The sequence below is a fragment of the Trachinotus anak genome, unplaced genomic scaffold (genome assembly GCF_046630095.1).
Source record: "Trachinotus anak isolate AG129_WGS33_773 ecotype Australia unplaced genomic scaffold, CSIRO_AGI_Tana_v1 ptg000008l, whole genome shotgun sequence".
Taxonomy (NCBI): domain Eukaryota; kingdom Metazoa; phylum Chordata; class Actinopteri; order Carangiformes; family Carangidae; genus Trachinotus; species Trachinotus anak.
The window spans coordinates 3250928-3314041 of NW_027273859.1; the positions used below are offsets into that span (position 1 = coordinate 3250928).

The 63114-nt window shown below is 41.2% G+C and overlaps 2 protein-coding genes across 4 annotated transcripts; both read left to right on the forward strand.

Moving 5' to 3' along the window:
* The first annotated feature begins 4614 nt into the window (after nt 1–4614).
* Nucleotides 4615–54857, forward strand: tncb (tenascin Cb). 3 transcript variants are annotated; one of them, XM_071481912.1, is made up of 23 exons: nt 4615–4991; nt 16011–16582; nt 17277–18497; nt 20751–21014; nt 21103–21218; nt 21744–21897; nt 31154–31423; nt 32965–33150; nt 34859–34948; nt 35739–36002; nt 39850–40125; nt 43257–43529; nt 46956–47078; nt 47937–48080; nt 48495–48614; nt 48735–48878; nt 49073–49203; nt 49314–49446; nt 49958–50109; nt 50575–50671; nt 51189–51350; nt 52173–52336; nt 53335–54857. In XM_071481912.1, the coding sequence occupies exons 2-23, from the start codon at nt 16099–16101 to the stop codon at nt 53443–53445; spliced, it is 5079 nt and encodes a 1692-aa protein (XP_071338013.1). In that variant the 5' UTR covers nt 4615–4991; nt 16011–16098; the 3' UTR covers nt 53446–54857. The 3 variants fall into 3 exon arrangements, with proteins under 3 accessions (XP_071338013.1, XP_071338014.1, XP_071338015.1); XM_071481913.1 differs by lacking the exon at nt 43257–43529 and having other exon boundaries at nt 4616–4991; XM_071481914.1 differs by lacking the exons at nt 39850–40125; nt 43257–43529 and having other exon boundaries at nt 4617–4991.
* An 865-nt stretch (nt 54858–55722) lies between these two features.
* b3galt8 (beta-1,3-galactosyltransferase 8) lies at nt 55723–58409 on the forward strand. The gene has a single exon (XM_071481915.1). It carries the CDS (start codon nt 55844–55846, stop codon nt 56801–56803), a length of 960 nt encoding a protein of 319 aa, XP_071338016.1. The 5' UTR covers nt 55723–55843; the 3' UTR covers nt 56804–58409.
* Nucleotides 58410–63114: the final 4705 nt, after the last annotated feature.

A 63114-nucleotide genomic window follows, 5' to 3' on the forward strand; every position in this document is an offset into this window, starting at 1 on the left:
TCATTTGGGCATCTCAGTGGCATTGCTTTCTCCCTGTCGCACCCCTGTGAGGTCAGATCACAAGGGGTCATTTCACCCAGGAGGTCCTCCAGCTCTTACTAGACACATTCCACCGTTCCATCTCAATGCCAGCAATGGACAGAACAGATATTTTCACATAGTTTCACTAGATGTCTTGCGTATCACACAGATCCAAAGAGTAAGAATATCACATGTGCACTGTCAGCTTGGATGACTGAAGCAGCTGTAGGTGGTAGTTGGCAGTCAGAGGGAACAGGGTGCCAACTGTAGCAACACAAAAGGTAGGAGAAGAATGGTTATAAGGTCAGAGGTCAGAGACCACAGCACAGATACAAGGTCTTGACAGTGTGTTGAGGACATTTACAGGCCATTTATACAGATGGGTGCAGCAGTTGTGACTGTGTGTGGTCTGTAACGGCAGTGCGTGTGAATAAGGCCTCCCGTTTATATACCACGTATTCTGTTGTTAAATTCTAAAGGCTATAGCTCAAAACTGTGGAAAATGTGAATTTGTTAGGTGCCTTTCTGAGAAAATCGATCTTTTACCTGTGTGCCATGTACAGAATTGGAGTCGAGACATTGTTAGCCTAGCTTAGCCCAAAGACTGGAAGCGGGGGGGGGGGATTCTTACCCCCCGCCCACCAGCAGCTCTGAAGTTGTTTCATTTATATACTGTATCTTATATCTTAAGCTCTTAGGTCTATACAGGTTAAGATATGTGTTAATTAGCTTCAGAGGTGTTGAAGTTAGATGTTTCCCCTTGTCTCCTGTCATCATGCTAAGCTAACTGAAAGACCTCGTGACTCCAGCCCTGGGCTCTGCATTAATCAATATTTTGACCAGTTGCAACAAGATGACACATAATTGACATATTATCACCTTATGAAGTTGTGAACATGTTAGCAAATTGTTGTCTATGTACACATCCAGCAGACACAGAGAAACACTAGCATTGATTCAGAGTCATGTTTCTGGCCATGTGATGAATAGAAGTCTCTTAATTACTTTACTTTTAACTATGTTTTGGTCTCCAACAACTCCTGATGGGAAATATCTGCTAATATCTGCTAGCATGCTCCACTATGTTCACCAGCTAGTTGCTAACTGTGTCTGCTGTATAGTGCTGGGCAGGTCGTGTTCACCGGGTTCACCGGAGCTTTACTGAAAACAGCTGTTTCATCTCATCGACCTCTTAGCAGGAAAGCGAATAAGTGCATTTCACAAAATGTTGAACTGTTGCTTTAATTCTAGGACACTTGCCTCCTGCCTGATTCCTATCATGTTTCTCCAGATAGTATTACAGAATGTTTTTTTTTTACATATATGATGGAAACAGCTGTATAAACAGCTGCAGAAAAGTGACACACAAACCCTTGGTTTCTCTGTGTGTCCATGTCTGATGAAAGCTTATCTCGGGGCCCATCTATTCCCTGCGTTATGAATTATGGATCGCTGCTAATAGGCTGCTTCTCTCTTGTTTAACTTATTGTGGTCACAGGCTTATCGCTGATGGCTGCTTCTACTTGAACTCCCTACCTCAGCGCTCATCACCAGTATTCTTCCTCCCATCACAGTGTTATTGTCTCATTATTGCATTACTGAGGCAGGGGCTTCAATAGAAGGTAGACTGGGTCTCTGTTAAAGTGACCCTCCCTGCGGATTTAACCCACACTGTCCCACCTTGCTGCTGCATAATGGATGAAGGACAGACATTGGAAGGGAGGGGAGGAATGGGAGCGGGGGCCCTTATTACCTTGTGATTCATTTTTAATGAGGTAAACAGGTCTTTCCAGGTCACCTGCAAACTCACACACACGCACGGTGGGTAGTGTGTCTTCCCCATCGGCTGCCTTATTGCTGCCCTCTTTGACATGCTCCATGGCTGCAGGGGCTCCTTAGTATAATTAGGTCTCACTGTCATTGACGGAACGAGTCTCACTTCCCACAGAGTCCCTTCTCTTTCCTTCAGGTTAGATATGATCAATTATACACTGGCAAGAAGACCTCACTCCCAGCAACCTTTCCCTCACTTTCCCTCTTTCTGCTACTAGATTAAGCTTTCCAGCAGTGGGTTACACACTCTGAATATCATTAGCACAATTAGGTTACTGTGTATTGTTTCATAACTGATTTAATTGCACGTTACAGTTCTTACATTTAATTTTAAGTGGGTTGTGTAGTGGAAAGCTGTTTTTGAAAATCGCCTATCCTTCTGCAATCCCTGATTTTCCCAGCCTTATGCAACATCATTCAATGCAGGTAGCTGCTGTCTTCTCTCTGGCCTGTTACTGTAGTATTTTTCTGTCTCTGTATATGTTAAATGACAGCCAATAAAACTGAACATTGTTGTGCTCTAATGGAAATTTAAAAAAAGGCTCCCTCAAGCAGATGTCGGGTTCCGGAGAGGCAGAAATTGGATGACAGGCGAGGATGCACATACGGGGTGTCATCTGGGAAATCAAGCCTGTTCAGTTCACTTGCTCTGAAAGTCGGTGAACAGGTACACCTTCACATACAAGAAGGTAGAGAACTCCCACAGCAATTCTCTGCAATGCCTGGTGAGGCTGTGAAGGAAGGAGAGAGAGACAGAGGGAGAGAGAGTGTGACAGGAAGGTGAGAAAAGGAACAGATGGAGAGAAGCAGGGAATCTACATTTACAGTCATTTAAAACAGGTGCTATACATAGCCAAGCTTTCAACCCATCATCTCATCTAAATGATGTCATTACATCCAGAAGTCATTAAAAAAAGATCTTTTCCCTTGGACTCTATAGATTTCCTCTCCCTCCCTGGGGAGCGGGATGAAAATGAATTTAGGGCCCCTCAAGTCATTGAATTTGCTTTTTATCACCCGATAGCCGTGCTACATATGTGCCATTGTGCTGTGTATAGGATTAGAGAGGATCTTTTCTGCCTGACTGGCTACCGGCTCTCAGCAACAAGATGAGGATCATTTCCCCTGCTGAGAAAAGCTCTACTCAGCCTAGACGAAACGTTCAGCGCACATACCCCACTGGTGTTCAGTATAGATCTTCACTCACATACCACCAAGCTTTATCAACATGTGGAGCATTTGAGATGGGGAAAGCGTATATTCCCAAAGGCTGTTTCATGAGTGAGAAAAAACATATTTATCCAGCTTCAAAATGACTTGTTTGCATCATTAGCACCTCTCAAAGTTTCCTCTATAATTTCCAATTTTATGATTTTATGATGCATCAAACAATAAAGAAAACCTACACATTTGTGAAGATCGTTATTGTTTCCCCACCATCATCAACACCAGTGAAGCCTGTATGATCAGTCATGCCGTCCTCCACACTGGCTCTCATGGTGGATCTTTCGATGCACATTTGAAGCCTGTGCTTTTGCCTCAGAATGAGGACTGGATAGTGGCTGTGTGGTGCAGGATCCTCCTGAGCTCTTTGTTCCTGTGTTTATTTGTGGAAATTCTGCCTGTTTACATCAAATTCTTGACCACAGAATGGCTGGTAATTGTACCCGGTGTACTTTTTTTTTTCTTTCTTTTTTTTCACCCCAAGCAAACTCTAATCAAGAGATGGTTACTGACACAACTGTTTGATCCAGTGTGTCAGGTTTCCACTGGGTGGTTGCCACCTGAGCAGTTGAATGGATGAGTCAGTGGCAAAGAAACCATCATTCAGCTACTCCAGTAACATAACTATCATCTCAATCACATATGACGCTGTTGGACCTCTGACATTCACAAGATGACTAGGGTCAGTGACATGAATGAAATGAGTATGAAATTTCCAGCATATATCTCCAGCTTAAAGCTCCTAATGTTTTCATAATATTAGTACAATACTGGAAACCATTTGTGGCTGGCATTTTTTTAGTTGTCCCCATTCTTTGCATTTGCTTCCCCTGATTGTTTTTCTATAATTAGTATTCACTGTAATGAAATCCACTCTTGCCCAATTGTGCATCCACACACAAAGGAGTCACAGTGATGCATGCATGTTTTGGAGATTATGAAGCAGAAGACAGCTAATATTACTGCTCAGATAGTGGCACGACCATGAAGACAGGCATCAGGAATGACATGAGCTTTGCAGAAGACCATTTATGATGTCTTGACAAAATCTATCAGAATTCTTTAGGCTTCCTCTGGGCAAACAACTTCTGCGACAAGTCCTTGTTGACATGATGCTTTTAGGCAAAGGCAGAGGATGCAAAAATATTTATGTTCAGCTTTAGTGAACAATAACATGCAAAATTATGCCATCACGCAAACCATGTTAACAGTGCCGACCTTCCAGAGAAAATGGAGGAAGTTATCACAGCAGCAGTGGGCAAGTTAGCATTTTCAAAACTTTAATTTTGATGTCAAAATTCGAAGTTTATCTATCTATCTATCTATCTATCTATCTATCTATCTATCTATCTATCTATCTATCTATCTCGTGCTTTCCATTGGCTTGGCAACTGCAATTTGCAGCTAATGGTCCAACCCCAACCCCCCACCCCACGTCTTTCTCTCAGTCACTCTCTCTCTCTCATTTCAGCCTTGAGGCGTCCTGTTTCAGCTCCTTCGCTTTCAGTCACAATGCTGTGGAGAGGGTGAATGGGTGGGGGGCATTTAAGAGAGCAGTAAGTGGGAGTGGAGTCTGACCGCAGAGGGTCTACTGTTTAAGAGAAAGGGAATTCTCCCCTTCACTCACTCGCTTCCTCTCTCTCTCTCTCTGCCTCTCTCTGTCTCTCTGTCTTCCTCTCTCACCCTCACCCTTTCTCTCTCCTCACTGGCTGCACATCAGCCGGCTCTCTAGGTAGACTCGTGTAAACACTCTAAGAGAACAGAGAGGAGAGGGAAGATGACAGAGCTGTCAGCACTCTGAGAGATACAGACTGGTGAGAACATTTGCCAGGGCTGGCTGATAAGGCTGCCTTCAACACTGCTTCTGCTCACATTTTCTAATCAGTGGAGAGGCTGTGAACATTGTGTGTGAGGTAAGTCACCTTTTTTTTTTTTATTTATTTATTTTTTTTACCTGCATGGATTGGATGTGTTTGAATGGGAGCAGAATGAATTAGCTGATTGCTTTGCCTAATTATGATGATTGAATGGCAGAGCTTGACAAATTTTTAAGTTCAACCACATTCTCTCAGCTTTTTCCCCACTTTTACATAACTTGATGTTAAAACTTTCATGAAATGTGCTGTAAGGCTGCAACTAATGATTGTTTCCATTAGCCTTTTTCTGTTGCATATTATTTGTTTAGTCTACAAAATTTTAAAACAAATACTGAAAAATGCTAATATCTTTCAAGTTATCTTGAAATCATTCGCTTTGTCCATTACTCTAAAACATTCAATCTACAACACTATGAATGTAAATATAACTAACAAAATGTAACATTTTTGCTTGATAAATTATATTATTCATTCATTCATCGTTATTAGAATTGCAGTGAATTAATCTACTGTTTCATTCAGTGACCATGCTAAATGCCAGCAAAGAGTATGAGAGCTATTAGCAATAAAAGCAGCTCCTGTAATTCATCCTCATGTTTTACAAGAGAGGACTTCAGAGACTGGCTTAATTTTGCTCTTTACTGCATGCACCTGGGTGCCAATTATGTTTTACTGTGAAAGTTTTTCCTCTTGCTGGCTTTTTTCCATTTATTACCAGAGCAGTTAAAAAGAGAAATGTCTCCAGAGAGGGAGGTCTGTGATGATCTGCTGAATTATTCTGCTTGCATTAGGGCCGATGCTGAGTTGTGGTCTGATGGGCTAGCAGAGGAGAGATGGGTAGGGTTAGTGTGTGTGCATGTGTGTGAGTGTGAGTGTGTGTTGCTTGACGGGCTAGGTCCAGCTGTACACTTTATGGTTGCCAGCAGACAGTAGGCTTGTGTAACCCAGGAGACAGACAGCTGCTCTGCATTAGATGCTGCTGGTTGGTTCCTCTCCCAGATCTCGAACACACACACACTTCGGGCTGTAAACTGACATTCTCACTGACACACGTTTACAGACACACACACACACACACACACAGTCAGTGACTGTTCATCTCAATGTGCTTCCCAGTCTCCTATTTCCAGCTCAGCTTCATCTCTTTGGCAGTTGTGGGGAGACTGCAGAAGGACAAACAGACAATATGGAGATAATTGATGGATTCACTGATATAGGGGTTTGACAGCTGGGTTGTTGCAAATTGCTTTCATTTTTATTGTCCATCAATGTGTTTGATTTGAGCTTGAAAGTTTTTAATGGAAAGTTCTAAAATGAATAACAGAGTAAATGTGCTATTTCTGCTTTCAAAATTTGCTTCAGATTTTCTGCCCCCAATCCTACTCTTTATCAAAACTGCATCTAGACTGCATCTAGTGTCCAAGTATGTCAGCTGAGAGCTAATACGATTCTAAAATTCAAATTTACGCTGTTTACCACTGAAACTGTTTGAGGAAACTCGGATCATCAAGGTAGCTCTGAGTACATCTTAGAGTGAGCAGCTCGGAGGGAGTGAGAGAGGAAACTGGGTGAGTCACTGAGGAGAGGGAGAGGTGGGTGCGTATGGAGACGTGAGATGGGCTTGGATAGAGGTGACCCCCAGGATACCAAGGCAGCGTCTGCTGGATGGTGTTTGAGTATGAAGAGGAGATACAGACACAATAAAGCAGCTTGGCTGTGTTTCAGCAGATGTAACTTCAGATTCCCCGCAGGCTTGTCAGTCCATGTGAAAGATTTTGTTTCCTGTGGATTTATTTTTTTTAGTGTTTTACAGATCTGTCAAGTACAGGTTTCTGCTCAGCAAAAACGAGCACGCTATCTGATCGTAGGTGGCAGTGCAGGCTTGGTGCATTAACATTTCATGATGCTTTGGCTGTGGATATGAGTAGCCACTGATAGTGACACTCAGCACAACGATGAGTGGGAAACGGGCCTTTGTTTGGACAGCTGTTAGCTCCCAACACTCTGTGCCCTACAAAGCTCACTGAGAGGGTGACTGTCTTTAACCCCACTTAGCTCCTTCACTGGTGATTGAAAGCAAACAATAATTGTGGGTATTCATGATGACCCATGCTGGGCAAGACTCAGGGGAGATGCAGAGATGTTTTGCTTGACTAAATGAACGTCATCTTTAATTCAGGTTGTTCCAGACTCCCATTGCTGCCTCCTCCTCTCCTGCTCTACCTTTTGTCTCTCCTCTTCAACATCGTCACTGGTTTCTGTTGAAATGTGTTGCTTGCACTAGACGTTGTGGTGTTCTTTAAAAATTTCACCAGGTTTGACTTAATGTATGGGTTCATCTTTGGATAATTTCACCGGGAGTGTGCCGCCCAGTGGACATGACCACCTGTGGTCAGCAGAGTGAAACTGAAGATCTGTTGTTAAAGGAAGAGCGCGTGGCATTTGTAATTTTAGTCAAATAGAAATACAGATATCAGAGCCTGAAGTGTAGCTACTCAAATATTTTTGTACAGATATTATTGGTTGTCAGAGGATGGATTCTATTGATTTTGGGGATCCCATGACTTTTTTTTTTTTGTCCAGCACTTTGGTTTGTGACAAAATACCTGCAAACCTACTGACATTCCAATCAGCCTCAGGTTTGTGCTAATTTGCAAATGTCAAAGGTAAAAATGAAACCCACTTAACATCAGTACATTAGCGTTGTCCTTATGAGCACATTAGAGCGCAAAGCACAGCAATGTCCAAGTACAACTGATACACTGAGAAAAAGTACAGCCTCACAGAAATGCAAGGACATCTGTGACTCTATCCAGAAGGGCAGTGCAAGGACATGAGATATACATAGTTTTTGAATTAATCTTACCTGATTAACAAATCCTGTCTTCTCACATTTTAAGATTCTTGAACTTGAAGGATTGCATCACAGAGTAGTATGATTTCTGTGATCCACTACTTCTGTGGTAAAATCAATGTTTGTAAGTCTCAGACTGTATTTTGTGTATTTTCATTCAGCACTGTCTTTTCCGTTTCCCAGTCCGCCCCAGTCAGATTAGCCATCACCACAGAACAAAGACCCCCCACCCCCACCCCCCAAAGAAATCCAGTCTTTTAAGCATCCCAGATGGTTTTTAATGCTCCTCTGATGCTAATGTGTAACGGGAAAGAAGTGGAAGTCTTGGAGCTGTGGGAGCTGGAATGCCTTTGTATTGCCTTGCCCTCCATTGGGGCAGTCAGTATAAAACACATGTGGGAGATACTTCGTTCTAACTCTTAACTGCCACCAGTGACTTCACACATTGGAATGCATGAGCGACTATGTTCTTGGAACATGATGGGAGCCCTTTTGAGCAGGGTAGACAATTTAAATTGGGAAAATGGTAAAAAATGGGGAAGCCAATGAAGAGCTGACCCTGGGGATTCGGGTCATTAGGCTCATACAAGTGTCTGAATGGAAGGCACTCCCAATTTGGACAGGGAACACGCTTCAGACTTTCATCACAGACAAGGACAAACAGATGTCTGGGTATCACGGCCAACATGCATGCTTCCATTTGTAGTGGAGAGAACAGATCCTTTCCTCCCCGACTGAATGGAAGTAACCCATAAATCTCCAGTGTAAAGTGCTGAAATGTGCAGTTTTTGAAAGGCCTGGGCAAACTCCTCTACATGTTAACTTAGCATTTTCTGGAATTTATTAAAAAAATCTCCCTCCAATATCTCAATGTACAATTCTAGGCCCTCTACAACTCATCTGATTCACACTCCTCTATATCAAGTCTGCTGTTGGTGCACACTTAAGACAATACACTGGTAGCAATTACATGTTCAAAAGCTCACAAGAAAAGACAGTCATGCAAAATAAACCAGCCAAAGCTCTTTTGAGATTGTTAGGACACTGCATTCTCACCTTGCAGCTCATTACCTGAGCGGGAAGGTGTTAGTTACATGGTAAGTTTAGATGATTCCCAGAAGTCAACATCAATCCCTCTGTGTCAAATTACAACACAGGCAGCAGCCAAGCACAAGTCAGATTTTTATAGTAATTGCAGTGTAAATGCAGAGGAGAGGAAGCAGGCAGAACAGAGGCCTATACACTTACAAGTGTCTGGAGAAAACAGCAGGTGGATGTGCTGGAAAGGCTGCCAAGCCTCCACACCACACAGGGGTTAGGCTAATAAACAGTGGGCCACCGGTACCCAGCATGTTAAAAACCTCATGAACAATGACTAGGATCTAACCTCTCCATCTGGACCCAGTGAGAACAGCAGTGCAGGAGGGGGACTATGCAGGGGAAGAGCCATAAAGAATATTGATGGGTCTCCCGGCGTGGTGCGAGTCAAGTCACAAAAAAAAAAAAGAACTAAATTGAGATTGGACTGTCTGCTGTACAACTGACCCAATGAGCACTGTTGTTCACTCACTCAACATTTGTTTTCACCGTATCTTAGTGTCAAAATGGGAAATTGGTTTTGGTTGAAGGAAACAGACTTTTTTTGGTGTGACATCAGTCAGACATGTCAACTCTGGCTCCAAATCACTCTGGCAGTTCTGTGCGTGTGATAGGGCTCAGCCTTGGCAGAGCACTCTCTCTGAGTACCCAGATAAGTGTTTCTGCCAGTATCTCAAATCCAGCCTCCCCGTGCGCCTTATCAGCCATGAACACACTTACCCCCACCACTCCCCTGCTATCTGTGTCATCAGTTCCAATGGGGTCACAGCAGAGAGCCAATAAGCATAGCTTTGGTTTGATGAAATCAATCTTTTTTTTATTTTTTTTTCTCCCATCAAAAACAGTGTACTCCCCATTTCATTTCTGTTTACCATATGGGAAATAACGATAACAGAGAGAATCGCAGTGAAAATATTGATATGCTTTATTGATTTCACGTCACTGCCTACAGTCAGATTTGTTTGGTGTTGTGCAGAGATGGACAGATCTTATTTTTCAGAGCGGTGGAACAGAGAGAAACCTTTGTTGAATATAATAACTACATGTTACTGCTTAATTTATATTCACCAATACAACCACATTGGCCTGGCTGGAATTACTTAGATCATAAGCAATTCCAAAATATGAATAGCCATTTTCAAAATTGTAAATGTAATCTCCATTTTCCAAGTCAGTCTTGTAATAAGTGAAAAAAAATCTGCCAATGTATTGAAAATATTCTAAAATATTTGATATTTAATATTTTCCACGCTTGTTTTAAGAAAATAAGACCTTTAGCAGAATAATCTGTTAACACAACACTGACATTTTGTCACTTCACAAAGTGGTTTTATGTAATGACGTGTTTAGGGTTACAACAATTATTGATGTATTGATGATTGATGAGTATTATGATTATTTTCATTACATGATTAACTTTTAATAGGCAATTATTTGATTAAAGTTTGGTCTGAAGATAAGCACAGGATGATTAGATATTCATATTTACATTTTTTGTATGAACAATTACATGAAAAATAAATTGCTGAAGATTAATTTTCTCATGGTTGATTAATCAATCGACTAATCTGTTCAGCTTTAAACATGTTAACCAACTGGTGCCCATTCATACATCCAACACACAGACATATCCTGCATGCTGCTGGAAATTATGCAATGACAAAAAGTGCAACCACTTTTGAGATTGAGGAGATGGAGATTTTCAAAAATGAAGATCTGTCATCGTTTTATACTTTATAGCATATGAATTAATTGACCTAGGAAGCTGGTTGCATTACTGTGGAAAAGACAATATTTTGAGCTCAGTCTGTATTTGTTCAGGTCATGTGTGTCAGCGTACAATGACCTGCTGAACCTAACCTGTCTTTGAAATATGCATCTGTCAAACCAGACAGAAGCTAAAAGACTTTCCAGACGAGCAGACTGAGAGGAGGCTTAGTTGTATCCTGATGTCAAGGCCTGACCACTTCACTGCCAAACCAAATCTTGCACTCACCCTTATATCACCTGCTTGTTTCTCCCACAATGAAATGAGTTGAAAATTATTGCTACTCAGTCCTGTTTTTATTAACATTGCATCTCTTTGGCCATTAAGTGAGCAGTTTACTTCTTTATCATGCTGTCTGGGTTTCGTGAAGCACAGCAATGGCCACGTCGGTCATAAAAGGCAGAGAGAGAAAGAAGCCGTGTGTCTTCCAGAGCATGAGGTGATAAAATTTGAAAAACCTTTTCTGAGAAGCAGCAACAACTATACCATCGATCATGTGTTGAGCAGTCAACTCAAGCCATGCCTGTTCCTGGAAATTCATTTCTGCTTTTGATGATTATAACTCATGGCCATAGTGCTGGCCTCAGCAACTCACTCTCTATCTGGCTGTGACCTTGGTGGAGATACAGTATCCAAATCAATATTTACCTGCTCTGGCTCAGGATGAATGTGGAAGGTTTCTTTCACCTTGTAGGCAAGTTGATTATGATAAATATCTTTATCAGCAGATTTCAGCTCTAGTGGATTTGTCTCTCTGGGATATGAGATCTTTATGGCGCAGCTAGAAAAATCCATTTCAGGTTCCTTAACATGGTAGAACTGTAGGTGTCGGTCACTGAGGCCAAATTACTGGTCATTTTCCCATGTTATAGTGTGACAGTATCTCAAGGTGAAAGGAGCCCCAGACAATAACCCTTCATTCAGTCCTTATACCAGCGACCCAGATTTGGATTCTGTACCAAAGAAGGCAAGCTGAGTTTTTGTCATGGGTGACCTACAAAACTAAGCAAGCTTGATAAATTCTTCAGAAATGAAAAGAAAGCTTGTGCATCCTATCAGATCTGTTTAACATACAGTCCTGGGACTTGAGTTGTAGTTGTGGTCATTGAATATTTACAGCTTTTACACATCAAGTGGGGCACACTGCTTCATTATTCAGTTTGTTTGTTGTCGAGTTTACAGATGGATGCTGCGGCATCTGTTCACACTGCTGCCATTATACAATGATTGTTCACAAATCTCTCTTTTCATTTCATCAAAAGCCCTGACGGCATTTCCACATTGGTCTACTTTTAAATGACTTACCACACTATGCTGTTGAACACAATGATAAGAACTGATTGTCTTTTATACCTAAACAAATGACATGGCTGTTGAATGCTTGCTGACTAACATGTTTTCTGTTCTTGGACCTGCCATATGGTCGAGTCTCAGCAAAGGTGAACTACAGTGATTAAGTTTGTCAGCATGTGGTCCTGGCTGAAATTTCTGCATACGATGTCTGCGATCCTCCTCAGACATAGTCTTCTCATCAATCTCTCAATGAACTGAAAGTAAAACTTGTGTCTAAAAGACAGGAGACAGTCGGAGGAAGAAAAAAATAACACTGGTAAAGTAATCATCCATACAGGATTTATTCATTTCAATTTAAACAGAACTGTACAAATAGACACAAGATCAATGCTGTGTGATAAACCATTGCATAAGACAGATCTTTGCATGCCATGTTGGACTAGAGGTATCTAGTAGCTTAAGGGGGAATTGTGCTGACTGCACTGCCCTGGTTTTACTCTTATCTTGATCCTCCTTTGTGTGAAATAAATACATTCTCTTGATTTACTCAAGGATTATGGTTTTAGACTTACACACTATGGCAGAGAAAAAGAAACAACATCTAGGGACATGCTGGAAAACAATTCAAGTTCCTGCAAGGATGGAGGGAGTTACTGCTGTGTGAACTGGTTAGAGGTGCGATGGTTTTTACATTACACTAATGGGAAAATCAGGGATGTATGAGAGGCAAGACTTATGTAAGGAGACGCTTCTGTGGATTGTAAATTTGGATGCCACTGTTTCTTTTGGACTATACACATGGAGGAGTGTCAACTTTTGTTAAAGAAGGTTGGTGCAACCACTAATATGCAACATGCTTCCCCAGGCAACACTGAAGCAAATATATCTGAATATCCTTTTTTACATTTGTGTGGCTTTTTTAATGAACACATTTTTTTTTTTTTTTTTAGTAATTTGTATGTTTCTTGTCACTGTCTCCCAACAGGAGTTGCATCAACCAATCAGCTTGTTTGATGCTCAAGTACACGAGTTGTTGAGATTTGGGAGTTGGGAGATGTTGATTGAGTTTGCGGTGTGTATAAGGGATCTGACTATGACACTGGAGACTGCAACAGTCGACACTGCATATTCTTTTGTCCATGACTGTGCTCTTTCTCCGACCTTTAGCAAGGAGTTTAAGTTGCCTAAACCTAACCAAACCTTAACCATAGCAGTTCAGAAAACATGATCATATGAACCATTTCAGCAGTGGTCAAATATGTTTTGGAAAGCAATTTAAAATTGTGTTGTGAAAACAGGAAACATTTATATGAGTTGATTTTAAATGACAAGAAATTGTTGATTTAAATTTAGATTTGTTGACTTGTTGATTGTGAAGCATGTGAGCTTGGGAATATGAAGACCACAGTGCATTGGTTTTTAGTGTTAGGGTTAGGGTCAAGGGTTGGCTGTTTGATTGGCGCACCCCTTTCACTTATATCCTGAAGCAACAATAGCATAAAATGAATCGAACATTTCTGACAGTGAGAGGCCTAATCACTTGAAATGGACTCCCAGTAGGGCTTTAAAAGCATTTCCAGTTCTCACTGTGGCAAGTATAAAACTTGTGTTGTGTTTCCATGGCACAATAAGTGCGTGCCAGCAGGTTTCCCATGATAAAATTCTCCTCACATTTGACCACAAGGCAGGCAACAAGCTTTGTTGCTGTTTGAGAAGCTAACTACAGAGCAAAACCAAGTGAGGGCATTACAAAGCAGCAGCAGTCAGATTGTATCAAGTCCATGTCTGCAGTGCCAGCAACCGGCTGAATTAGCATAATGCCAGGGCCACAGGGTGCCGATGAAGGAAGTCCAAACAGAGGGATCAGCCCTGTGTTTCTCAGGGTCACACTCAGATTCTCTTATTGTGATTGTTGTGCTTCACATTAAAGATTAGTAGATGGCAGCTAAGAGGAGAAAAGGTCAAATCAAACAATTTCTCAGACTGTGTGGAAGTTTCTTCTCTTAATCTATTTCTGAATGAAGCTGAGTTTTGCCAGAGCCACAGATTCTCAGACAAAGCCTGCTTTGGTCTCTCAGGGTTGCCTCGCTCAGAGGTCCATGTGGAGAGCAGCCACCCCTTAAAGTGGGAAAGCCAACCATTCGGCCAAAACTAAAACCTTAACAGCAACTCAAAGCAATTTTCTGCCTATTTTGTGATTTAATCCCTGGTTTGTGATGCTTGGGCACAGTGGTGTGTCTGTATTAGTTTGTGTGTGTGTGTGTGTGTGTGTGTGTGTGTGTGTGTGTGTGTGTGTGTGTGTGGCCGTGTCTGTGTGACATAGCGTGTAAGTGAGTGAGGGGGAGGTTCTTTTGGATCCCTGAGGGCCCAGATCCTCAGTGCTCCCATCAGCAAGCTACATTAGCACTTTTACAGTCTACCCATCATTGAAGCGCTCATCCCTTCCTGTCTAATCGGGGCTGAGGAGGGCTGGGGATGGTGGGGGGGTGAAGCCGTGGGATCCCTCCAAGCTGAACTCATCTGTCTGCTTTCTTAATCAAATGTCAGGCTGGGATGAGGAGACCAAGCATCTCTTCCTAGAATATTACCTGCTGACTGTCAGCCCCCCGTTCTTACGCACACATGGAAAAGCCCAGCAAAGATGCCCCATGTTTTCACTCATCAGTATGACTTAGTCAGGTAGTAGCAGAGGAAATGAAACCTCTTCATACATATTCCAGCACAGGGTTGGAATATGTTATGTATTCCTGTAATCATGCATTTTCATATCTGCTTATCCAGATGTTTTCACGTTGGCTGTGAACAGCTGCTCTTAACCTTTAGAGATGCCAAGGCTCACACTGGTTTTATGAGAGGTAGGAAATTATTGTTGTCAGCATCTCAGACAAGTTGGTGTAAAAGGTGCAATTATATAAACTCAGCCTGAGACAGACACTTTAAAAAAACAGGCAGACTTGAGCTGTGCTAAGACTCGATATTAATAATTTAGTTTTCCCTTTTGGTTCCAGTACAGGCCAATAATTTTATTTCATGTTTTTCATCAGCTTCCTACGTATGAATATCTGGAAATCCGATTATTAGAGAAACAAATTGCTTTGAGAATCAGTCCCATTGTTCATAAATACACCTATCCTCATATAACCAACGTAGAAGATGTAACAAACTCAGACTTACATGTAGAGAGGGCACACCTTCAACCAACCAGTGTATTTAATCTATCACTAAGATCAAACAGCAAGTAAAAACATCTGGTTTAAACGCTGGCTTCTCTGCCACTACCTCAGCACAATTTTCCAGCAGACCTTCTAAAAGAATCATGTCTCAGGAGGTGGGAGCAATAAGAATCATGTTACAATACTAAAAGAAAAACCCAGTGGCTGTCAGGAGAGCAGTTTGGGAATGCTGACCTGCCCAATTTGCAAGTAGCACCAAGTTTCTGCACAAACACAGATGGTAAAGTATATACTGGTATCCATCTGTCAGCTTGGGTTGTGGTCTGGATTGTGGAGTAAAGAGGAGGCTCCCCACCACGCAGCTGTTGTTTGTGGCAACCTGTCTCAACATGATCAGAAAAAGAAAACTTCAGATCTCCAAGGTCACGTGTCATCCCAGCAGTAATTGCTGCTCTTGGTGCTCAAATTGTGAAAAGAATGCCCCAATGTCATCCATTAAGTGTGTGTCTATTCCACTGGGAGCAGAGGGGCTAAAATGAGTCAGACGCAGCAACAAGATTGGAGGTGGTCTTTTGTTGGGGGCAACAGCGGAAGGTTAATTGCTTTTTAGTGGGATACTGTAATGTTTCACTCCAGCTATGGTCCATGATGTGTGTGTGTGTGTGTGTGTGTGTGTGTGATGGATATATGTTCGATCGATCCTAAATGGCAAGGGCAAGGCAGAAAAGTGCATATCCAACAGGATTATGTGAATTCCTCTACATGTTATGTGGTTATTTGGCTCTTTCCACATAAAGAACTATGTGACAGAGAAATTTGCAAATAAAGTAAATTAAAAAAAGTTAAAAAATGAATTTTCCTCATTCTAGGACTCAAGACAAGAACACGTGATACCTGAATAGACTGTTCCCCACTCAGCTGCTACTTCGTCAGAAGCTGCAGATCCAGGCTGTCATCATGCAGATGAAAGGCTTTCTTTTAGGCTGCCTGACTGTGGCCCTGCTCCTCCAGCTCTCTGCAGCCGGCCTGGTGAAGGTCATCCGCCACCGAAGAGAGGCCCTGATGCCCAAGAAAACACAGGAGAACCTTACCCTGCCACACCCTGACCAGCCGGTGGTGTTCAACCACGTCTACAACATCAACGTCCCCTCGACATCCCTCTGCTCTGTGGACCTGGAGTCACCCGGAAGTACAGAGCCAAAACACAAGAGCATCCCAATGGACATGCAGAACACCGAGCACATGGAGCACACGGTGGACGGCGAAAATCAGATTGTTTTCACCCATCGCATCAATATCCCCAAGCAGGCGTGCGGTTGCAACAACCAGTTGCCAGACCTCAAGGACATCCTGAACAGGCTGGAGATGCTAGAGTCAGAGCTGTCGAGTCTGAGGGAGCAGTGCAGCAGTGGGACAGGCTGCTGCGGCGCTCAAGTTACAGGTATAACTTTTATTGTATGCACTGTTGTAGTGTAATTAATGTGCACTAATGCCCATGAGTTTATTGTTGACTCAAGTGAATGCATTTTTTAGCCCATTAACCATACATTGGCTGTATTTTACACTACTGCCATCCCTTTTTCTAGGCATATATAAAGATAGATTATTCATCAACCAACCTTTTATGCAGCCATTGGCATCCATTAATTTTATTATGGTATGAAAATCAGCACGCCAAAACATAAAAATAATTTCAGATGATTTATCCATTACAGTAGGTCATTATTGTTTATTGTCAAATACATTATTGTCTGACTTTTTGTGCATGAAAGGACCTGACATGGACCTGATTTGTCATATAAAACATATAAAATGAAATATAAGTATAACTAATTCAAGTCTCTGTCAAGTGCATTTTGATAGCTTGGACTGAACCCAGTTCATTCAAAAACTTATTTCATACTTCACGAAATCAGTTTTTAGTCAACTGGCTAAAACTACACTGATCAGTTCCATATCTCCACTAAATTATATGGATTCACCCAATTTGCATGAACAGTTTCTCTCTTTGATTAGAGGGACTGATGTTTTGGAATTCTGTGCTTGAAGATCTACACACTGATTAATGATTTCTGATCACATTGGAATAATTTTGAAATACTTTATTTGTTTATTGCTTTCTTGCCCTCCCCAAGGTGAAGTGTCCATAAAGCCCTACTGTAATGGCCGTGGGAACTGGAGCACTGACACCTGCAGCTGCACATGTGAGCCCGGATGGAAGGGCCCCAACTGCACCGAACCCGAGTGCCCCAACGACTGCCAGGACCAGGGTCGCTGTGTGGATGGCAAATGTGACTGCTTTGAGGGCTTTGGCGGGGATGACTGCGGTATTGAGCTCTGCCTGCTGGACTGCGGTGACTATGGCCACTGTGTCGACGGGTCCTGTCTCTGTGAGGACGGCTTCATCGGTCAGGACTGCTCCCAGACCAACTGCCTCAACAACTGTCTGGGCCGTGGACGCTGCATAGAGGATGAGTGTGTTTGCGAGGAGCCATGGACAGGCTTCGACTGTTCCGAACTCATCTGTCCAAATGACTGCTACGACCGTGGACGCTGCATCAACGGCACCTGCTACTGTGAAGAGGGCTACACCGGGGAAGACTGCAGCGAACTCACTTGTCCTGGCAACTGTAACAACCGTGGCACATGTGTGGACGGCCAGTGTGTGTGCCAGACCGGCTACAGTGGAGAGGACTGCTCAAAGCTCACCTGTCCCAAAAACTGCAACGATAGGGGCCATTGCTTCAATGGGAAGTGCATCTGTGATCCAGGATTTGAGGGTGAAGATTGCTCCATCCTTTCATGCCCTGACAACTGCAGCAACAGAGGCCAGTGCATTAACGGAGTATGTGTATGTGACATAGGATACCAAGGTGAAGACTGTAGCGAGCTGTCCTGCCCCAACAATTGCCAAGACCGGGGCCGCTGTGCTAATGGACAGTGCATATGTGACAAGGGATACTCTGGGGAGGACTGCAGCATGAAGACCTGTCCAAAAGATTGCATGGGACGTGGAGAATGCGTGCAGGGAAAGTGTCAGTGCTTCGCCGGCTTCACAGGTAAAGATTGTGGCGAGCTGACTTGCCCCAATGACTGCCTGGATCGTGGCCACTGTGTGAACGGGCAATGTGTTTGTCATAAGGGTTTCACTGGTGAGGACTGCAGTGAGAAGACATGTCCTAAAAACTGTCTAGACAGAGGTTACTGCGTTGATGGCAACTGTGTATGTTATGAGGGTTTCACTGGACCAGACTGCTCCATACTGACTTGCCCGGGAGACTGCCAGAACCAGGGCCGCTGTGAGAACGGAGTGTGTGTCTGTGATGAGGGCTTCATTGGAGAGGACTGCTCTGAGGGTAAGTCAGACTGCGTAAGCATTTTATTTAATTAATTTTACTACTTGAGACACAAGTAGAGGGTGAGTCCAGTATTCACTCTGCTTTTAGCTCTGTTTTGGTCTCCACCAACTGCCGAGGAGACTCTTTAGCTTCTACATGCTCCACTGTGTTCTGGCACTGCTTGATTTCACATGGACACTATTTGGACTCTCACGTCATGTCCACCCAGGATGTGTAGCATGAGCAGCACATTAGCAGAGCAGCGGCAGCTTCACTCCTCTGAATCTAAACCTCATATGCACAGTGATGTCTTCACTGTCATCATGTGAAATCTGCGAGGCTGTAACTAATTTTAAAGTAATTTTTATTAATATGTCTTACAGGTATTAATATTCTCCAGTGTCAATGCAATATTACAACACTACTGATACAACTTCTGTGTATGTGCAGGTCTGTAAGACCACACAGTAGCCATAGAAAATACTGTAAGAAGGCTCAGTGACAGTTTAATTTACATGTGCTGCCAAACACAATATTATATTTACAATCAACCCTCAACTAAGGTTTATCACACCACAGATGAACAAAATACAAAACTACACAGTTTTACAAATCCAAATTATTCCGTCAGTTCATATTCTGTCTGTGAAATATGAAGCCGTCAATAAACTTATACAACAACTGAAAAAAGCAGATGTCCTCAAAATGAATACGGTACATATTAATCCATTTGAGCCGCCTTGTGCACTTGCTAAATGGGGAATTTCTGTGAGTCAGTGAAATCTGGACATTTGGATTCAGTCCGTCTGTGTCCATACAGGATGCATTGATGCACAGCACTGAGTGTAGGTCACCTGAGTCTTGGCAGCAGTCAGAGTGTTAGTATCTGTTTCGCTAGACACACATGAGGAAGATGACCGAAAAATGACTGAAATGCCTCCTGTGTCTAGTATGGGAAAGAGCTACAGAACATTGTTCAGAATGCTGCGAGTAATTTTTTCGTCTTTTGTGTTTATACAGTGAGACATTCATACAGTGAGCTCCTTCAGTTTGACAGACATTCAGAGCAGACTCCAGTTGCCATTTAACAAAATATGAAATGTAATACTTTTGTGGAAAGTCACTTAGATAAATGGTAAATAGGCTGTGCCTACATAGTGCTTTCCTAGTTTAATCAACCACTCAAAGTGCTTTACAGTGGGAGCCACATTCACCCATTCACACACATTCCACACGAATAGCACTTCTGCATTAACTCACACACTGATGGAACAGCTATCAGAGGCAATTTGGGGGTCAGTATCTTGCCCAAGGACATTTTGCAATGTGGAGTGGAGGAGCTGGGTATCGAGCCACCAACCTCCTGATTAGTGGACGACCAGCTTCCTGTACCATAGTTGCCCTCAGGAATCTAATAAGTGTACTAGAGTGTGATCTTATTTTTCCTTTTGGCATCTGACAAAGCAATGTTAGGTTATATCATGTAATTACACTCTCAAATATATTATCTGAACATTTTTCACTTACAGTTACAGCTAATGTTTCTATTTCTACATATGGATGGGAAATATTTCTGTTTCATGTGATTGTGAAATGGTGACGTATGAGTTCTGATTTCCTGTTGCAACTGACCATGCAGTGAATTGCTGTGGTTTATGTTGCTCAGCTCTTTTCTGTGACATCTCTTGGAAAGATACTAAAATGTGGTGTTAGAAACGTCTGTGTGGAAAATTGCCTCAGTGAGGGGCGAAGGGTAAAGAGGACAGTCAGAAAATCCCAGAGATCTCCAACTGCACTGCGGCTCAAATCAAGCATTGCCTGAAAATGTCAGCAAAACACTAATTACATGTTTTAAATATTATATCCCCTGCATATAATTCAACTTTGTATCAGTGAACATGGTTTAATTGTTATATTTATGTATGTATTTTGTGCCTCTGGAAAGCATAAATTAATGAAAGAATCACTTCAATCCCTGAATAGCCTGTATTATATAACAATAACGACGACTGTACCAATTCTTCAGTTCATATGTATATTTTCTGCAAAATATAAGTTGAGATAAAGTCACTAACTTCCACAGAAAATCAATTTTCAAATTCCCAAGGCATCAACTTGATGTTGTCTAATCTCTTCTGTCACTTTTAAAAATGTTCAGCAAGTCAGTTTACCTATGGGAACATTTCTGACCATAAAACCCCTGTCACTATGTTACTACACTATGTTTAAAATCTTCAATACAGATAATTGACCTCCAGTGTGTCTCCACAGTTTCACCACCCAAGGACCTGACAGTGGTGGAGGTCTCCCCAGAGACAGTGGACCTATCCTGGGAGAATGAGATGCGTGTGACCGAGTACCTGATCACCTACGTGCCCACTGCAGCAGGAGGTCTGGAGCTGGACATGCAGGTGCCTGGGGACCAGAAGATGGCCACTATTCAGGACCTTGAACCTGGTGTTGAGTACCTGATCAGTGTCTACGCTGTTCTCAGCAACAAGAGGAGTGTTCCTGTCAGTGCAAGGGTTGCAACACGTATGTGATTCCTCTCTATGGTAATTCACAAAATCCAGTGTATAAATGTTGATGAAATGTATTTACAGTTTTGCTGCATTTCTCCCAGATCTGCCCGAGCCTGAGGGACTCAAGTTCAAGTCAGTGCGGGAGACATCAGTGGAGGTACAGTGGGACCCGCTGGACATTCCCTTCGATGGCTGGAACCTCATCTTCAGAAATACAGTGAGTCCTGCCTCCCATTATGTTGATAGGGCTTCTGTATTCCAGGAAGTGGTTGAACTCTGGAGCCTACAACGTCATTATCCATATTTTCCTCTGGTAGAAACCATATATGAACCACTGCAGACTCCCACCTACAAATTTAGTAATTCCTTGAAGTACATACAAGAGGATCAGAGTAAGCATCCAGTGGAAAGTGGTTTAGGAAAGCCAGAGTGCAAAAACACAGCAGTCAAAACTGTTAGCATGTCCTGACAGCTTCAATGGCCCCATACAGCACATAGCAAATGGTACTTTGTTTACAACTTTATTTTCTTTTTTGAGTGTTCATAGAAACCTTTCCAAACTGTGTCACTGTGCTCTACTGAAAGCCACACCATTAAACTGAGTACCCTGTCAACTCCTAAGTCCAAACGCCACCCAGAGCGCCATTATGTATGATTTGGATGTTTCTTTCCCCCACTGCTCACATTATGCCAGGACTAGTCTTTGAAGTGGCTGATGACTGCTGTGTTTTGGTGTTGCCAGAAAGAGGAGGATGGTGAGATTCTTAACTCCCTTGGCCGTCCAGAGACCACCTTTGAGCAGTCGGGCCTGGGGCCCGGCCAGGAATACGAGGTCAAACTGGAGGTGGTGAAGAACAACAAGCGTGGACCGCCTGCCTCCAAGAACGTTGTCACAAGTAAGTGTACACATTCACACTGCTAAGTGGCTTATCAATCTTTTGTTTTAGACTTATTGGAATGGCTCTATTTCAAAAGGAAGAACATATACACAGTTTGCACTGGGTCCTCTGACTTAACCCTTAACTGCATCATTTTTTTCACTCTTTCTCAAACATATTTCACCCTCTTTCCTGGAAGACTGGGGTCTTCTGGTAATGTGTCTGATAATGTATCAAAACCTTTGTTCACCCCTCCACCTCATCCCAGATTTCTTTTGTTGCCTCAGTGTGTGATAATAAGGTGAAAAAATAGATTTTTTCTTTGTTATCTGGATTATCATTCAGTGTGGAATCCCAGGAAACTTGAGACAGAGCTGTACGTCACATTTTTGCACCCTGCTATTGCCTAAGAAATACGTTGTTAGTTATTTCTTACTTCCTCCATATCAGTGAGTTTCCATTCACCTGTTTTTATGTTCAATTTGTGCATAAAAAAAAACGTAAACACCAGAAATTTGAAAAAAAAAGTCAAAATATTGTAAAGAAAGTTTTGGAAAACTTGACGTATCAATACAAACAAAATTAAACAAAGCAAACAGTGAATAAATGATGTTATACATGAAGCATGTCACTTAAATGTCGTTCAAGTTTCCATTGAGATGGAAAAATCAGATCTGTGTGGGGACTGCAAACTTCCTCAAATTAATATATCAGAAACATAAATATCATATTTCCATCATTTTGACTTGAGCTCTTACATGATTAGTTGTACATATGGTTCCCTGGACACAAGCCTGCCACCTCAACTCAAGCCTAAAGGCCCCAGCTCACAAATCTCTGCATACTCTTTCCGCTCTGATATTATTCTGAAAGTCCTGACTGGAAGTTGTGATTCGTATTTGCCCACCACTTTGATGCTTCTTTCCGATGTAGCTGTCCTCTGTTTACGAACTGTGTCACTACCAATTAGACTTAGTTTATATGGAGTATTTGTTTAAACAGTGCTGTTATTTATTTATGAGGTAAAGGAACCACCATCGCTAGCTACAGTTAGCAGGCTAGCTGTTTAACCATTAACAATGGGCTGGTTAGCAGCGACTGAAATTTTAAAATGAAATATCTTAATATAGCATCTTTTACTCTGGACTAGAGAAACCTATAGAACTGCCTCAATCTCACAGTCATCACTGCCAGCAGAAAAAGACCCAGACAACTTTATCAGATTCCTTTCGCCTCTTTCGACCATAAAATGTTCCTGTAAATATTTTTTGCTAGTTTGGACAGTTTGAATAAATGGTATATTCTTGACTGCTGGTCAGGCTTACAATTCACTGTATATAAAAAAAAATGTAATCTTGACCTTTTAGTCTCCTAACAAATGTATTAAAAACACATTTGCCAGAGAATAAGCCTAAACTCATTTTTCATAAGTCTGAGCCAGTGCTGCAGGAAGTGGGTTTTCCAGAAACAGAAGTTATTGTGAAATAAAGTGTCACTTACAGCTGTCAAAGTTAAGTGCAAAAAGAGGTTGTCACCTTCATACCTTGTGTAGGTTCATTGAATTCTACGTCTGGCTTATCCATCTTGCAGCTCCCAGCAGAGCATTGTAAACAGCCTGAATTGTCCACCCTGACTGATTAGCTCATTAGATTTCATTGTATTGTTGTGATTTAGTGGCGGTTGTAAAAAGAGATATGGATTTCCAGCCCTATTGGCAAGTTATGAGATATCTCCATAGCTCCGTTAGGCAATAAAGCCCAATGGCTTGTAACACTCTCGGGAACTCCGGGCTTGGGATCAATATAAAGAGAGAAAACAGGGCTGAATGTGTGACTCCACCTGCCAGATCATCCACCAACCACCAAACTATTTTTAGGTAACTAGACCCTGGGGTAGGTTAACACACAGCTCCAACTCCTGCTGAGGTTGTTAAGTGTGTAATTTCTTAAAAAGGAGGCTTTGTGGCAGGCTGAAACTTAAACCTTTACTCAAACTGTGCTAGTTGTTACTCTTGGGAGACTTCTGTTTTAACAAAGCAATTTCAGCAAGCACAGCAATGTTCGCCGTATATTCAGCAATACGTTTAATATAGGGCAGCTCTTTCCAGCAGTGTGTCAGGCCACTTCTCTCCTTATTTACTGTGTGAAAATGGTCTGGACTGCACCAGAAGGATGCATGGGAATACCATTAGAAGTCTGTCATTACCTTTTCTTCTAAACCCAGCAGTAAGAGTAGGTTTGGTAAATTGCAGTGATAACTAAGTGTAGAGCACATTAAGGTGGTCTTCTTCTCATTTATTTGTGACTTCTACAGTTATACTAGTGAGACAGAAAAGCAGTAATAATGCCAGTTTTGTAGTTTTATTGTATTGTGATGTTTGAATCCTTTGTTCTCATGAATACCACACACTGTTCTGTATTCTATGGGAAACGGATCTACACTCTAAATCCCCCATTATATTAATTAAATAACCCGCAGGTGACAAGCATGTAAGAAAAGTAAAATTGAAAAGAAAATCTTTTGTATGACAGTGGATTGCTGCCACCATGAGAAAAAAGAAATAAAGTCAATTTTAATGTAATCTCAAAATGAGCAATATGGAGATATGTGGTACTGCATGGTTCTTTATACACTGAAACAGAAAACCACGGTGTACCTTCATACAAAGCCAGACTATCTGCTCTCCTCTATTTCCAGTCTTTGTGCTAAGTTAAGCCAATTATCTCCTGTTTCCAGCTTCATAATGAACTGACAGAAATGAGAGTTGTATTGATTTTCTCATCTGCCTCTCAATAGCATTATTACAGTTACTAAACCCACTAACATGCTTTCCCCAACATTGACAAAAACACTTAAAGCTGTAATGTGTAACTTTTCCATGTCAAAATGTCTAAAAACAGCTAGACCCAAGTTAATTATTTGTGTACTTACACTACCCCAAATGTTTCCAGGAATTTTTAGACCTTGAACATTGTCAAAATTTTAATTGGTCTCTTTCATTTGGTCGCCTGTCAGTAACTAACTGGAGAAGCTCACTACAATAATTGCAGTGATGGTGAAGACAACAGCTCCCATGATCCCACGCTACTCCATGACATCACCAATCTTTTCTTATGTTTTGATAGAGAGACCCCTAGTAGCAGAAAATTACATACAAATACATCCCCTTTCCCCATAGTCATGTTTGCTTCCACTGTACCCACAATACATTTAAATACCAGCTTGAACTGGTCAGAGTTTTATTGGTTCTTGGTTCATACAACAAAATTACATTGTCACAACCCTGTTTCCAAAAAAGTTTGGACGCTGTGTAAAATGTAAATTAAAACAGAATATGACGATTTGCTAATCATGTAAACCCATATTTCATTTGAAATGGAACAAAGACAACATGAAATTCTATTGTTTTATGAAATATATCTACTCAATTTGAATTTGAAAAGTTGTGCAATGCTAAAAAAAAATAATTACCTGGTTGAGTATCTCACAACTAATTAGGTTAATTGGCAGCAGGTCAGTAGATGATTGGGTATAAAAAGAGGCTCCAGAGAGGCAGAGTCTCTGTGCAGTGAAGACGGGGAGAGGTTCACCACTCTGTGAAAGACTGTGTGGACAAATAGTGCAACCATTTAAGAATAATGTTCCTCAATGTGAAATTGTATTTCAGCCTCTATAGTTCAGAGTATTATTAAAAGATTCAGAGAAACTGGAGAAATCTCAGTGCAAGGGACAAGGTTGAAAACCAATCATGGATGGTTGTGATCTTCAGGTCCTCAGGCAGCTCTGCATTAAAAACAGACATGATTCTATAGTGGAAATCACTGCAAGAGCTCAGGAACACTTCTGAAAACCATTGTCTGTGAACACAGTTTGTTGCTTCATCCACAAATGCAGGTTAAAACTCTACCATGCAAAGAAGAAACTATATCTAAACATGATCCAGAAATGTCACTGACTTCTCTGGACCCGAGCTCATTTAAGGTGGTCTGAGGTGAAATAGAAAACTGTCCTGTGGTCTGACCAATCAAAATTTCAAATTCTTTTTGGAAATCAAGGACCCCTCACCCTACAGAGTAGAGGGACCATCCAGCTTGTTATCAGCGCGCAGTTCAAAAGCCAGCATCCGTGCTGGTGTGGGGGGGCATTAGTGCCCATGGCTTTGGTAGCTTGCACATTTAGGAAGGCTCCATTAATGCTGAACAGTATATACAGGTTTTGGAGCAACATATGCTGCCATCCAGACAACGTCTTTTTCAGAGAAGGCCTTGCATATTTCAACATTTGGCACAACAAGAAACGAAAAATACAACAAGGGAGACCTCAAACAGTTTAAATCCTATATCTGGAATGGATGGGACAACATTTCACTTTCAGAAGTCCAGCAACTGATCTCCTCAGCTCCCAAACGTTTACAGTGTTGTTAAAAGAAGAGGTGATGCAACACAGTGGTAAACATGACCCTGTCCCCACATTTTTGAAATGTGTTGCTGGCATCAAATTCAAATTGAGCATGTATTTTTCATTAAACAATAAAATTTTAGCATTTAAACATTTGATATATTGTCTTTTTCTATTTTTAATTAAATATGGGTTTACATGATTTGCAAATCATTGCATTCTGTTTTTATTTATTGGAAACAGGGTTGTATGAAGTCTTAGCATATGTTGATTTTGTGTTATAATGAGAAAATTTTGTGTCATAAAAAGATAAAGTTAGATTTTAAAATGCAAAATGTTTCTTGTAAAAATTGAAAGATTTTGCATGCTATGATAAGGAAAATATGTAACTTGAACACTTTTGACCATACTTTTGATCTTTATATAATCTGAACAACAAGTTATTAGAAACATGAAACTAAATTTTCACACAATTCAAAAAAGAAAATTTGCATTTTTTGTTATGGCATTAGCAACAAGCTGGCGAAAAATTGCTATTGGTGTGTTTGTGGCAATTGGTTTGGCTGTGTTTGTCTGTTTTTCATCGTTGGCAGAAAAATAGAGCAATTTCTCTTCCTTATCTAAAGCCATGTAAGACAAGAAAAAAATCTAAGAGGATGAATATTTTTCATAGCATTGGTTAATGCATGCATTAATTTATGCACACAAATATGTACACCCACGTGTCAGCACTATTTGGATTATGAGGTTCAGAGTTATCCGTGTTACTCTCTGTCGCTCTCTTAATGTCTCCCAATACACCATCTTGCAGCGTGTACTGTGGGATTTGCATGCTGAAGGGCTAATTGTGTGAAGTGGGTCCCACTATTCTTCTCCTATCTCTCCTTCCCCCCAACCCACCATGTGTGGGAGGTACCAGTCAGTCAAGCAATCAGGCTCAGAGGGTCACCGGCCTCCCAGGAGAATGGTATTGTGACATCTGAACATCACACTCACAGCCTTCTCAGATGACAAATCTGTGTTAATCTCAAACATAGATTCTTCATTTTATCAGCCCTGCACAGAGGACACTTTCCTAAAGTTGCTTGCATGTGACAAATCAATTCAGCAACAATGAAAAGACGCCCTTCATGGCCACTGGGACTTGATCTATAAATAGTATGAATAACCTCATAAATGTAAGAGGGTTGTCACATATGACAGTATCTACATTGCTGAAACGATTATATTCATGCGGATAACAATGGTCAGGGTCTGAAGGGTTTTCTGACGAAAATGCATGTGATTGCTGCATCTGCTGCTGCTGTCCGTTATGGTGAGCAATGCAGAAAAAAAGGACGTTATTGTGATTAATGCAAGGGACATGAAAATATAAGAAAATTTATAGGTATAAAAGTACTAATGAAATAACTAAATAAATCAATAACAGGCCACATGGTGGCACTATTGCAATGATTTTTGACTATGTAAAGCGTAAAGTTTTATCATGGGCCAGTTGTCTGTCAAGTTTCATTACTGTACCCTTGTGGATATTAGTGATTCCATGCACTCCTCATTAGAGACAAAACCACAAAGTTTGACAGTATCATTAAATCTATTTCTTCTAATCAGCATTCACTGGCTGACCACGACTTAAACAACCTCTCAACTAGTCTTAAAGATATTTCCACTTTTTTAAATCAGTCTTCTAACGTAATTAACTGTAATGTCTACTATGTTACTGTTTTAACAAGAGCATTCTTAATTCATACTATATGTAACTAGTAGCTATATTCAGCTAATTTTGGAGGTTGTCTTGATAGTCCTTAAAATACGAGAGTGTCTACTCATTTGGATATTGCAATTTTTTGCCTCGCAAATTTGTCTGCAGGACTGTTTTTATACAGTCTGTGTTTATTCACCTGAAACCAATACACTGGCTGTACAGAAAACTACGGGCTGGGATGCTCACATGGAAACTTTTACTTGATACAGTACCATGCTTTACCACATGTTTGTGATGCAGTAAGTTTTCAGTTGTTGTTGCCATTTAGCTGAGCTACAAAACACTGGCTTATCCAGACTGAGCTAACTTGAGCTTTGTTTGACCCTGTGACAACAGCCAACAATTATAGCAGTGCATGACAAAGCCTATTTTGTAATAGTTTTCATTTGCTATGGAATGTGAGTTCTTCTTCTCAAGGCAGTGTAGCCATCAGCACATGATGTTCATCAAAATTTTCAATATAAAGTCCTACAACAGCCGACTGGGCTGAAGCGGGAACAGGCTTGATGGTGGCCAGGATGGCCAACCCAGGAATGGACTCTGGAATAGGCTTGCTGTTGGACAACTCATGAATAGACAGGACGTTGTCCAGAACCTCTGACATGGAACAGACAGGACATCAGCCAGGACCCATGACTCTTGAGACATCAGCTAGGATGGCTGACTTAGAAACAGGTGAGACGTTGGCCAGGACGCCCAACACAGGAGCAGGGGTGATGTCAGCTGTGTAATCACGGTGCTGAGCAGACCAATATGAGAGACATAAGTACTTGTATAGGTGCTCATTTGGGGAGGCCAGGCTCACTGTAGCTTGCATAGCTTGAATACAACTTTATTTTGAGGTTCCACAATTTTGCTGCCTATGACCAAAATCCAAAGTATTTCCAAACAGGACTTTTTACATTGCTTAGAGTGCAACTCACTCAGCTGCGGCTGAGTTGGGTTGTGAATTCTCTGCCATCATTACCATTTTCAGTAAATGAAAGTGATGTTGTGTGACACCTCTCCATCATGCAGTGCATTCAGGCAGACAGATATGGTAGTGTTGCTTTTTTTCTCAATCCAATATTAATTTTTACAAATGAATGTCTAGATTTTCTTACAATTCAATTATATAACTGAATTTAGAATGTTCAGTGAAAGCCCTGCGTTGGAGCTGGGGAGCTTGGGTGATTGATGTCTCCGTGAACCATGTTTTATGCATACGTTTTATACATAACATAATAAAGGAACCAATCCTTCCAACTTTCGGGGACAAGATGCAGGCAAAATAAACCTGAAACCTTGTCAGCACAGGGAGTGAGAGTTTGCATTAGCACAAACACTAACCATGTGTCAGCCACTGCCAGTTGTGAGCTAACAAACAGCATAAAAAAATAAAAGATGCTAACGTGCTAACCATTCTGATATGTCTGCTAGTCAACAGTTTTGGACTCCTCATCTGAGTCTGGGTCTGACTGAGGCTCAAACATATAGCTGAGTCTCTCTGATGTTTCCTCTAACACTAACCATCTTGATAGTCTCTGCTCCCTTTTCAGTACAGAGAGTGAGAGTTTGCATTAGCACAGCCACTAACACTGTGTCAGCCACTACCAGTTACAAGCTAAGAAATGATTAACTACTCTTACTGTTCTGATATGTCTAAGTGTCAATTTTTGTTCACAACAAGTGAGTGTCAGCCTGAGTGTGGGTCTGACTGAGGCTCAAACATATGGCTGGGTCTCTCTGATGTTTCCCCCTTATTATGCTCTGCTATCTCACCTGTCAACCTAGAGCAAGCAGTAGTAGTGGGTGGGGCATAAGGCCTGATCCAGATTTTTCAGTGAGGAAGTAAGTGTAATTGTGGTTACAGCCCCAGTTTTTGATTTTGTTTTCACTTATGTAGGAAAACCATGTTAAACAAAATATGTATCATAGCAGAGTATTTTTACATAGTTCAAAACATATCCAGAGAAGAACTTAAACCGAACCAACCCACAAGGGAACATAATTTATCTTCAAATGAAGTGCTCAGTCCATTATTTGGTACCTTCATACTATCACTGCACAGCCAGAGAGACCCCAGAATCAGACACTGAGGCAAGCTGATGCAGAGAAGATACTTTAATAATGAAAATAAACAGGCTTACGGGCAGATGGATACATGAACTGGTAGGTAGTGGACAGGCATAGGCAGGAACAAACAACAGGATACTAACATGAAGAACATGAGGGAGCATAACCAGGAAGAACAAAAGCAGATTAACAAAGAAGACACTCAGGAATTTACTCAGAAAACTAAAAAGATGAACTGACAAGAGTGAGGGGAACACAGGGACCAAATACACAAGGAAGGCAAGGGTAATTGGGAACAAGTGAAACTAAACAGGTAGGGAAGGCAATCAAACGGGCAGGAAACACATAAGGGCAGGAAGTAGAACAACCATAGACACAAAAGATGGGTGATTTCAAATAAAAAAGCACAAAAAAAAACAGAGTCTGGGCAGGTAGTCAAGCATTAAAGTCACGTATTGAAGTTACAATTATACAAAGCATGCTTCATCACTAAAAATCATGCAAATGATGGGTGGTTCACCTTTTTCAACCACTTGAATTTGAGAGTTCCTAGTTTCCTAATTTTTATAATATAATGAAATATATAACCATAGAAAGGAAATTTCTGCATACTGTAACGAACAATGAGATGTGTTAAATGATTTGTGATTTAATTACACCAATTATGAACACTGCAACACAACTGTTTCTTATGTAAGAGATTTATTTAAAAGAGGAGGACAGCGTACAGACCCAGCGTGATGTTGATGTTGGTATGTTTCAAAGTTCAGGGATTAAGGTATTTCTACTGGGCCCCCAGTTTTGGCTTTACACGATGCAACTTGAATGCAGCTTTAGTTTTGTGCAACACACTGTATGAGTTCTGCAGATGAAAATCATTGGTTGTCATTTTCAGAACACAAGTCATGATTATTTGGAATAACAATACAACATCAATTTTAAAACATCGTCTTTAATTAAAGACCTTTGAAAATATGTGTATACAAATAAAATGTTTTTTTTTTACTATTTAGAGTCCTTTAAAAACCTTCACCATGTCACCCCCTACCCCTCTAGTGATTGATGCCCCCAGCCAGGTGAATGTGCGCGATGTGACAGACACCACAGCACTGGTGACCTGGTTCCAGCCTGTGGCCACGGTGGATGGCTTAAGTGTCTCCTATGGGCCCAGCTCAAACCCTGTTGACCGCAACGTAGTGGAGCTGTCCTCCACCGACACCCAATACCACCTCGGAGGCCTCACCCCTGACACCCAGTATGAGGTGTCTCTGACAGCTCGGATGGGAGAAAGGACCAGCATTCCTGTTTATATGTTTTTCCTCACAGGTAAGACCAGTAACAATTTGCTGTGCTGTGTTTTCAGAAAAAGAAATCGATCTACCATAATATTGTACTGTATATCATAATATGTGTATATGTTAACTGTTTATCATAGTCTAACGACCTGCTATGCTCTGTATTTCAGGACCACACATGGTATACTTATGGCTATATGTTTTACAAGGGATTATATCCTGTTGAATTATGTGTTTGTGGATGAGTGTGTTCCTTGAAGGAACAAATGTCCTGCCAAGTACACTCAAAAAGTATTTATCTTAATGTTTAAGATTTATGTATTCATCTATATATCTATCTTAGTATTTAGGATTCATGCATATTTACACAGACACTATTTTCCACCTTTAAAACATTACTCAATCCTCCACCACCACCACCACCACCACCACCAGACACTAGCCTCTCAGCTGATATCTTTGCCTCCTTCTTCACTGAAAAGGTGCTGGCCATCAGTAGTTAATTCTCTGAATCTCCCAGAGACATGTCCACCCAGGCCTCCTCAAGCAAAAGAGACAACTTCCTCCTTATTCAGCCCTCTCACTGAGAACAATGTGTTAAAACTTCTAACCAGTAGCTGTCCTACTACATGTACTCCTAGTCACCCCGGCCAGTCAGTCTCTTCATCATGATATTGATATCAAAATCGCCTCTTCATCCCTTGCATCATCTAAGGTTGCAAGAAAGTCATGTGTCGCAAGTGTCATGTTTGACCAATTATCCTTCTCCAACCATGTTACATCTGTCTCTCGGTCATGCCGCTTTGCTCTTTACATCAAGAAAATCAGGCCTTACCTGACTCAGTACACCACCCAGCGCAGTTCAGGCCATGGTTATCTCTCAGGCCATGGTTATCTCTCGCCTCGACTACTGCAATGCTCTTCTGACGGGCCATCCTCTGTGCTCAGTGAAACCCTTACAGATAGTCTGGAATGCTGCAGCCCACCTGGTTTTCAATCAACCCAAAAGGGCACATGTTACTCCACTACTCATCAGCCTACACTGGCTACCCATGGCCGCCAGAATCAAATTCAAGTCACTAACGCTTGCTTTCAGAGTGACTTCTGGGTCTGCACCATCTACTTAAACTTAATTACTCAGCCTTATGTTCCTTCTCAGTCTGGCATTGCCATCCCTGCACACAAGGCAGTCCTGATTGTTCTCATTTGTGGTTCCCTGATGGTGGAACGAACTACCAAATTCTATCAGAGGAGGGGCGTCCCTCTCTATTTTCAAGAATCTCTTGAAAACTCACCTCTTAAAATGTGTTTAAAATGCTTAATAACCATCTTTATGTAATATAAACCTGGTAATTGTGTATTTAAAACATATGCACATTAGTTATTAATTTATTAGTACAAATACATAAATTTTAAATATTAAGCTAAATATTTTTTGAGTGTATAAGTTAATCTTAATTAATCTCCCCCAATATCATTCTTGGCTTCTAAATGGAACTACTTAGGGTTGGACCTGGAGTAGAAAGGTCTGTCTAAAGTCATGCCTATCTAAAGTCCATTTCTGTGTGTTAGATCTGGACGCCCCCAGAGACCTGCAGACGGTGGAACTGACGGACGAAAGCATCACCCTTGAGTGGAAGAACAGTCAAGCTAAGGTGGACAACTATCGCATCAAGTATGGTCCTCTGTCTGGAGGTGAGCATGGAGAGCTGCTCTTCCCCCCAGGACCCAAAGACACCACCCAGGCTAAGATCACAGGTACTACCCTGCAAAGCCGCACACACACACCGACAAAGGTTGACATCATATATAAATATATATATAATACTTGAGTTAAAAAATATTTAAAAAACAATTTTGTTAGAGTAAATAGAACTTGTTACTTCCACACACTTCACCACTGTTCAATTTCTGGTGAATTGAAAGAGTTGCATTTTTATCCTTTACTCACATTAGTGTGAATGGGAACTCACAGGCTCATGGCTGTGATATCGTCAATCAGAAATAAAAGAACCTAGCCACTCTCATCAAGTGAAATCCTCAGGCCAGCAATCTTAAAGGTTTGCTCACCCAGAATATTTATCATATTTGATATGTTCTTTTTGAAATGAAAACAATCTCCGACAACTGTTTTAGCTCTTTTAGCTTTAGCATTTTAGCATCAAAATATGGTATTTTATTATCTAAGACATTAGAAGAGCAAAACTTGTTATGATAAATTTGATGCTGGTGTGTTTCTGGGTTTAAGGAATCAGGGATTTTGCAGTAACGGTGAGTTTAATTGATTTTTTGATTGCACCAACTCACCATATCAACATGCAATTAGGCCAAGACCATTACTGATTACTACTAAAGTAAAAAACAGTCAAAATACAAAATGAATGGCCTGTGTCACTGCATACTGTACATACCCTCTGTGTTTTGAGTTCACAATTAGCTTTGCATCCAAATAGCACAGCTGTGGAAAAAGTTAGTTTATTCTTCTAATTATAATTCTTTGGGGAAGTGTTTGTGGTGCTCTGTGTTAAATGGTAAGTGTTATATTCACCCTGCTCATTTCCAAAATGTATTGCCTTTGTTTGTGTGGTGAAATGTTTGCCATCTACACAACAGGCACTTTATTAGAGTGCATCCAGACTTGAAATGGAGTAACACTGTGGATTTTTACACTGTGAGAACTCGCTCAAACAAGAAAAGTATACACTTTTTCATATATTTGCACCAGTGACATTATAAAGCCAAGCTTTAAGGCGGATGTGTTTTTTTCTCTTTGTTTCCACACTTTGTGCTGCTGCATGGCCGGATTAGACACCATGAGAAACAACAAAAAAGCTTCTAAAAACAGGTTAACAGTGTCTTTGTCTGGCCCAATTCTTTGTCCTTGGGAGGCCCATCCCATGGAAATAAAACACTTTGTCCATTTAACCGACGTCCCCCTCTGCTCCACACACACCTCAGCACTTCTTTCACGCAGTTATTATCTGTAATTGCCTTCACGCTTGTGATTTTATTGATAATGAGTTTCCTGGGCATTAGGTGTAATTTCATGCTGCAAGACTCTGTGTGTGATGACCTCTGTGGGAGTTAATAAAGGAATTGGAGGCGATCAGGCCAATAGAGGGCTTAATTGTGGAGACCAAAGGGCCACCAGAGTCTGGTGTATCATAGCAAATAGTGTTTCTGCTCCACGACGAGGGCCCTATAGATCCATCAATGCAAATACAACACTGATGTTCCATGGTGAGTGCAGACTTACCATGAAATGCAATTAGGCTGCAATCTATTATGCAATCAAGCCACATGAGAGTGTTTTTGTGTTTGCCATAGGCACGGGAACCATTAGCCCAAACAGCTGGCCACTTGACTGCAGAGTCTCCCCATCATTCATTTAGTTACACCTCAGTGGATTTGAACAAACAAAACGTGATTCCGTATCACAGAGTTTTTATTTTGTGCTGTTATGTAGGCCTGAGACCCGGCACAGAGTACGGGATGGGTGTTACAGCAGTAAAAGATGAGCGGGAGAGTCTGCCGACGACCACCAATGCAGTGACTGGTAAGATGCTTTCACATACTCAGTGTTCATACAGTATGTACACAAATATGCATACATATATCTACATACATACAATATATGCACCTTATATAGTTAGAAACATACATATGTATACACTAACACATGCACAGGCATACTGAACCTGTAAAATTCAGCTTTCCATTGACTTGAGGTGTGAAACTTCCAGCTTGCAGGACACTTCCAACAATATGACCCTGCATGTGTTTATTACTAAATGTGGCCTGAAAATAAATTTTGCGTATCTGTTCACTTTTATTATGATGTGTAGTGTTCTAGCATAGTAGCACTTTTTTTTCACATTTAACAAGCTTCAGCCACTGTGCACACTCTTCAGCATGACAGTGGTTTACTGTTGTGATGTCATAGTTACCTCCATCACGGAGGTTATGTTTTCACAATATTCCTCCAAGCAAACAGTTTTTTTCCAATGCTTTGTCACTTCATGTTTAGCTGTTCAGAATTCAGAGTATGGTCCTGCTTTCTTTGACTGTGCAGCTGCTGCTCCCGCTAACTGTCCAGTTGTTCTGCTCTTAATTTGAAATAAAATGTGAACATGAAACAAATGACTGCATGTTTGCTAGAGGAGAGGAAACTGTTTCATAACATGGCTTTGATTGAATTAATATTGCCATATTGTATGTGATTTGGCTCACTCAAGAATAACAAAAGATAAATTCATATAAAAATGTCATGATGGCCTCAAGGTTTGTCTGTGTGGCATCAAATCTTAAGCATCCATTCACAACTATTCCTCTGCCCCTCTAATTAGCCCTGGATGCTCCCAAGGACCTGACTGTTGCAGATGTGACAGAGACCACTATTATGCTGGAGTGGAAGCGCCCCCTGGCCAAACTGGACTCCTACAGGCTGGTCTATGTTTCAGCTGAGGGCCACAGGGCTGAGGAAGTGGTCCCGGGCAGTTCAGAGTCTCACACCCTGAGGAGCCTGACGCCTGGCATGCTGTACACCATCAGCATCACTGCTGAGAGGGGCCGCAGGACAAGCGTGCCGGCTACCATCTCAGCACCCACAGGTCAGTGCTGCCAAAAACACACTTTCTATTTTCAAATGCAATGTTTCTGATTAAGATCGCCTAAAATGTCTGTGAGGAAACAGTGGAATTCCACTCATACTGACATGATAATACTGACATTTCAGATTCCTTGCAAACATAAGATTTCTGTCACAGGCTATTTTAATACAGTTGATTCACTCAAACTACAAAAACCTTATTTTCTCACTGTGGTGAAGTAGAAGCCAAGGAGAATGTTTTGGCTTTCCAGAAAGCTGCACTAATATCTATACACGAGTTGCTACATATAACCATGGAGGAAGTACAATTTTGCCTTGACTTTATTAGTAGCCAGGCCGAGACTCTGTGTGGGTAAGATGAAATGTATCTGAGACAGAGGCTCCTCTGAATGTAGCTCACTGTTTCCATGAACTTTCTAGCTGGTGGTGCAGGGTTAGAGGGTACGAGAATTTCTCATTAACCATAGGTTCATTTTTTGTCCTTCAGTACTGCAGCCAAACTGAGGTAATGAATTGAATTCATTGTTCACTACCCAATGTAAGACATTCTGTCTCTGCCCCCCCTCCGTCAAGGTCCATTTATAGCATGTGGGATTATTTTTCTTTTTTTTCCCAGTTTTTTTTTAAAACCAAAACAAGAAAAGACAAATGAGGTGATTGTGGTATATTTTCCGTGCTGTGCTCAGGGTGCCTCCAAGCCAAACATTTCACAAGTAAATCTTCCAGTTATGCAACGAGTGCCCATTAAATGCACAGCTACGGGCAAAAATCGATATGGCATGAGGGAAAAGTTGGTGAGTTTCGGAATAACTGTCTTTTGTTGCAGCTGTGTAGATTGCACACTGCCAAGAAGAACAGAATACAGACTTCTGTGTGCGTGTGTGTGTGTGAGTGTAAATGTGGGTGGGTGAGTGCGCACGTGCACGTGTCTACCCTCTATGTCTACTTGTCTGTGTGCTGATGTGTGGCATGTATGATTGAGAGACTGATACAGATATAGTGAAGCTCTGGGTGTTTGTGTGTATATGTGTGTGTGGTAGGCTGCGCGGTTGTATGGACATGTGTGCACCCTGCAAAATGTTCATTCATGTGATAATTGTTGGCGTAAGCCCTGCTCCCCTCTGGTTTTGTGCGATTTGACCACGATGAACTGTGGGTCTGTCAGATAAAAGGCCACATGCTGGGACTCCTGTTAAAACATTGTCTTGGAAAATCAGCAGCCCTCTAATCCACAGCCTGGCCGATCTGCAGCCTTTTATCATCTCCAGACATGTAGCACAAACACAGATCACACTCTTTTACAGGACAGATTGAAGGAGAGAGGGGGGGTGGACGAGGTGAGATGAGGTTTGGAGGTTGGAGATTCTGCTTGTCCCTGACAATCACTGGAACAATTACAAGAATTAGATTCTGAGTGTTTCAGCGATCTGCTGAATCAATACCAAGCCAAACTGTGCTCCTAAAAATCAAGATACGTTTAGGACCTAAATTAAAGCTATAGCAATAGAATCAAAACGGTGAAATCAGTAAACAAACGACAGGATTATCATAATTTAAAGTAATCAGTTGACTGCAGGAGATTCACAGACTGAATAAAGCTCACAGAACAATGGAAACAAACGTAGAAATTCTAATGACTCCAGCAGTAGCTCCACATTCAATACCTGTATTTGGAGAAATGAAAAAACTGAACAAACATGTTTGACTGCCATTGCACTTTACAAAATTTAAAAAAACAAAGGGAAACTGAACACAGAAGAGTCTTGAACTGATATCAGACATGTATTTTGTATGTTTAATCACCATTGTACATATACTGCCATCATTTTGGTGTCATTAGTTTGGTTTTTCTTACTTCAAATGAGGATGAACAGGAAGCATGAACAAGGCCAGACCACTGTCCTGCATGAACTGACGTGATCTGTGCTGCAGCATGAATTAGGGGCTTGGGTCTCATTCTGAAGACTGATGCATTTGTATTGTTGTAGTATTATATGAATGAGTGTGTATCAAATGGCAGATATCAGAATGACAAAGTGATATCTCATGAGGTAGTCATGACACATATCTTTAACTGCATGTGACAACAACAACTGAAACTGAGTTCAAAGAACTGGTTTACTCAAATCGCAAAAAAAAAAAAAATCTATAAATATATCTATATATTTCCCCATCACAAATAATAATATGTCATCATGTAGGCAGGATCAGAGATGTCTATCTCTGAGGTCTCTGTTTTTACATCAATACAATGAAGGAGAATTTAATTTTATAAGAGTCAAAACATTAAAAAAAAACCATTCAGAACATTGAACAACAGCATTTCTTTCCAGAAACTGCTGTGAAGCTGCTTTCAACCAAGGAAATAGTCCCTATGAAAATGCAAAATGTTTCTGGAAACTGAGGTTGCTTATGTAAGCACCACTAACGAGAGCCAATCCCAGATGACCCATTGACAGGACGCCAGTCTATCACAGGGCTGACACATAGAGACAAACAACCATTCACACTCACATTCACACTTACGGGCAATTTTAGAGTCTATCTGGCCTTGTCATTTTACTTAAAGTCCACATATTTAGTATTTATAGGCAGTTTACCAACATTTAATAAATAATTTATTACACACCAATAATGTGGTTGTACTCATTTCATTTGTTTATTAATCTATAGTATTTATGAGCAAAATAAATAAAACACGTTTTAATTTCTTATATGAAAGGTGTTTTATATTATTACAACCATATTGTCATTCATTATCATTATCATTATGTGAACGGACCAGCCTCCCCTTATGTGTGGGGGAATTATAGTTGTCTTATAGTTGTCAGTCTTTAAAGACTGCTTATGCTAATCACGGGGGCTTTACCTCAGAAAAACTTTATTGAAACTTCAGTAAAGGAGGTTTGCAGCCCACTTGAATGCTGCCCACTTATCAGACACATCATACAGTAAATCCATTTTCCTTGTCCATGCACACACACACACACACACACACACACATACATACCCACGCCCCATCCCATCACATTCCTATTGTCTTCTTCCATTTACTCTCCACTCCTCTACACAGTGAAAAGAGGATAATGGGAGCCTGGGTGTTTACCTGGGCCATCTATCTCTGTGTCTTTCTAATCGACTGTTTGAATGCTTGCAGACACAATGGCCTCCAATTATAAGCAGCTGCATGTGGCTCTGCATGGCACCCCCATGGGTTTGAAGTGGACGACGTACTTCGGCCATACAGGCTGGGCTACGCTCCACCTTCAAATGTTAATGGCTCATTCACAGCCATTAATGCACACAAACTGCATCAGCATGTCTGCCTGCTGCTCTCTTCCTACTTATATGGTAATTTAGAAGAGATGGCTATAGGCAGCCATCGATTATGATGCGGTTTGTTCCCTCTAACCTTTTGTAGTGTAAATAGGGGAATATTTCCCCTCCAGACTTCACTTCTTGACAGCAGCATGAAATGATCAACAACGTTGACCCCTTTTTGCAGCAGATATTGTCCGCGAGGACTCATCCACTATTGAGCACAAGCTCAGTCTTGTTTGTTTTATATATGTCACAATTTTTTTTGTTTTCAACAGAAAAGAACCAAATACACCCCAAGAATCTCCTGAATCTGTGCATGTTTTTATGTTGTAAGGTTGGACCAATATGCAGAGCCAATTCTGGATTTTTTCAAATGATGAAATCCACAGTCTACTTTGAGTCTGTCTTGTTTCAGTCCAAAAAGTCCAGTATGAGCTTTAAAACCTATATTGGTGCAACCTTTTTGTTCATCCTGTATGTGTGTCCTAGTCCTGTAACTCCATGTTGATGTTTTTGTCATCACCCAGAGGAGGAGAAGCCCGTGGTGACAAATGTCACTATCAGCAACGTGTCATGGGACAGCTTCCTCCTGTCCTGGTCTGCTGAGGACGGGGCGTTTGAGGCCTTTCAGGTCGAGGTTATAGATGCAGAAATGGGTGCTGAGTGGCAAAACCACACAGTGGTCGCTGATGCTCGCAGCCTCGCCATCTCTGGCCTCTCCCCCACCACCTGGTACAAGGCCAACCTGTACGGGGTGTACAGGGGGGTCCTCTTAGATCCTGTCTATGCAGAGACCATCACAGGTATCAACGCCGTCAAATGCTAGGACTTCGCTACTTCCTTTGCTTCCCTTTTCTTCTCCTCACGCAGCGAATTAACCACTTTTTCCATGTACACTTTCAACAAAGTTACTTGTAGCTGTCAAATGGTGTTTGTCTACTCATGGAGCCCTGTTGTGGCTGTTCATCCCTGTCTAGATTTAGCGCTGTCGATTTATCCATGCACTTCAAAAAACATCAGTGTCAAGGAGTTGTTTGGAAAAAATCTTGATTTCAGGAATATTGTTGAAAAAAATGTGATCCAGTGGAAGCGAAATGATTGGAAGTGAAATTTTAAAATGAGCCTAGCATTTGTGGTATAGAATCAGAATTAACCTTCTTACTGCTGTACCTGTGGGGATGGAAGCTTGTTTTGTTCGTCCCCATAGACATATTTTAAGACAGCAACTCAGCTCCCATTTTCTGAGCACAAACTGTTTCCCTTCAGCAGTGAGAGTACATTTCAAAAAGGTGATTAAGGACAACCTACCTATCAGCCACTGTGGTGGAAGTTATTCTTCACAGGATAAACAAAATCTCCTTGCCATTCAGACAGTGCGCACAATCCAAATGCCCAAACAAAACCCCCTCATCAGCCATCCATCATGCACCTATCCCTTTGTTAAATGGACTAACACTCCAGCAGCACGCACACAAAACCCATTCAGTCTACAGTATATTAGTCCAGCCACAGATCTGTGTTTGATCCACCTTTAAGTTGTCAGTCTGCCTGTTGGTACGAGTCCAGTCTGAAACAGCACCTGGTCTGTTTCAGACTCACTGCTGTATCCAGACTGTTATGTGAACGGGCAAAAAGACAGTAATTACAATCTGTGCCTAATTACTGGGCTGCAAACAGCAAAACCACAATATGCTAATGACGCCTTGTACTGGGCCCTGAGCACCTTTACAAACAAAGCTTAACCACTACAAAGTGTGTTTCTGAGGTTATAAAATCATTTCATCCAGACTAAAAGAAGAAAAGGAAGAAGAAAGAAAAAAATCACCAGTTTTTGGTTGACATTTTTTTTTATGGGAGCATCTATTCAGACATCATTCAACATTTCACTGATGAGGATCAGTCAAGTGGAAGAAAGATGGAAGGACTGACAGAAGAAAAAAAAACCCTTAGGCGCTTTTGTCGCTTTGTGTGAGGGCTCTCTTCTGTATGCATCCCTAGTTCCCCCAAGCCTGGACGGCTCTTCATTCTCATGCTGCCATTGCCCCTGGGCTCTGGTGCTAGAGTGCCAGGGGCTTCTGGGGCCACGCAGAATATGGCATACACTCAGCACGGTCCATTGTCTGCATGCTAATGGCTGGTGACGCAGCTTAACATTTTTCATTAGCATCACTTAATCCATAAAACATTCCAACTTGTGAATACAAGTGTTGGCTAATTTGATTATGTTATGCATGGTGGTCATCATCAGTCTGCTGGAGGACGATGGTACAGGGAAAATAAAGTCCTCTGCTGCAAACAGGCTCTCTTTTGAGAGCAGAGATTGTTTGGAGGAGTATGGGGTAGAAGGGTAGAAGTGGTAGTGGTGGGAGGGTGAAATCAGAAGTAAACTAGCACATGTTAGCTGATGGACGTGGCCCTCCCTCTCTTCCACTGACCAGCTAAAGCTGCCCGGTGGCTAATGAAGAGTGACAGCTCCCTGGGATTTGTCTGCTCTGCTTCTCATTTCCACTGCTTCTTCTCACATCAAATGCCTCATGCATTTCCCCTCACAATGAAAAAAAAGGGGGTTTCAGGCTAGTTCAAGGACCCCTGAGACCCTCACATTTGGTGTAGCGTTTTAATGAGCAATGGCGCTGAGCTTTATTGAGGTTTTCCTTAGCCCCCTTATATCTATTGCTATCCAGACTGCTTTAAAAGCTCTGTCCAGTCCATGTATCCATCTGTGCTGCTACTGAAGGTTTTCTCCAGCTAATTAGCTGCAACAGACTCATCCTATGGAGAAACAGAGCTTTTTCTCCAGTTTCTGCTGACTCGCAGACTCTGTTCCTACCACTGCCATTATTAGCTGCTGCCAATGACTGCTTAATACTAACTTGTGTGCATCACATGTACACACTCCCTTTTGTATGCACATAGTTAGATGTCCGCAGTGAGTACTATTCTGAAAGAAGCCTCTCTACTTTGAAATCATTAGGAATTACACAAGAACAAGATCAAATCAGGGCTTTCCAAAAAAGAATCTAGTTTAAATGTAATCAAAGGGTTTCAGTTCAATCTCAAGCTTTGTTTGTTGAATAAACTGTATGAACTTGTTATGAACTCGTTTTGTCTGAGCTCAGCTAAAATGGTTGCTAACTTAGCAATTTTGCCAATTTAGCAAGTTCATTAGTTCAGAGAGTTCAGCTTATTACCTTTATCAAACAAGATCCTGGAGAAAAAAAAAGCCAGTTCAGAGTAAATGGCCCAGCACAGAGAAAATAGAAAGAAGCTCATACAGTAATTGTGACTGAATTGCTGTAGCCCAGCCAGTGGTTTGCTTTTCCTTCAGTCATTCACCATCTAGATCTGTGAGTAGTTACTCCATCACCGAGCTTCCAGAAGTAAATATTTCACAAAGATGTATGGATTCATTTTGCAGATATAGAAATTCACCCTGCTAGAGCACAAGTAGCCTATAAGGCATGGAATGGGGCCCTTATGCATTATGAGTTTCAACAGTAGTTCATATATTTTTTTTTAATGGCAGCTCTATGTCAGACTAATTGTTTTTCTAAAATTTCCTGAAAATGAATAACAGTCTTAGTCATAGTCTTGACTAATTCAGTTTTCCATCCTACTAACCACAGTGGCTTTGGTAGGTCAGTTCACCAAGCCTAAAGTAAAAGCAACTGGAGGCTTTTGTTGGGCTTGAAACACTCTGTTGCCTGGAGGTAATTTCTTCCATCTGTGTTTTTTTAGCCAGTTTGCAGTAAAACCCACATTTTCTCTTTCTATTCTGCAAACCCAAGCTTTATTTGTTGACTGACGCTAAGCTTCCGCATAACCAATGCTAGCTTTTAGACTATACTCTCTCTTTTCACTGTCACGTTCCTCAAATGTCAAAGCACTCTTAAGTCCCACAGAGGAGGAAAACTGACTTTCCCCTGTCGCTCAGAGACCGAACCAGAGGTGCAGGCTCTCCTAGTCTCCGATGTCGCCCCCGACAGTTTTAGGCTGGCCTGGATGGCTGAAGAGGATGCCTTCGACACCTTTGTGATAATGGTCAGCCAGGCTGATGGCCCAGGCCAACCAAGAGAGCTGGTCCTGGGCGGCGAAGAGCGGAGCACAGCAATGACAGAACTCTCTGAGGACACAGAGTACAAAATCGAAATCTTTGGGCTCGTTCTGGGAAAACACTCCAAGTCTGTTATCGAGAGGGTGAAAACAGGTACAGAGCTGAGAGCTGTGAACTGAAACTCTGGACTGGTCTTGTCAGTGTAGCCAATGTTGTCAGTTTTGTCTTTTATGGTAACAGCATGAAAAAAGCATTAATACCTGTGTCCTAACACTTGTTTTTCATATCACGTATCTTTTGTCTATTAATCTAGTAACAAGGTGTCATAGTATCTGTTCAAGGCACTTATTTTACAAAATGAAAAAGGTCCTTTTTCAAACCTCACTCAGTATGTCATTATGGGAAGCAACCTCTGGCCTGACCAATCATAGAAGGTCCACTACCAGCATGTCTGTCAGGGGACAGACCAGTCATCTAAGATGCATGATCCAGCCCATCCCCTTTTATCACTACCTGCAGCCCTACCTGCATTCTGGCTCTCTACCCTGTGAAACTCACTTACTGTAAGCTCTTCAGCTGTCCAGACTCTGGGTTTCTACTCTACAGTTTACTGACCAGTTATGCTATGATCTCAGGGCCAGAAGCATTGGGGAAAAAATAGTTTTCACCACAGCCACCACCACCACCACAACTTCATAGCTGTGGTTAGCAGAAACAGAGGCTCAGCAGTCACCATTGAGAGAGATCTCTGCTCTGCGCCAGATCAGCATTTCCCTCTCTCTGCCATGAGGAGAACAGAAGGAGAATGCCCCAGTCATCGCTGTGCAACGGCCCACCATGTTCATTCTGTTCACAGGTGTGAAGAGGCACTTGTTGCTCCGCCCCCAGGATCATTTAATGGACGTTTATTTTCACATAAGCACCTCTAGGCTGCATTTCTATGCAGTGCGCAGAAAGCTTCAGAGGTCATGGCCTGTGACTATCAGACTCTGCCATTCGGGCTCACTCGCCATGAGGGTATTCAGCAAGTGCTTTGAAGCTGCTCAAAACCCTGTGCAAGCTATGGGTCTCAGAGTCTGGGCTTATTTGGATGATTTTCTCCTGTGTGTCCTCAGTAGGGGGAAACAGAGAGGGACACTAATGTGCTATTATGCCTCCTGACCAGCTTGGGCTTCATGCTTTTCTGTCACAAGGTTGAGTGAAAAAATTTGCCAGAGAGTCCGTATGCACTCGACTGGACTTATGGCCCCAGTGATTTGTGTTGTTCCTCAGCAATTACTGAGGATGGATTACCAGCGCTGGGTGTCCTAAATCCTGGACGTACAACGTCATATCAGGCAAATAGTAGTGAGGGTTTCCCCAGAATGTCTGTTGGCTCATTGTAATTGGAGAGACCTGGATGTGTTCACTACTGATGTCTCCTTGTTCAACTGGTGTGGGAGAGATTCAGCCGTGTTCCTGTAGATCCCTTTGCATTGTGCGAAAACATGCAGTGCCCTCTCTTCTTTTTGTTGTGAATCATGGACACACCACTGGGAGTGGATGCACTGGCTCATTCACGCTTCAAAGTTGCTACTGTACACATTCCCCCCTCTCAGCCTCACAGCTCCAGTGCTGGCCAGAGTTAGGGAGCAGTGGCTGCCTTTGATTCCAGCCCTGAACTGGCCCAGCAGAGCAGGGGTGGCGGAGCTAGTGTGACTCCTCCACAGCCAGCCTTGGCTATTGGCATTGCGCAGGGACTTAATACCACAGGCGCATGGACAGATTTTCATCCCAACCCCAAGCCTCTTGCTCTTTGGGCCTGGCAAGTGAGAGGATGAATTTCATTGAGTGGGCTCTGCCTTTGAGGGTGATTGAGACTATTCAGGCTGCAATGGCACCATCCACATGCGCGTTGTATGTCTGTTGCACTAGGTAGTGGAGGCAATAATTTTGGTACATGAGCGTAGTGGCTTATAGACCCCAGAGGGCATTCAAGCTCATTCCAACAGGGGAATGCCACCCAATGGGCCCTGTTCAGGGGCCTTTCTGTGAATGATGTCTGTGCGGTTGCTAGCTCCCCACAAACATGTCTGGTTTTACAGCGTGCACGTGACAGTGCCCTCATTGGCACACTCTGTAGGGTAAGTTAATCTTAATTGCGTGCTAGCCCACGGGGAGGGCTTGTGCTGTCAACCTTCTCAGATCGAGGTATTGTCGCCTTCAGAGCACGCAATCCAGGAGTGGGCCATAGCGAGATATCGAGTGAGGTTTGAAACAGAATGTTTGGTTCCCAGGGTAACCCTGGTCTACCCTGTATGTCACAGCACTGCCCTGTTATAAAGGGATGCATGCTGGATCATGTAGCTCAGATGAGTGGTCTGTCCCATGACGGACGTGGTGGGCGTCGAGCTTCCACGAGTGGTACACTGGAGGGCGCTTCCTATAGTGAGATACCTCACTCAGTTTTCAGAGAATTTGGGTTACCCTGGTAACCAATTGTCTTCTGTCAATTTTAACACAATTTCTTTTATGCATTTAAGAGATGGTGACTGATGCCTTGTGTCAATGTGTTTCAACCTGTCTGTCAGTGTTCCTGAGTGGTTCCAGAGGAGAGTAGAGGGCCACTTGGCAGCATACGGGCTGCTGTTCTGATCTGACCTATATATGGGTTTACTGATATTAGAATGGTGAAATGATGATCAAGAGGCAGCTATATTGATGATGCATAATTACTCTAGTTTTATTCTGGTTTTATTGCAAAATCCAGTATCCCATGATGGTCTAAATGCTGTTTTGAATGTTTGTCCACCCGGTAATGAATATAATTCTGGACTTAAAAAAAAGGGTCAAAGGTAAAGATGCTGAATATTGAACTGCATTTGTATATTAGTATAGCAGCTTAAAACTATCAAAAAAGGCCCTTTAAAGCTTAAAGCAGTCGACCCCCACTCAGGACATTTACTCAGCACTTTACTCTGCTCCTTTCGTTGTGTTGTCTTCATTCAGTCCTCAGTCCCTAACTGCCTGGCCCCATGTGTCACAGTGTTTCTTTTTGTAAAGGAGGTGGAGGGGCAGTTGTCTATGTCACATAGAATGGGTGTCTATGGCTGTGGCCCCTGTCCTCCCTTGGGCTTTACTCTTGGGTTGCACAGTGCATGTTTCACTTTTGTGTGTCCATGAAATGGGGGCAAGTTAATCTCCCCAGGTCTGTCACGCAAGGTACTGTATTTTGCTGTTAGCCGGAAAGGGTGTCTCCATGGGACCTAGCCTCCCCAGGCCCACTTTGTCTGTCTGCCTCGCTCTCTTTTACACACACTCTCTTTCTCTCAGCTCTAAAACGAATGTCTCTCAGTGGTGGATCTGTCCTGGCTACAATAACAGAATATGTGTGTGTCTTGTCTGCTGCTTAATTCCAAAGCTGAAGTTACTCACTATAATATATCTATGCTGTGCATTCATTCAGTTTAGTGACACATATACTGTATGTTCTGTTTTCCACTCCTCGCCATGCTAAGAGGGTTTTACACATATTGACTAAACCATCTGTTTTCTGTCTGTTTTTGCCCCCACCTGCTGTTTCTGTCTTGCTTGTGCCAGACCTGGGCTCACCCAAGGGCATCCGCTTCTCTGATGTCACTGACACATCTGCCACTGTTCACTGGGTGGTTCCAAGAGCTCGGGTGGATAGCTACAGGGTCACTTATGTGCCCGCTCATGGAGGTCAGTGTCCTCATGTGTGGGTAAGTCATTCACAACTGAAACATGGAAGATCTGGCTGCTTATTGCAGCAGTGTCACTTGAAAACCCCCCATAGCTCAACCACGCTGTAAAATACTAAACAACATACACAGCTCTAAAAGTTTTACTGTCAGCTGCTCACATCAAGAAAAACTGCTTCTAAGATTTAATGCTTTGTCGTCTTCCAATAAATGGATCACAGTACAACCTATTTTGAAATCAGCTCAGTGTTATATTCCAGGTTATTGCTGAAAATTACCCACTCTGTCATTGTTTTTCCACCAGTCAGTTTAACCTTCTGTCAGCTGCAGGGCAAACCTTTTGATAGACTGATTCTGCCCCCTAGTGACTAATTCTAGATATTTCTATTGGAGGTGCTCAGAGAAAAGAAATAATTATCAAATAATCACCAGAAAATTATGCAAATAATGCTATTTGATGAGAGTAAAGTCTCTGATCATGATGTCCCCATCATCAATTCCTGTACTACTAGTAATGTAATATACTAGTTTAAAGTTTGAATTTGGTTTAGTAACTAAGTAGATTATATTTAAACCCTAGATGTCAAGTTTAAGGTTTGACACAAAAGCAGTGTAGTAGACAGAAAAAACAGGAGGTGGAGTGAGAATTGTTTTTACCCTGTAAATGTCTATTTATATTCAGACCAAACTTTTCATCACTGTGAATATACTGAAATCACCATAATAAAGGTTTACTGGACAGAAAGGCACCTGCTGACAACAAAATCCATGATGATGTAAAATACAATGCAGACACAAATTTAAGCAAAAATATAAACTTTTTTCTACAGTCACCTTTGTGTGTTGTTTTGACTCACAGGTAATGCTAAAACACTGACAGTTGACGGCTCTGAGTCTCACACTGTGCTGCCAAACCTGACACCCGGGGTCACCTATGAGGTCACCGTTGTTGCTACCAAGGGTCAAAGGGAGAGCGAGCCTGGGTCAGATAGTGTCACCACAGGTACAGTAAGGCTCATGGAAAACCATAACACACACACATACACACACACACACACACACACACACACACACACTCATTCATTGTCTTAAAGCAAAATTGCTGCAAAAATTTGCTTGTATAACTTACTATACGTGCAGCACTGATATGATCAACAGCTCATGTAAAAGGTTTTAAAAGGAGTTTGTCAAAGCAACCAGTTAGTTCAAATACATCAGTAACAATGTCTTATTTAAGTGTTTTCATTAAGCGTGTTTAGTAATTTGTGTTCAAGTAACCACATGGCTAAATCTGGAGAGGTTTCATTTCCTTCCAACACAACCCAACACAACAGCCGTGTCCAGAGGAAGATGTTTAAGTAAGGTCAACTCACGCTGACTGAGTGTGTGTGTGTGTGTGTGTGTGTGTGCGGAACAGCTCTGGATAAGCCTCGTGGTCTGACTGCAGTCAACATCACAGACGCTGAAGCTCTACTGCTCTGGCAGCCCGCTATAGCCACTGTAGACGGCTACGTCATCACTTACAGTGCAGACTCAGGTATGTAGTGTTAAAACATGCAGATATATGGATAAACACAGATACTGTACATTAGATAATAATAATAATAATAATAATATTACCCTGCTTGTTTGTCCTTCCCTGTCTGTGTCGCTCCAGTGGCTCCAGTGATGGAGCGCGTGTCTGGGAATGTGGTAGAATTTGAGATGAGTTCTCTGACCCCAGCAACGCACTACACTGTGAAGGTGTATGCTGTGAGGGACTTGGCCAAGAGTGCAGCCACTACAACTGAGTTTACCACCGGTGAGCAGTCCTCCCTGAAAGTGGCTCGGTTTCTATTCTGGGGCCTGAATCGTTATTCAAACCACAGTACAGTTAAAGTAGCATTCTAACAGGCGAGCGGCCTACAGCTGCAACTGCGTTTTGTGAGTGACATCAAATTAAAGTTGTACAATATGATTTTACTTGAAATGACTGTGTTAAATGAATATGTTTAGATGTGGATGCCCCTCAGGATCTGGCCGCCGCTAACATCCAGACAGAGAACTGCATGCTGACCTGGAAGCCGCCTCGCGCTGACATCACAGGATACATTCTCAGCTTTGAGTCTGCCGACGGCACCATCCGGGTGAGTAGAAACCAGGACTCCATCGATATTGGTCTAACTGTCCAGTTGTGCCTTAAAATTATATAAGAAAAAAAAAAAGAAATATATGTTGAACATATTTCCTCCACCAGGAGGTGGTTCTGAGTCCTACTGCTGTATCATACAACATGGCTCAGCTCAGCGCCTCCACAGAGTATTCAGTCAGGCTGCAAGCCATCGCTGGTCCCAAGAGAAGCAGAGTCATCACTACTGTCTTCACCACAAGTGAGTAGATTCATACACAGGTTTCACCGCTGTTGGTCTGTAGATCTGTAGTATCAAACAAACATATTTCTGCCATCTTCGGTTAGTGTATTTTTAATACCTTCATCAGTAATGCAGTGTGACTTTTTCATTTTTACAATTCCTAAAATATGTAAGAATCCACTGGAAAAAAGATTAGCATAATTAGTAAACATCGAGAGTTAGATCTAAGGAGACTTTTTCCAGCATGAATGAATGATCCTTTATTGTCATTATACAAGACAGTACAATGAAACTTTGCTTGGCTACTCTCAGTCAATTAAGTAAGTCAAATAAGTAAAATCTCAGTCAAGTAAAATCTCAGTCAAGCGAGCCGAGCCGCTGCTGCATTCACTAGCGCCACCATCTTACCAACCTGTTCAGCATACTTGTACACATTCTTGTTTTACCCCATACACAATTCACTATCCTTTGTTTCATTATCTAGTCCACGTCATCATCATTTTGTGTATGTGTGTGTGTGTGTGTGTAGCTGGTGTGCTGTACAGACACCCCAGAGACTGTTCCCAGGCCCTGCTGAACGGTGACACCTCATCGGGCCTGTACACCATCTATCTGGGGGGAGATGAGAGCCAGCCTATCCAGGTCTACTGCGACATGAGCAGCGATGGAGGCGGATGGATTGTAAGTCAACGGCTAACGGGGACAAATGTGATGAACATGTGTCAACATTGAAAACTGCATTGTTTCAATACTAACACTAAGTCAAATGACTATGTGTAATGTAAAAGGTGTCACTCAGAGTGACAAACCATCGGAGAATTATCACCCAAACCTGCAGTTCTCCTCAGCTCCGTGGAGCATTTTACCCTCTTTCAGCTCATTATTTTGTCGCCCACAACTCATTCCTGTGGATATATGAGTCTACGATCTGCTTTGCCTCTGTGCCAGTTCATTTCAAATGAGTTTGCCCTCTTGTGAAAAAAATGTCCAGAATATTTTCAAGATTCTTTGGCTTCTTGAAAATCTCATTTGGTTTTGAAAACCCATGTGTAAAGGTTGTGCTTCTAAAGATGTTGCACATACAGCTAATTTAACAGAACAGCAGAATGTCACATTATTAATCTGTTGTTGTTTGGCTCTTTGCAGGTTTTCCTCAGACGCCAGAGCGGTCGACTGGAATTTTTCCGCAACTGGAAGAATTACACAGCTGGCTTCGGTGACATGAATGATGAATTCTGGCTCGGTAATTTCTATCAAACATGAGATCACAATACATAAGGATATGGTAATATACCAATAGGTTCAGCAATTAATTAAGGTGATTTATACAAAATGAATTCACTGTTACCTTTGTCATCTATTGCTCATATGATGTATTTTGTTTGATTATATGTTCATTGCAAAATATATAAACACAGCTCACAGATCAATCAGACTGTCTACACTGATGGCAATATTTCCAATAAGTGTATGAACTTCTGTTTCATTGGATAATATAAATTATATGATATTCTGTAGGAGGCATGAAACACTTAAACTAAATTAATTTAACATATTAAATAATGGAATAGCACAGGTAAACCTTGAAACCTGAATCCAAGTAGTTATCAGCCATCAAATATTATTTTGTCTTCTTAACATTATATATTTTGTTATCTAAATGTAAAATAATGTATTATTACGTTATGTATCACAAATGCTCATCAGTTGTTCATCAATGTTATTTGCCCAGTTTATATATAATCTCCTCTCTCACTCAGGTCTCTCCAACTTACATAAGATCACAGCTGGAGGTCAGTATGAGCTGCGAGTGGACCTGAGAGACAAAGGAGAAACAGCCTACGCTCAGTATGACAAGTTCTCTGTCTCTGAACCTCGAACCCGCTACAAAGTCCACGTAGGAGGATACAGTGGAACAGCAGGTAAAGCTGACTTCTGTAGCCCGCAGCCAAACATGTACACAACACTTCAGTTCATCTCTCAATACTTTTCAGGACCTGTCTGTGGCTCTCAGCCCCATGCCCATTGGTTGCTGCTGTAGACATCTTTTACACTGCTTACAAGTATATGATTGTTTTTTTTTTTTTTTTAGAAAAGGCTCAGTGATTAATACACATTTGATGCTCTAGTGAGAATTTCCAGCAGCATGAACTTTATTACCACAATAAACAATAATATACAAACAACACTTCATCATGAAAAGGAGAGAAAAATAAATTACATAATGACATTAAATCCCACCCTAAAAACAAAAACTTTTAAACAAATACACACATACAAACTTCAAAACACTGAGATTACAGTATGATGTTATTATTCAGATTATAGTAGTTTAAATAGGGAAAAAACCCTACTTTAATTTGGTGACCAGCTTACCTTCTACTACGTTGTAAATATGTTTGGATTCATTAGTGATGAACCATGTTAAGATTTGATGCATTTATCTCAGCTGTGCACAGAATTAGTTTAATATGATTCAGAGGGGAAATTGATGCGAACGTTTGTGTGTTTGCCAAAGTGTGTCAGCAGGAGAAAATAAAAAGGTAAACTGAAGTATTGAGATTGTCTGTGTATTTCTAGTGCTGCTAAGTTGGGTAATATATTCTTTTTATTCATTATTTTATAAGTTTTCTTATACAGATAACAGTATTAGAGTTTTGGGCTTTTTTCACTATATATTTGTCACACATTTTTAACCACAGGTCATTTAGCTGACTCTCTCTCTCTGTTGTGTGTCTTTATAGGTGACTCTATGACCTACCACCACGGTCGTCCATTCTCCACTTACGACCACGACAATGACATCGCAGTCACCAACTGTGCCCTGTCCTACAAGGGAGCCTTCTGGTATAAAAACTGTCACCGTGTCAACCTCATGGGACGATATGGAGACAACAGTCATAGCAAGGTACAGTGTTGCTGCATACAACAGAGCTCACCACGCGGTTATTGAATTTTTCCAAAATAGAGGGTGATTCTGAAATTGTTCCCCTGAAGACACTTCTGTGTCTGTTCTGTATCTCTTAACCTAAACCAAATGTTTTAGTTCTCTGAAACTAACTGTGTTGGGGTCACAGGCTTAGTGGCTCCCCAGAGATGTAAAGATACACCTGTGTGTTGTGAAAACAACAATTCTGATTGGTCAGTTAGTTCCACTTGTTTTTTCTCGTTTGTGGTTTTCTATACTGTATTTAATCAATAAATTTTGATAAGACTGTTTATTCTAACATACTTCAGTAAGAAAATCAACCTGTAATATAACTGAGGGGGACATGCCTCCCCCATTCCTGGTAAAAATGATGCATTTATATGGTGAAGACAACAAGAAGCAAGTTTAGGGAAGATTTAATTATCTTCTCTTCTTCAGTAGTACACATTTAACAAAGCTAGCTGCTCTGCTGGGATGTAACTCCAGTTATATAACTATCTACGTAGTTCACCATCACTGTGTCACAAGAAAATGTTGTTAAAAACATAATACATAATGATAATAATAATAATAATAATAATACATAATACGATACGATCAGTCTAGAGTTGTGGTGGTGGTGAGAAATCAGATGCTAAACTAAAAATCAGAACCTACATTGTACATATCTATGGTGAGCCTGTCGTTAACCTCTTGTGTGAAATGTAAATACAGCCTATCAATAACTCAAACATTGTTTATTTGCTATAACTGTGGCCATTCCCTTAACTTTAACTCTAACAGCAGTTGCCATGTACAGAGACTGTTGACAGCAAGAATTTTTTAAAACATTGGTACTGAACACAGTCTAGGTTTTCCAAAATTGTCTGGTATTAATGTTTTTGTCTGGCAACAGAGTTGCTTTTGCTGTAATAAAAATCTGTGACAGGAACATGGCTAAAGGCCTCCACATAATTTGTCTATGTCCTCTTCTTCAGGGCGTAAACTGGTTCCACTGGAAAGGCCACGAGCACTCGATCGAGTTTGCTGAGATGAAGATCAGGCCTTCCAACTTCAGAAACCTGGAGGGAAGGAGGAAACGATCATAAACGATCCAGAAAGCTCCACCACCACCACCACTAACAACCACACTGCTACTACTCTGTCTGGACTCCCCATAAACCACCTCAACTCCCACACCCACCCACCCAGCAGCTACCAAAGCCACTGCCAAGAGCCCTGCTGCCTCCACACAAAACCTTCCACCCTCCCATTTTCTCAGAAATCAGCCTCGACTCTATAACCCCCTTCCCCTGTGATACGGTCGTGGAAATACTGCCAGTGCTGAAATCAATGTGCATGTTACAAACTGGAATTAAAATCAAGCCCACGCAGATTCTACTCACGCACCAAAGAGAGCACAAACAACTCCATTTCACCTGATTCTGGTCCTTTCTCTTGTGTTGCAGCATTTGTGGGGAGGCGTGAGTGCAGCTTGGGCATTATGTTGTGTACAGTAATTAATACAGTTCCCTATCTCACATCTAAGCCACGTTTGGGGTATTATAGAAAAGGCTGTTTATAGTACAATGTGGTCTTGTTTAGGATCAGGGCCTCTTTGCTAAAACTGATAAAACAGTGATAATTCGGTTGGATTATCATCCTGTTCCTTGTACAGCACTGTACATGTATGCATCTGATTTAAACATTTAAAAAGGGATATTCCTCAGATGGCACTACTGAGATGTCAGATATTTCCATCTAACTTGCCATTTGTTTGTCTTTGTGCAACCTCACTTGTGTCAGTGTCACCTTATCCTCCCCAGGTCCCCTCATCTCCCTCAACACAAGCCAACATCTGAAGTTATAGAGATGGAAATGTAAAGAGAAAAAAACTATTCTGTGGAAAAGTGTTTCCCATGTCCACCTGGATGGCAATGTTTCCATTCATTATGTGAGCACCTGAAGGCATCATGCTACAACCATAGTATTGTGTTTTAAAAGCTAAAGAACAAGAAAAAAAGAAAAGCTGACGTGTTTTTGATTAGTTTTGTTTCTCCTCTGAATCCAAGGCAGGACCTATTATTCAGTATATAATGACATGCGGTGATTACATAGTTTTTTTCTTTCTTTTTGCAAAATGTGAATACAGTACATGCTGTATACGTGGAACAAGAGAATGTTATGTGTTGTTGACACAAAAGATATTGATGCTCAAAACATGGAAAAAAGGCCAAGTCCCATTGAATTCCAACTGATATAGTAAGGCCTCAATGCATATGTTGCTGAAAATAGTGTTTGAACAGGCCAAAACTAGAGAACTAGTTACTGTTTCTACCCCTCAACACCCACAACCCCCTGCCCCCATCCCCTGCTATAGCAGGATACTAAACCACTGACCCTCTAAAGAATGCCTGTGTAAATTAAGTTTGTTTTATTGTTTCGTTTGTTTATAACTGGGTGAACAACAGGTGTTTCTCTGTAAACTGTATTACAATAAACAGTTTGTTTTAAAGGAAGATATTGAAGAGCTTTTTTTATGTCTGTGAAAGAAAAGCTGACACAGTGTCACTCATGGTCTTCCTCAGTAGTAGAGTTTGCTAAGTTTTCATGGAGATTCTACGAATGAATGAATGAATAAGCAAGATTTGAATGTGCTGAATAAACAACTGATGCATCATACTGAGAAGTTAGTAATAACCTCTCATGACTTCCAGATTATCTGACTACTACTCTCTCTCTTTCACATAATGTAATACACCATCACACAAAACTAACAAGTATCTACTAGATGTCTGCAGAGGAATTAACAATTAGTGGCAGAGACAACAGGATTCTAAACAAGTCTTCAAATCATCATATTCAGACCACATTGTGATATTCACATCAAGTCATATCCTCAGAAACAAATGTAATAAACAGAGTACAGTACTTACCAGAGTAATGAGTGCACGCTTCGTGGAGGAGTGTCAAAACAGATACAGCTGCCATAGAAGTGAGGTCTCCACCTGACCCTGTAAAGTGGCTGGTGATAATGTACATTATGATTTACATATATACAAATAAACCTGAATGGAACTGAATTGAATTGATAATGGATGGGTGGATTGATATCTACAGAGCGTGTCAACGTCTAGCAGAAATATTATTGTTATTATTGTTATTATTATTATGTAGTTGTTGTTGTAGTTGTTCATCTGGCGGCTTTACTTGAAGTCCCTCCGTCAGAAATATGCATAAGAGCATTAATAATAATGAGACATCATGAACACCGTGTAAAGCTTTCTCTCTGCCGCCCGCTGAGTCAGTTTCAGTCGGACATCTGGATCACTGCCGTCTTTGGCAGATATCCGTTTCCTGGTTTCCCTGCTGGGAGTGGCCGCTGCCCTCTCGACAGGAATGCTGTGGGACTCAGGAACTCCTTGTTTCGCGTCGGACTAGTAAAAGACGAGAAAGGCCCTTCGCCGAAACGCGCCGGTGAAGTAAAGGAGATTCTCCTCTGAGGCAATGAGGACACCTTGCTCCTGGAGGATAGTCAAATTACTCGCCGTGTCAGCGGTTCTCGTCTTGTCTGTTCAGATCTTTGTGAGCACTCGGAGTAAACACTTACCAAAGCTCAGCCCCCTTACTGAGGAGGAGTACAGGGTCATATCCCCTGAAACGTACCCGTATGTTCTCAACCAGCCCGCTGTATGCAAGGATAGAAGCCCCTTCCTGGTCCTTATGGTTCCAGTTGCTCCTCAGGAAGCTGAAGCAAGGGAGGCCATCAGGAAAACATGGGGTTCACCAAGTCAGGACACTCTTACTCTCTTCTTCATGGGGCTCCCTGAGGTGGGGCACCTGTCAAGCATACAGAGCAAGCTGGGAGATGAGAACAGGAAACATGCAGATATCATCCAGATGAACTTCCAGGACAGCTACCAGAATCTGACAATCAAGACCATGATGATGATGAACTGGCTGGCAACCCACTGCCCAAACGCCTCTTACGTCATGAAGGTGGATGCCGACATCTTCGTCAATGTGTTCTACCTCATCAGATGGCTGAGGAGCTCCCCACGACAGAGCTTCATGACAGGATCGGTGATCAATGATGGCAGGCCGAGAAGGGACAGTAACAGTAAATGGTATGTATCAGAGGAGCAGTACCCAGAAGACAGCTTCCCTCCATATGTGTCTGGAGCTGGGTATGTCTTCTCTGCAGACCTGGCCGCCAGGATCTCCTGGGCTTCCAGGTTTGTCCGGATGATCCCTCTGGAGGATGTCTATGTGGGGTTATGTCTGCGTGTGCTGGGTATCCGGCCAGTGTATTCCTTCAGTCTGCTGACCCTCAGGAATCTGTTTGAAATAAGAAACTTGGAGTACAACAGGTGTGCCTTTTCTAAACTCATAATTGTTAATGGCTTTAAGCCATCACAACTGCAGCACGTTTGGCAGGATTTCTCCAAAGGCTACACCAGCTGCTGACGGAGAAGTTTGCCAAGTGCTTCACAGTTAAAGACTGTATGACAGAACATGAAAAATAATGGAATCTGAAGCCTGCTGTAAAGGAAGAAAGCCATTACACACCCAGGCATGGGGTGAGGGTGTTCAGTTTGAAGGGTGATGGGGTAGTGGGTGTAGTTGTATTAGAAAACTTTATTCAAATATTCTAATGAAACTCCACCTTAACTCCCGGCTAATCTGAAAATGAAAGTGTGTGTGGAGTCAATATTTCGTGCATGTTGGTTTGTGGGAAGCATACACCTGTCACTCTAAGCGACATGTCCTCAATTATGCATAGTTTAACCCTTAATAAGATTTAAATGGGTGAGTTATATAACAATTCACCCCCTACACAGTTGTCATGAAGGAGGAAATTAGCTATTCATTTTTCAGCCGCGGAGATTGCAGCTTGACAGAGATGTAAAGAATGTAGTTCTGAAATAATTTGAGGCGAGTCATCAGTAGGTTGATTGATGAAGAACATAATCAGGAGCAAATTATATAATAGATATGTTTGTGCTTTATATCATCATAAACTGAGTATATGACATTTTATGGCAGAAAATAGTGAAAAGTTACTATCACAATTTAACAGAGACCAAGGCCAGGTCTTCAGAATATTCAGGTTACAACCATAGGAGTAAAAAGGACCAGATAGCCTTTATCCAACTTTTCTGCAGCTGAGTATTCATAACTGAATGATGCTCTCAAATTCCTGCACCTCATAGTTCTGGTTTTGAAAGTAGAACTGCTGTAGAAATTAAGTTTACTTATTTACATAAAATAAAAATTAAACATGCAGCAGAAGTGCTCCGATGAGAAGCTGGAACCAATGGGTGTTTTGCATGTTAGCTTGACTAAGCACTCTTTTAGCCTTATTTACTGTAGGCAGTCGATGTGCCTCAACTTCTTGAATCAAAATGCTGGAAAAGTGGAAAAGTCTGTACAGTAATGCTGTGATAGTAGAGGGGTGAAGATCATATAATGTATCCTCACAAATTGTAACTTACACCAAAGACTACTTAAAAGTAGACCCATTTTACTGCCCTTGTACCTAATCTTCAGTGTGTGCCTGATGGTGGGGCTCCTTGCTCCATTGTGCTGAGAGCTTCACGTAATCTAAACCCTTTAAAATAACCTGCAGCTTATTTGTTAGGTTACTGCGCCTCTTTATTTACACTGTGTGTCTGCAGAGTGCCTATTTATAAACAGTATGTGTTGTAGTTATATATGAGAACCAGTTGGTGGCAGTATGTGTCAGCAGCTGAAGATACACTTCGCCTTTTGATAGTAAGAAGTAAGAAAAAAAAATGCAGGAAAAAGGCAAGCACTTATCTCATCTCTGGATATTGAAGCTATATATTTTTTACTGCAGGTTAATGATAAAATATATGGCAACCAACTACCTATAAGTGAATGTTTTCATTATATTTTATTGATTTTTTTCCTCATGAAATAGGAGATTTTTCCATCATTTATTATTGCTGTTATTGTTTTGAAGTTTTCCTGCTGCCTAGTCAATACATGCTGTAATAAATGCTGTTTATATCAGGACTAAATAAAATTATTGGACAAATTATTGGACAAATATGTTGTTACAGGTGTTTATTTTTTTCCCCATGAGACTGATTCAAGATGTATTCATATTTGTACTGTACTGGTTACATACAGTACAGTAAATTTTGCTTACTGTATACAAGCTGTTATAAAATGTGGGCTTTATTAAGGGCACATCAGACATAAGAAAATAGAAAAACAAGGAACAAATAGGTTGAAAAGTAAACATGTAATTAGTTAGAGCGGATATGGAACGTGGGATATGAAATGTGCATTGATGGAAATAGTTTTTAGATCATTAACTTTAGCAAAAATGGTCATCCTAAAATATAAAAATACAAGTAAAAGTTCTGCAATGGAAATTCTGTAACAGTAAATGTACAGAATTAGTACTAAAGTATTAAAAGCAATGTTTCCATTGCAACAATATACTTGAAGTGAATGTATTTGTTCTTCAAAATGGCTGTCACATCCTTTGAAACATGATTTATTGTGTTGGTATTTTTTTGTCATAGATAGATAAATGGATAGATAGATAGGTGAGGACAGAGATAGACACAGAGAGGAGAAGCACAAACTACAGCAGAGTGAAATTACAAAGTTATTGACATGCAGTAGTATGATATAAATGCAGAGAGAGAGAGAGAGAGATGCTCAATGCATCATGGGAGTTCCCCCAGCAGTCTAGGCCTATAGATGCATAACTTAGATGTGGCTCAGGGCTCACCTGAACATTGAAAGAAGGATAAGGATAAAAGGGATTTGATAGTATCTCTGGACTCATTGAAAGCATAGGGTAGGGTTGAATGGCTCTTCCTTTACTATGCTATGGAAAATTTTGCAGTTGGTGCAGAATTCATTGATTGGGTGAAATAGCTTTATCTGTCCCCTAAAGCAACTGTTCTTACTAATTCCTGCTGCTCAGATCCCCCATTAGAGCATGGAAACCTCTAAGGCTTTGGGCCCCCTTCTGTTAGGATTGGCTATTTCACAGAGCTTATGAGAGCTACCTTAGCGATTAGGGGATTTAATGTTAAAGGCACAGTACATAAAATGTATCTTTATTTGGACAATGCCCTGCTGTACTCTGCTGAGATAGAATACACCATCCCATGTGTGCTTGAATGTCTACAACAAGTTGGACACCTATCAGGCTTTTAAAGTGAACTTATTAAAATACCGTGCTCCACCTAGTGGCTTTTCTTTTCACTGGCCGCCAAATAAGATGACATACATTGGAATAAGAACTGGTCCCTCTCTTAAAAAACTGGGGGCTTAATCTTAAACCTCACAAGGCACATAAAGGTGGGGGACTCTACCTGTTTCCTGGTTAAGCAGGATAAATGTGCTCAAAATCAATATATGACCTAGGTTGTTGTACTCCCTACAGATGTTAGCAAACTAAATTTCTTGTTTTTTTGAAATAAATTTAGATAAAATGTTTACACAATTCATTTGGTAGGGTGAAAATGCATGCAACAAACACATGAATAGTCTATTAATGCTAACTATGCTGTATAGTAAGAGGAAAACTTACAAATTGCTCCTTTAAAACAGGGCCTGTTGCACATCACATCAAGATCCCGGATGATGGTGACCTATTGAGAGCAGAAGGTAATAGCATCAGATGCTGTGTATTGACTGGCCTGCTGGCTGATGACTGCAGTAGAGATGGTGAGTGGGCTCAGAAATAGATGGGCGCTGTTTCATGATTCACCAGTGAGGCAGAGTGTCAGCAGATGGCAGCTGCTGGTGTATTTAATCACAGACGGAGAAGGCTGATATTGTATGTCGTGCCACCGTTTATCAAAAATCTGATCAAACCCTTGAAATACAGCACACCGTCTTGTGGAAATACTGATATTCCTCAGCTTTGGATCAACAAAGCTGTGAACAAGTTGAGTTTGAAATGTTAATGTGACTACACTTAAAAAGGTGTTTTAATTGTATAATGTTTCTCACTCTGGTTTTTCACAAACACTTTTACTTTGTAATTATATCAGATTGTCCAGATTGAAATATCTGAACATTTGAAAAAGGATTTAATATATTATAAATTACACTGACATATTATCACTTTAAAGAAGTTATAGCTAATGTGTTTGTAATCAGTTGTGTATTTACACACCCAGCAGACAAAGAGCAACATTATCCATATGTATTGATATCTCTGTCCAATCTTAAGGCCATGTGTCCATATCTGAACCTTTCAGAAAGGAGCCAGTGTCATCACTGTAGCTCCTTTTCAGGCAACCAATCAGATGGGGTGGGACTCCTCACCCTGGTGATCTAGAAAATGGAGAAGAAACTTGTTCTGGCCATGGTTGTGTCCAAAATCACTCGCTCATTCACTCCTCCCTGCTCACTATCCAGGGAGTTCTGTGTAGAGGACAATGTAGTAAGCTCATCAGTAAAACTGAAAAACACTTTTGGACACTACATGGGTAATTTTCTCTGCATCATTTTTCAGTCTTTCACCACGGGTGCATTGCATGATGGTATATATTGCTTGGTTACTGACCATCGGTTGTACACTACTTTTTCAGATGCATTGTGAGATACTATGAGTACACTATATAGGGTTTAATAATTCTCACTATACATTTGGACAGCACTACAACATGGCGAACTCAGCCCATTTTCAAGTGTTTTTTATCCCTGTACTTACATGAGCTTGTTGTTAGCTGTGTAGTCAACACAACACAAAAACTCCATGCTCTACAGCTATCAGATTGAATGGTGACAAGCTTATTCATACAGAGTAAGAGGGCAAGCATTCTTCTGTTGGTATTTATGGTGAAAAAACAAATGATAATCAAACGCAAAGGGGCACTGCTCAACTATCATACCATGGAGGTGATGATATGTTATCAAGATGTTATGGTCATAGAAAAAAAAGTGCTTCCTAGTGCTCTGCCAGTGCTTTTCTGTCAGAGAAAATATGCTCTATATGGACACAAGTCCACGATCCACACTCCTTTTACCTCTATTTTGGTCTCCACCAATCTCTGAGAGTAAAATCTGGCTCTAGCTGCTAAATGCTCCACCAAGTTCACCAGTTAGTCGCTTTTTCTGTCTGCTGTGCAGTGCTGGGCATGCAGTATGAGGTAGATTTATTGGATTTTTTTTGCTGCTGTTGCTATAAAAAAGGTTGATTAGAGCAATGCAAACAGGAAGTTTGACCAAATTGAATGTAATTGCACTTGATGAATTTAAATATTGCATATACTGTAAGTTCATTTTGAAATATTGTCGCCTGTAGAGAAAATGTCAGAAAAGCTTATATGCTTTGTATATTGTTTTTTTGTAACACTTAAAGCCATTTTTAATATTGTTTTGTTCACTACATCCTGGCTGACACGTCAGTGGCTGACAAAATTAATGTCAAAACATTAACAAATTCATAACTGAACTGTCTCATGATCAACAGATTATCCCCAGACTATGGACGTTTATGACCAGTATTTGGAAACAAACTTTAGATTGTTCAGTTTTACTTCTCTAATGTTATTGAACTGACCTACACCAACACTGGGACCACCCCTGTGTGGTCTTTTGTTTGTTTGTTTGTTTCTATCTGGCCATTATTGGAGAGCAGCCAATTCTCTGCATCACTCCAGCAATGGCAAATGAGGAACAAAGTAGTCTGTCTTTTACTCAGAGCATGTTATTACTGAGCCTTAAAGCAACGGTTTCATGACATCGTAGAGTACACTAGCTAGTAAGTTAGTATTGCACTTCACTTAACCCTAACCCTAACTTACAACAGGTGGCAGCATAGATGGTTTCACTGGATGAACACTGATTTTAAGGTGTAAAATTAATATTCCCCTTTAATAATCAAAAGATTCAGTGAACGTCTCACCTACCAAAATAAATTCAGTTTCAAAAATGTTAAATTATTAACAAGGCACCAAACACATTTAAGTTTGTGGCATAAAAACTAAAAATGAGCATTCTCAAGCCTGTATCATCAATCTGTCTAACGATCAATCTGATCATGAAAATAATTCTTTGGTTGACCTGCTCACAATCACAAAAGGCCATGACTTGTGATGTGGTGTCACGTGTAAACATTATTTTAAGGGATCACAAACCAAAAAAAGTGTATGAATAACTGCCTGAAATGAAAATGCATATATTTATGCAATGTTAGCATGCAATATGCAAAAAAGCTCCATCATGCTCAGTACTTGAGTTCTCCTACGCATGCCTGCATTTTTTAAATTTACTGTACATATTAAAGTAACATAAACCTCCATCTCAGCAGCTTAAATTATTGTTGTTGTTCCTTTCTCTTTTTATCTCTCCTCCATTCTCCATAGAGTGTCTATTTGTCTGTCATTTGTGTGCCTTGTGTTCGAGTCTATTCATTTCCCACACTGACTGAGTGGGAGTTAAAGCTCTGGGCCACAGCTCTACATTGTTCAAAACACTCCCACCTCTGTGCTGTATCTAGATACTTCTGATCAGCACAAACAGCTTTCAGAAGAGACTGTGCTTCATTTCAAATGGTCACTCTGAGGCATTATACAGTAATGTGGACTATAATAAAGACTACATGCTGTTATTGTGAGCTTATTTACTTAAGTGGGGGCCTGAATTCTAAATTCCATTGTTCATTATATATATATATATATATATATATATATATATATATTACATATATATTACATATATATTACATATATTTTAAATCGCTCATTTACTTTTATGTCAGACCTATTTGAGGATCA

Bases quoted from the DNA above. Each gene is read 5' to 3' on its own strand.
- tncb (XM_071481912.1), top strand. From the start codon at position 16,099: ATGCAGATGAAAGGCTTTCTTTTAGGCTGCCTGACTGTGGCCCTGCTC. The intron at 40,126-43,256 runs GTATCAACGCCG...CCTGTCGCTCAG, and splicing joins CTATGCAGAGACCATCACAG to AGACCGAACCAGAGGTGCAG. The intron at 49,204-49,313 runs GTGAGTAGAAAC...TTCCTCCACCAG, and splicing joins CTGCCGACGGCACCATCCGG to GAGGTGGTTCTGAGTCCTAC.
- b3galt8 (XM_071481915.1), top strand. From the start codon at position 55,844: ATGAGGACACCTTGCTCCTGGAGGATAGTCAAATTACTCGCCGTGTCA.